Raw genomic sequence first — 72,089 nt, 5'->3', positions numbered from 1 at the left:
AGAAAGCCTCAAAGCGGAACAGTCTATGGATCAGATTGCTAGGACGCGACCATTGAAGGGAGATGGGCCAGTGATCAGATCCTGAAAGAGGCAAGATGGAAGCTGCGAAGTCTCCACCAAGATTAATAGCATTGTCTGAGAGCAAGAACCTGTCCAGACGAGAAGCGATCTGTTGCTTACCTGCTCTCCTATTGTTCCAAGTAAATACTACATCCTACATGCACTCTACAGATAGAGAGAGTGGTCGTTTGTTATGAATGGCTAATAATTTCTAACGGAAAATTCGATCAACACAAATAAATAAACTACCTCTTTACTTATTGATTGCAATTGAATTACATTGACAATCATCGTGAATGATTAAATCTCTACACATGTGTAGCACCTCCCCTTTTTATATGTGTTTTTTATTCATAGAACTTAAGAACTAGTTATAAAATTAGGAATTGAATATATTTAATTTTATTTTACTTTATTCAATAAAGTAAATTTCATTACAATCATAGTTCACTAGGGTTACATTAGTGAGCATATGTTAGATTTTTATTTTTAAGTAAGAAAAAACACTGAATTTATATATAAAGTATAAACTAGTACATTTGTTTAGGAGAATTATAGTCATTATAATTGAGCATATCATCATATAGATCAATTTTCTAGTATGAGACATCTAATATATCACTATACAATATCAAACATGTATACAATAATGAAAAAGTAAACTGCATCCTATAAAAAAGTCTCATACTTCATAGCATAACAGTTGTCAGCCAAAAAAGCAAAAGACCATGCTAATACACCATCAAGCAAAATAAAAGAGGCATATCATAGATATGTTATCTCGAGAGTGGTAAAATCCCCGCATCCAAAAAATTGTCGCCTAGTTTTATCTCTATATGCATCCCATCCAGTGCATCCAGTGATCCCATCTTATACAACTTGTCTGCATTTTGGTTGTATTCCCTCCTAATGTGCTGGATCGTGTAGTCACTAAGGGAGCCCCATATATTCCCAATCTGTCTGAGCCATCGATGTAGATGCAGTTGATTAATACTAATATTACCCTGAATATGATCAATGGTCATTGAATACCCAAATATATGGATAGAAGGGATGTCCAAATATGAAGTAAAAAAGAGGAGACCCCATAATGCAATAATTTTATCTTTCATATTTGTACCCGGCCAGCACCCCAGTGTACCCAGAATTCCTGTTCCTTTGGTATTCTGATCCAAAAACCACATCCACAAATTTCCCTTTGTGCCTCTCCATCGAAAAATGCCATTGGATATATATCCCGAAGTCCAGGCTTCTTAGAAATAGTACGCATGGGGCCTTTGCTGTTGTCCATTGAGAAATGATACCAACCAATGATGCGATCCGTAACCTGAGTTGCATGTTCCCTAAACTTTTCAAAGATAATCCTATTGTGCCATTGCCATATTTCCCAAAAGAAAGTTAATGAAATAGTCCGCCATAATTTATTTTGTTGCTCCACCAGCTTAAGCATTCCGGGATGTTTGAGAAATTTTTGAGAGGGAAATCAATATCATGTGCAATATAGCACGAGATCTTCATAGAAATCAGGCATGTGAGCAATATGTGTTCATTATTTTCCACCACTTCCCTGCAAAAGACAAATACTCCTGGCCCTTTCCAGTTCCTCTTTTATAGATTTTCCCATGTTAAGTTCTTGTTTTTCCAAACAAGGCATAAAAAAATAATTTGATCTTAATATGGATTTTTTCTTTCCAGAATTTATAAAAGTCACATACCTCATTATTTTGTGCCCCTTGCAAACAAAAGGTATTATATATGTCCACCACAAGCATGCTACCAGCCTTAATCTTTCCCCTCCAAGTGATCGAATCTCCACCAGCCTCCCATCCGATGCAAACCCATTTCAATTCAGTTCTAATCCGCTCCCATTCCCATACAAGCAGACCTTCTAGACCCATCTCATCCAACCTTTTCTAGATAGGATAGTGTCCATTCCATGTAAAGATGGCCCGGTTCCAATATAAAATACCCCTACTATGTATGCAATGTATGAGCTCATCCGTGAGAGTAAATTTGCTTCTAATACCCAAAATGTTATCTTGGCCAATCAGAATACGATGTCTAGAACCAAAAGCCCAGCATAAATTATGTAGGAAATTGTGTCTGATCTTATTGAAACTGCACCATGTGGCAAACCCCGAGGTAGTCCCTATGAGGTCCCGACACATCCAAACAGAAAAGTCCATGTCCTTTAAATATTTTTATCTAATAATCCTACCCCATATTCCGCCTCCAAAGATACCCCTCCACGGTGCTTTTTGTAACATCGCCCATCCAAATAGCCTCAAATCTAGTATACCCCACCCTCCCATTCTTTTTGCAGTAGTGATAGTGGCTAATTTAGCCAGATGATATTTATGTTTGGAGATACCACCCGACCAGATATATTGTGCCATGATGCTATTAAGTTTCTTGATGATGGAACTCGGGATACAATATAAATGAGCCCAATACACACCCAACTATGTAATCAAAGATTGTGAGAGAATAACATGTCCCCCTAGTGAAAGACATCTGTTCTCCCACCCTGAAATCTTTTTATAATACCAATACACTAACCACATCCATTCATTAAGCCTGTATTTGTTGGGTTTTATATGATATCCCAGGTATGCCAATATCTCAGTACCAATACCAAATAAGTTCTTGATGTAAGAAATATCCTCCAGCATGCAACTACCATATAAAATGATAGACTTCTGTAGTTTCATAAGAAGCCCCGTAGCCTTCCTGAATCTGACAAAAATATGGGATAGAGCCATCCAAGTGATCCTATTTATCATGCCCATAATCAAAACATCATCCACAAGTTAGAGCAGTTATATTTGAAAAAGTTGTGTTTTGTAATTTGGAACTCAAGATAATATATCACATTGCAACTTAGAAAAGGATCATTGTATTTAGAAAGATTATTGGAAGAGTTGCAGGTATTACTCATGAGATGGATGTAGATTGTTTTTTTTTAGATCTGAGGTGTGGAATTATTCAGTCATTCCCTTTTAAAATGCAATGGCGCCCTCTCTTTAGGGAACAATAGAGGAATCTAAACTTTTTAATTTAGGGTGTGCCAATTAGTTTAACGTGGTTATTGTTTAGCTCAAACTCGATACAAAAAAATAATATGTGAGTACATTTCATTCATTGTTTAATAATTTTATCAAATTGCAATGGTGCTAAAACTTTATTTGTGAGTACATTTGAGTCATTGATTAATGGTTTCATCAAATTGTAATAATTCTAAATGTTCCAGACCTAAATCAACTAGCATTTAAACCTTTACTCTTCATCAAACAATGGTGGGTAGCAATACTTAAATAGATCAACATTGAAGAGCAAGTACATACCCAAATATAATAGTAAATCAAATTGAAATTTCACCTATTGTTTTAATAACAAAGGACTTACTTTACCATAAACTAAACCCAAATAAACCCAAGTAGTGACAAGTGGTGACCCCAAATTTATTTTTTCATAAGCTTTGTTAATAACTTGTTCAATGCTTACCTTCCCTTGTTTTAAATTCTTTAATTTTAGCTCTTATGTTTCAAGAGGATTTGGAATTATGAATGCTTTTATGGTGTACATAAAGAATTGAATGCTTTTACCATTGGATCCGGCATGTGTTGGAAGAAGAACAATTATGCTTGGAAAAGATCCATACAAATAGGAACCCTGCTGATATGCTCACTAAGATTCTACCACGAAATAAACGTGATTTATGTAGAGACATGGTAGGACTCGGTGTGACTTGATGACTCTTATTTGGCTTCAAGTGGGAGAATGTTAAGTGTGAAGCCAAATTCACGCAGGATTCTAGATCCTTCTAGATCAAATCTTTCTAGATCTCCACACCGCCATTAGTTTCTAGATCTTTCTAGATCTCCATCTGAATCACATACAGGATTCTAGATCCTTCTTCAGCCTCTATAAATTTGTAATTTCTCTAGCCAAGGAAAGCAGGAAAGCCAAGGCCCAAGCCTGTTATGTAATGCAAAGTGATTTTTGTTCTCCAGTGATTGTTTTATCTATTCCGTTGTTTCTGACTGAGTAATCTTGTTGTTTCTCCATTTGTCTGTCTCTGGAAATTGTTCTCTGCTATTCCCGTCTAAGTCTCTGAGTATAAATCCGATGTGTGTTATGTATGCTCTGATCTAACAATTAATAGATTGGCTTTTCACTTGCGCTTTTGAACGTAGTTTCCTTAGTACTTAGTAAAGTGAGTTATTTGATTTGATTTCAATGAAAATTTTCTTGTAATTGAATGAAAATTATGATCTAACCATTTTGCATGAATTAATTGAAATTTCACTTTAATTAAATATTCTTTCACCTTGCTTAAAATGATGATGGTTGATATTTACATGCTCAGTTTTGTTATAGGATATGATTTTATGTCTTGTATTTCAGAAACGTTTTAAATGGTTTAAATTTTTTCAATGGCATGTAATGAATAGGTTTCCATGTCTTGTAATTATAGTATAGGAAAGATGGAAGCATGTTGTCACCTTTAAATCATAGATCATTCAACAAAATAGAAACACCAAGTGATTAATTATTCATGATAAATGAGCAACATCAATATGACATGAAGGATGAAATATATATTATGCATAGAAGCATATGGCATTGGTATTATGTTGGCTACCTCACAAAACTACACCAATCAATTAATTGATTTAGCACCTAAATATCTATAATGAATGTTATCATTTGTGATACCCTATGTCTTTTATTAGTCCCCCAATGTAGGACTATATCAATCAATCTTCTTATTGACCAGTTAAATTAGTCCCCCAATGTAGGACTATAGCAATCGATTTTCTTATTGACCAGTAATAGTTTAACGTTATTGACCAGTAATAGTTTAACGTTTTCTTATTGACCAGTAATAGTTTAATGTTGACCATAACAACTTCTAATGTTTAACTTTATAAATAATTAAAGTATTCTTTTTAACTAAAAAATATAATTTGTTACCATGTGATTGGCTTAAAAGTTTGGGTTTTTTATTTCAACTTTTTTGACATGTGTCCCATGTCACCCATGAAATTTCATGACATGGATATATCATGGCTATCATCTTGTATTCAAAATAAAACAAATCAATAATTCAAACCAATTTTTGTAAACTAACTCTTATTAATTTTTATTAATTAATGTTAATATGGTTGTGTTGAGTTAAGATATCTAATAGTTATTAATTATAAGAGCTATATGTAAAAAAATAAAATTAAGAAAAAAATGCTTTCTAATAAATCAATAGTTCAAATTAATTTATTAATTAAATCTATGTATTGATTAATTATAAACACAAATAATATGGTTATGTTAAATTAACCTATCTTTATTTCATTCTGAAAATAAATAACTATATATAAATTAAACACTTTTAAATCCAAATCACTCCCAAACTTTTAAACCAATCACTCAAACTTTACAAAAATATATATGGAAATATCATATAAAATCCACATCCATATTAATAAATTTGTTTAATTAAAGAACAAAGCGTTAACTCTAAATAATGATATTTTTTATAAATATATGAAATGGTGCTATGGTTAGAAATGGATATAATTATGGCTAAGAAAATTAATTTTAATAAGTTTTATATTGAAATAAGAAGATTGTCATGCGGAAAGAGTCGTTAGTGCGGACTCAACCGACCTCCCTAGAAGCAAAAGCTTTCTAGTGACAAACAAGACAAATAAAGCTACCTTTCTCTAAACATGCATTGCAAATACAAGTAATCAGGGGATCTTTAACATACCTTTAGTCCAACGCTTTGTAGTAGTCCAGCCTCGCCGATCCGGATGAGCTCCTCCTTCTCTTCGAAACCTGCATTCACTAACAAGCCAAAAGATTAAATAGCACCTGATAAACTCATAAAACAATACATATCCATCATACAGACCAAGGAGTATATGAAACAAACCATGAATAACAATCTGTTGAGAAAAATAAGTTCATTTGCATTAAAAGGTAACAAAAGGAACCATTACAACCTGAGCCTTAGTGTTGTGCAAGTCCCTTCTAGGGTCCAGCAAGAGTTTTCCTTTACTTTGATCAGCTCACCCACTCTCAAATAAGGCTAGGAAAGGATGGGAATCTCTCCTCTCAATCTTTACAAGGGAGTCCTAATTCCAGCAGCATCTACCCTTAGGAATGTTCAGCTTTCAACCTCCCTCCCTTTGGCCCAATGCCTGTATTTATAGTGCTCTAGAGGAAGTTATTCAGGTCCACCATCAATGGGATAAGCCCCTCTTTGGATGGGATAACTCCCCTCTTGATGGGATAAGTTCCTCTTTGGTAGGGATACATGAACCATCTGGAGGCGCTCCATACACGTCAAACAAGCTTCTAGAAGGCTCTAGAAATGACCACAAGTAACTTTTTTGAAGTGAAACTTGCGCCTTTTGACCTTTACAGGAGTACGCACCCATTGCTTTACATACAGAGCGTACAAGTACGCAGGTATTGTGAACTTGGAGTGCGTACACGCAGGTAAGGCTAAGAGAAACTGCGTACCCAGAGATATATAGATTTTTAAAGACTTTCTCTCTTTCTTGGAGTTTGACATGAAGAGCAGAGGTATGAGACTTGCCAAGGAGGATAGTATGACAGTTGATGGAGCCATACTAACTGCAAATAGTCATGGTGACAAATTTTAGTGTAACAAAGATGAAAGAGGAATAAAGTAATTTATTTAAAAATAAATTATATAAAGAGTAATATAATAAAATATAATAAAAACACTTTTTTCTTCTTATTTTTGTATATTTATAATAAAATCACACTCTATGCTGATTAATATATAATAAAATTATAATATTTAAAAATATTCTTTCAATTTTATAAATAATTTAAATTTCACATATTTTTTATTTTATTTTTTATATACATCACTTTTCATTTTATATTCCCTCTAATTTTATGTCAACATCTCAAAACAAAATATGCATTAAAATTTTACCAAAAGCATTAGTTAGCTTATCAATGAGAAAAATATAGATAAATATAATTATATTCAAATTTCATATACATAAGACTAGAATTATTAATCTAGTCTTAATAGTTGATTTTAATTGATTATAGTTTAATTAATGATTATGTTTTATCATCAACTTCAAGTTTATAATTCTAATAATTAATTGTAATTGATTATAATTTAATTAATGATTACGTTTTAGCATGATTTTTTTAATTACCATTTTTAGTTTCCAATGGGAGCGATCGACTCTGAGATGAGGGGGCCTTGGCATCCCCACTCCCATCCACCTGTTTCCCATGCGTGTGATTAAGAGGATAGGTGTTGGGCTCATGGCCCGACGGAGGATGCATCTAGAGAAGGCAGGTATAATTATCATGCTCTAGATATGGTATGTGAACAGTCTGGTGTATTGAGCGATGATAAGAGATGTTATGGAGGGTGGTGACGGTCATGTTTTCTATTCTGACTTGCAGCGGAAGCTGAAAGGCCAATGTGGTGAGGGGATAAACACATGTGTTGGCCTGCATGCATGGTTATGCTCTCAAGGATTTGTTTGGGACCCAGGAGATTCTGTGGTTGTTGCTGTCATTTTTCAGGGTGGTTGTCTCCTTTCCTAGTTGTTGTTCTTTTATTCACAGGTCCTCTCCTTTCCATGCTGGTGGTTGCGCCATGGTATTCGAGAGAGGGTAAGTTGTTATCCCTCTTGGTGGTCTTTGTTGGTTGTAATTAAAACTCTCACTATTGTTTATGTAGTTGTTATTACCCTAGCGAAAGAGTGGCAACTCTGTCTCCATTTGGTTTTTAATAGTGGATGTTGTAGAAATTACTTGTAGATTCAAATTGCTAATTGTAATTTACTAAAACAAAATACTTGAATTTACTCTACTCATTAGTGGGAAAAATTAAACAATCACGAAATCACGAAGCGTACAAGATAAATAATTCAATCAACACATTATACAGTGATTTCCTGGGAAAACCACAGCTAAAAACCCATGCTATCTGTATATTGCATTAGTCAGAAAATATTAGAAGATTACAATGCTTTGCTCAAGCTCAAGCATGCTCTGCACTATCTCTATCTGTCTCATAGCTTCCTAGACAAACCCAGGCCAATACTTAACCAAAATTTGGCTTGCCCAAGTCCCTATTTCCTTGTGTTGTTTCCTCGGGAAATAGCCCCCTATTAATTAGCAAAAATACTAAATATGAATTGTGCAATCCTCATAGGCCTTTCTTTGAATGCATGCACCAGTTGTACAATAAATTGGCTTTTAACTTATTCTATTGAATGTAGTTTGTTTAGTACTTTATATAAAAAAAAGTGAGTTATTTTGTTTCATTTCAATGAAATTTTTTCTTATATTTAAATCACAATTATGATCTAATTAATTTTTCATGAATCAATTTCAATCTCAATTTAATTATATATTCTTGCATCTCGCATGAAATGATGAGTGTTGATATTTGTATGCTCATTTCTATTATTTTCTATGCTTATATGGCTTGTATTTGAGAAACATTTGAAGTGGTTTAAAGTGTTTCAATTTCATGTAATGCATATTTTTTCATGCCTTGTAATCATAAGTTATTTACTCTTAAAACCTTATCACAACATACCAACATTTCCTTAAAAAGTAAAAAATAAAACTGAATAAAAAAATAACAAAACATTATCCCATACACTTGGTACATATTTTATATTTATTAAAAAATTCAATCCATAAATATTATAATTTTCAAGAGTATAAGATGCCATTGAAAAATATGAGTGGAGAAAAAATGAACAAAACCATGTTGATTATTATAAAAATGTTTATAATAATTAAATTATTAATTTAATTTTTGTTAATATAATTTGAAAATTTTAATTTCAAATTAATTTTAAATTATTAAAATTAATTTTAAATTATTCAAATTAAAATTGACTTTTTAAATAATCAACTATTTTAATAAATTATTAATCTCCATTCACTGTTTCATCATACATTCATATAATATCTATAATTGGGCCGATAGGCCTTCCTATGCATCAACAATCATCTACCCTTTTACCCTGCTTCGTTCGATCAGGTGAGACACTTTCAACCATTGATTTGAAGTGTTTGATTCATTATCCCTCGCCGCGCATCGCATCTGGCAAGCATGCACTGCACTTTGATTGCTTTTTCCAAATATTGGTTGAGTTGCCGTCTTTTCACATCCGAGTTGTGTTGTGCATTGAACCTGGCCCTGTTATGCAAAAACTCTGACCAGATTGCCACTAGGGGAAATCTTAGGCTGATCCTATTTCTGGAACTGGGTTGTCCAATTTTGTTCCGCCGCAGGACAACGTTGCAGCTTTTGAAGTCGACATTCTTCTTTATGTGTGCGAGCATGAAGCCTCCCGAGCGAAAGGCGACCGAAGAAGGCCAGAGAAAGGGTCACTATCATCTCCTTAACTCGTCATCGTCTTTATTTTCTTGATTTTTCAAATGACAATGATTGGTTTGCGCAGTCAAGACTGTGGAACACTGGCATTTATATTTGCTACTTCTTTGCTTTTGAATAGGGATAATGCTCTTGCATTGCAGGCTCATGAATGGATGTGTTTATGGATTGAAATTTAAGGAAAATATGGGCTTACTGTAGCATATGAATGGGATGCATCCAAGCATTGAAATTTTAGAAGTTGGGTTTATTGTGCATATGAAATGGCATGTGTTCATGCTTTTGAAATTTTACTCAGAGAAAAGAAAAGATGGATTTGGTATTGCATATGAATGAGATGTATTCATGCATTGAAATTTCATTGAGAAGACATAAAAGTTGGTTATTATAGCATTGGATGGACTTATTCATGCATTGAATGCTCATTAAGAATCAATAGATGGCGGGTTTGTGAAAGGGTGATGCATTTGTAATATTGTATTTACGCTGATTGCAATGTGTTTATGCATTGAAATTTCAACAAAAGATGGGTTTACTGTAGCATATGAATGAGATGCATAGATGCTTTGGGAATCTTTTGCTACCTGTCCCTGCTTATTTCAGTATTTCGAGCCATGAATATGTCGTTTCACTATCTTTCTTCTGGCAAAAGAAAGATGATAATGCTGGTGCTGCTGGGTTAACATGTTTGATGTTATCTTTCTTCTGGCAAAAGAAAGATGATAATGTTGGTGCTGCTGGGTTAACATGTTTGATGTTAAATGAAAGAGATCTGTTTGCTACAGGACGATGATGTGAAAGCAGAGGGTGAAGAATTTGCTCCTACTCTTATTTCTTGCGGTGAAGCTCAAGTTTGTAAAGAAGTAAAGGGTAAGGCTTTACACGACAATACGGCTAAGTCTTCATTTGCATTCCATTCCATTTCATGGCATTGTTCAGATTATTCAGTCTCACCTTATTTAATTCTTAAAATTTGTTGAAATTCTCTTCGTGCTACAAAGCGAGAGGTTGTGAACTTGTTGACTTTATCTGTTTTTTTAACTTAAGGTAATTTTACGCTAAAAAGAGATGTAAATTCTTATCATTATTACATTCCATGATTTTGATGGTTCCAGGGTTTAAGCCACGCTCATATCATCATATTCGTTATGATTTTGATGGTTCCAGGGTTTAAGCCACGCTCATATCGTCATATTCGTTGGTTTAGATCTGTTTATTTTGAGTGTTGTGGTTAATTTATGGGTAATCAATTTCAAAAGAGTGCGAGCTTATAAGAGTGTTTTAGTAGCCCATAATTAAACTCGGGGTCCTCTTATACTGCCTAATAATTCACTTGAACCAACATCTCTTCTAGAGAAGTTCAACAATTAATCCTATCGGTCTCTCTTTGCACCTTTTGGGACAATTGTTAGTTATTTAATATTTAACTTAAATCAAATCACAATTTAACTTGGTTAAAAAAACACTTTATTCTTATGTAAGAAAAAAGGTACAATAAATAGATGCAGAAAACATATCGTGTCACATCTCTCGGTGGCTCTACGAAACTAATAAATCTCCTAATTCCCTTACAGGAAATTAGGTGGCTGAACTCAAGGTCAGCTTGACCATGGTAAGGCAACCAGGAAAAGTAGATCACGTGTATAACATATGTTCACTCATGGACTCGACTGAAGATATTTGGAAGGCTACAGGAATTCGACCAGTTATCTTTTGGAGGCTGGAAAGATGAGGTGGGACTCCATTAACACTTCTTGCACAAGTATTATCTTGAGCATTTGGCCAGTGATCGAAAATTAATCCCAAATCATCCATAACTTGTAATTCAGTCAATTCACTCGAAAGTAGAAGCAGAGAAAAACGGAGTACAATATAAATTTAACAGTGACTTTAACAATATCTGACAGTATCATGCCATGAGGGAGAAAAGTTTTATATCCTGTAAAACATCATTAAACCCCTCAAATTGACCCCAAAAGATTTCCAACTCAATTCTCTAAATTAGGTCTCACACTGGTCTAAGCTAATTTCTGTGATTTTTAAACCTGGAAAACATTTAACCCCTCAAATGCACCCCAAAAATTTCTAACTCAATTCTCTAAATTAGGTCTCACACTGGTCTAATCTGATTTCTGTGATTTTTAAACCTCGAAAACAGTGAGATGGATGAAAAAAATATAATGATCTAAGAAATATCATAAAATATCTAGGTGTTAAAATTTTTATATTGAGCATGGAAACTAAAATATAGCGAAAAATTTACATGGAAATTGTCCATTTTGTCGAAGACAGATATTTCATTTTCATGTGTTCATTACTACTTAGTTGGGAGGACCCTTGATGGGATGCCATTTTGTCGTTGAAGAACGACCAGAGTGGCCATATGTTGCCTGGAAGTTGGGCCCTGCTGAGCTGTACGGACAATTTCACGACACAGATACAACGCTAACGCCAAAGTCAAGTTATAGATAAATTCCAAATATGAAAACCTTTATCAATAATTAATTAAATTTGATTGCTTGCCATTACCATATGGACTTTTAAATAAACATGGAATGTCTAAACCAGAAGACCATTTCAAAGTGTAATTTGGACAAGGCGCACTTCGTCCTTGATGTTACTATCAGCATGCTGTTACGCAGAAACGCCGAGTGGAAAGAGATATTCTTTAATTAGAAGACCAAACTTTGGAGGAGGCAGCCTTCGTCACCGCTCATGTGTGGAAAGAAAACTCTGATAATGGATTCAATTTTCCAACGAACGTGCTTTTTCTTTGGGCCCAACAAAAGAGATAATATCAATTTTCACGAATAAAATGATAAATTTTCCCCATATAGGGAAATACGGTGACGGTGCTCTGGGGAATTTGCCCCGGCTATTAAATTTCATCGCGCCGCAGTATGAATGTGTTCAATTTAATTTTATTATAAATTTTGGACCTAATACACCAAATCAATTTTTAACCTTATTCTTGTCTCTTCGATTACTTCACTTTTATCTATTTGATTACGAAATATTCCAAAATCAACCATTAAAAGAAAGATAACTGTATGACCAGAGTGAGAATTTTGCAGGGAAAAATCTTTGAGAGGTCATCCAATATTTACTTAGATTCAATTCTAGCCATCAAATATCCTTCTTGAACCACGAGTCACTTGTAATTTTTCTTCCTTCACGTTTTAATATTCCAACGATGTTTTGTTTGTTTTTGATGTTCATGTGAGAATGGAGAATAAACCATATTTTAATAGTATACATTTTAATATTCCAACGATGTTTTGTTTGCTTTGGATGTTCATGAGTTAATGGAGAATAAACGGTGACGTATGCCCTATATTTTAGTTGCATTCAAAAAGAAAAATCCAGAGTGAGAAAACCTTTACCGCGTGCAATAAGCTTTATGACACAAAGAAATGCTTTATTGGTTAATAGATTTGAGTCATTGCATTGGTGTTTAGCGTTGGAAATCTAAATTGGTTAAGTTTGAAATCTTGGGCTTTTTATCAAGTAATAGTAATTAGCAAATTGTATTGGTGTTAAATATTTTAAATCTAAATAAGTTAAAATTGAAACTTTGGGCTCTTCATCAAACAATGGTGAGTAACAATACCATTGAAGAAAAAGTACATACTTAGGTAAACAGGTAAATCAAATTCGAAAACATTTTTACCTATTGCTTTAACGATGGAGTGACTTAGTCATCAACTAACCCCAAGCTCTCAAAATTAATGACCCCATTTTGATTCATGATCCGGATTAACCATAGTTCTCAGTTCATTCTGCCAACGTTTCAAACCCCAAAGGGGGTCCATCATCAGGACAATTTTGAAAGAATAAGAATGAGAGATTATTGAGAGAGAAGAGAATGCGACCTGGAAATAAATACAAGAACCCTAATTTCAGAAATAAAGACCGACATATAATTTATTATTTTCCAATTTATTAGAACAGGTTTTTTATTATTTAAATCATGGACACAAATTAAATTAAATTTTTTACTATAATTAATATACCAATATAAATTGTATTTAATTTTATATAATCCTCTTAATTTATATTAATTTATAAAATCCTTGGGATTTATATTAAAAGATATATTATAATTCCTCTATACTAATTGATATAACTAGATTATATTTATTATTATATATAATATATATAATTAATATAAATACATTATAATTAATTTATATAATTTTTCTATTTAATTATCCTAATTCATATAATTAATATAATTTAATTAAAATCATTAATATAGTTTGATTATAAATTAATATAATTATAAGATTTTTATAAAATAATATAATTACTGTAAATTAATTAATAAGATTTATATAATTAATATAATTAATTAATATGAATTAATTTATTAATTTATATTAATATTAATATAATAAATATAATTATAAACTTATGTAAATAATATAATTTAATAAAGGTTAATTAATTAATAAAATTAATATAATTTAATAAAGGTTAATTAATATAGTAATATAATTTAAAAAATTTAAATTTTTTCTCTTTTTTCTTCAATTAATTAATATAATTTATAGGATTTAATAAGATTTTAATATAATTAATAATATAAATTTTTTTTAAAATTAATTAGAATGATTAATAGAATTAATTAATATAAATTAATTTTTACTAATTAATATTGATATAATTAATATAATTATTATATACTTATATAAATTTTTGCTTACCAGTTTTAAGTGAACTCCCGGAATGCAAGACCCTTTATTTCCGATCCTGAGCTTCCAAGGGTTCCGGGGGGGTGTTTATTTGCTTTATCAGGGGAAGCCAATTTCCACTGATTTCATTCCCATTGTCCCTGTTGAGGTTCCGAGGGTATTTCATAATTTCAATGGCCTCCCTGATTTTTCTTTTATGATAGTTATCTTCTCTTGCAATAACCCTGGCGCTTTCCAAACACACCTGATGTTTGGTTTTGGACGAGTGCTCAGCAAGGGCTGATGTGCGGGATCTTTCATTCTTTATGTCAGCGGCATGTTCTTTAAGCCTTATTTTCAAAGATCGACCCGTTTCCCCGATATAACTCTTGCCACAGGAGCAATCGATCTTGTACACCCCCTTGAGCTGCTGACGATCAATGTTATCCTTAATCGACCTCATTATTTGCCTTATTGTTCCACATGTTGTAAATTGAATGTGAATGTTCTTCCTCCTTAAAATTTTTGCAATCTTGTCTGTAATCCCTTGGATGTATGGAAGGTAAACCTTCCCTTGATTATCTTTTTTGTCTCCAGGGGGATGCTCAGAGAGGGCCCTATCTCGCGCCCTTCTTGTAGCTTTCGTGATACTCCCCTCTTTGTATCCAATGTTTTTGAAGACAGAGGTCAAGTGATGAATCTCATCCTTTATGTGATCAGGGTCAGAGATCCTAAAAGCCCTCACAGCTAGGGTGTTTAAGACGCCGGATTTTTGGGAGGGATGATGATAAGAGTCAGCGTGAAGATAGCTATCAGTATGAGTTTTCTTCCTATAGACCTGGTGTCCCAAAGTACCATCCTCCTTTCTACTGATCAGAACGTCAAGAAAGGGAATCTTACCATTCTCCTCAAGCTCCATCGTAAATTTGATTTCGGAAGAGATAGAGTTAAGATGATTGAAGAACTTCTCAAGCTCTGCCCTACCATGAGTCCAGTTGAGGTTGGTGTCATCAACGAATCTTTTCCACCATGCTGGCTTCAAGTGGAAGGAGTCAAGGGCTTTTCTTTCAAAGTACTCCATGTATAGGTTGGCGACAATAGGTGAGAGCGGGGAACCCATGGCAACTCCAGAAATTTGCTCATAATAGTTATCCTGAAAACTGAAGAATGTGGACCGTAAACAGATCTCTGCAAGCTTTGCTGTTTGAGGATTGGTGGCCATCTTTATGACATGAACAGCTTCATCAAGTGGAATCTTTGTAAACAACGATACGACATCGAAGCTTACAAGAATATCATCCTTATGCACCCTTTTATTCTTAATAAGCTTTACAAAATCACTTGAGTCTTTTATAAAAGAGTCTGTATTACCAACCAGAGGCTTTAGGATTTTAGCCACATATTTCGCTAATTCATAGGTAGGGGAACCAATGGTGTTAACAATTGGTCTGAGGGGAACCCCTTCCTTATGGATTTTTGGTAACCCATAGATTCTAGGAATAACCTCACATGAGGGAATCAGCTTCTTCTTAATTTTATCTTCCAGGTTGGTTTCCATGATGGCTTTCTTGACCTGCTTTATCACATTGGGAATAGGGTTGGAGTTAACTCTCTTATAACTCCCACAGTTCAAATGCTCATTCATTTTTTGAATGTAATCCTCTTTGTTTAACACAACGGTGGCGCCACCCTTATCAGCTTTAAGAACAACTATCTTATCATTATTCCGGATAGATCTGAGAGCTTCTCTTTCTTCCTTATTCAAGTTACTTTTTGGCCGCTTGGACTTCAGCATGGCTAGGGAACATTCTTGTCTTATAATTTCTCTGTCGTTTGATGAAAGATTTTGAGTCCCATTCTCAATGTTGCAGATGATGCTCTCAAAGGGAATGTTCTTAGGTGAGACCGCAAATCCCAATCCCTTGCTCAGGATTTTAATTTGTTCAGGGCTGAGTATTGTGGATGAGAGATTCACTACTTTATTATCATGATTATTGGTAGCAATGGGGGTGTCATTGTTACAATTAAAATTATCGTTCCTAATAATTGAATTCGCTTCCGCCTCCCTATCTTTTCCTTTTTCATCAACGCTGCCTATTTTATTTTTTATAATATTTTTTTGATAAGTTTTTCACCTCTTACCTTCCCTTAATTTAAATTATTTAATTTTACTAAAGCTTTAATGTTTTAAGAGATACAAAATTACGAATGCTATATGGATTACATGAAGGTTGGAATGAGGATATTAATAAATTGGCTTTTCACCTATGCTCTTGAATGTAGTTTTCTTAGTATTTTACATAAAACAAAAGTGAGTTGTTTGGTTTCATTTTAATGAAAACATTTCTTATATTTGAATGAAAATTATGATCTAATAATTTTTTCATGAATCGATTTCAATCTTACTTTAATTGTATATTCTTGCATCTCGCTTAAAATGATGATTTTTTATATTTATATGCTTAATTTTGTTTTTGGCTATGATTTTATGGCTTTTTTTTGGGAAGAATTTGAAGTGGTTTAAAGTGTTTCAATGTCATGTAATGCATATGCTTCCATTCTTTGTAATCATAGAATTGTCAAGGTGGAAGCATATTGTCATCTTTTAATTAAAGGTCATTCAACACAATAGATAAAATAATATGCAAAAAAGTCGGCAAGGTTGATCATTCATGATATAGGGGTAATGTGGATATGACAGGAAGGAGGATATATATATAGCATGGAAGCATATGGAATTGGTGTTATGTTACCTCTAATGATGTAGATCATACATAGGTAGCTCATGAAAATGCACCAATTGATTAAGAGATTTAGCACCTAAATATCTATGGTGATTGATGTGTCACAATTTTACCATATTTTTCCACCATCTTTCCCTTATTTATAAACATGTTTTTCTCACCAATAACCTTGTATCATTTCTTTTTAAGGTTCAAAAGTTGGATCTAAGATCAAGGTGTTTTCTCTATTGCATTCTTTAGTATCTCAATTCATTTTTTAATTAAATATTATGAAAGTGCATATTTGTATTTATATTTGAATAAAGGATTAGCTTACATATTGTTACAAATCCATTTTCTATAGAACTATTTACTATAGATATATTTGATTTCTAGAAACGATTTTCTACAAATCTACTTGTACGCAATCTATGGGTTGCAACCAATCTATGGGCTACATATCTGCATGTTATAGATCTATGGGTCATAGATCCACTTTAATTAATATTCTAAATTTATTTTTATTTTATATTATAATAATTAATTATGTCGTGGATGTAGGACCATCATTGACAACCATGTTAGATGTAGAATCTTGAAACTATTTATAAGTTTACTTATGTGTTGTTGTAACCACTTGAGAATATTTCAGCATCAAGTGAATTTATATATAAGTAGCTCATAAAAATGCACCAATTGATTAATAGATTTAACACCTGAATATCTATGGTGATTGATGCGTCATAATTTTACCATTTTTTCCACCTTCTTTCCCTTATTTATAAACATGTTTTTCTTACCAATAAACTTGTAGTATTTCTTTTTAAGGTTCAAAAGTTGGATCTAAGATCAAGGTCTTTTCTCTATTGCATTCTTTAATATCTGAATTCATTTTTTAATCAAATATTATGAATGTGTGGATTTGTGTTTATATTTGAATAAAGGATTAACTTACATATTGTTACAAATCCATTTTCTATAGAACTATTTACTATAGATAAATTTGATTTCTACAAACAATTTTCTACAAATATACTTGCAAGCAATCTATGGGTTGCAACCAATATACAGGCTACATATCTACATGCTATAGATCCATGGGTTGTAGATCCACTTTAATTAATAATATGATTTTATATTTATTTTATATTCTAATAATTAATTATGTCGTGGATCTATGACCATCATCAACAACCATGTTAGATGTAGAATCTTGAAACTATTGATGAGTTTACTTATGTGTTGTTGTAACCACTTAGAGTATTTCAATGCCATGTGAATTTATATATAGATAGCTCATAAAAATGCACCAATTTATTAATAGATTTAGCACATGAATATCTATGGTGATTGATGCATCACAATTTTACCATATTTTTCCACCATCTTTCCCTTATTTATAAACATGTTTTTCTTACCAATAACCTTGTATTATTTCCTTTTAAGGTTCAAAAGTTGGATCTAAGATCAAGGTGTTTTCTCTATTGCATTCTTTAGTATCTCAGTTCATTTTTTGATAAAATGTTATGAATGTGTCGATTTTAATTTATATTTGAATAAAGGATTATCTTACGTATTGTTACAAATCCATTTTCTATAGAACTATTTACTATAGATATATGTGATTGCTACAAACAATTTTCTACAAATCTACTTGCATGCTATCTATGGGTTTCAACCAATCTATGTGCTACATATCCACATGCTATAGATCCATGGGTTGTAGATCCAATTTAATTAATAATATGAATTTATTTTATTTTATATTCTAATAATTAAGTATGTCATGGATTTAGGACCATCATCGACAACCATGTTAGATGTAGAATCTTGAAACTATTTATGAGTTTACTTATGTGTTGTTGTAACCACTTTAGGACCATCATCGACAACCATATTAAATGTAGAATCTTGAAACTATTTATGAGTTTACTTATGTGTTGTTGTAACCACTTGAGAATATTTCAACATTAAGTGAATTTATATAGAGGTGTTTTTAATTTCTATTTCATGCAAGTTCATTTACAAAAGAGAGTAAAATATCTATTCTATGTAGAGAATACTTAGCGGAAAATAATCCAAATTATCATGAAATGACACAAAATTTCATGAGATCTTCTTCTAATGTAAATAATATTTTAACAATTTTTGGTATAATGTATGGTTTGATTAGGTTGATGCTATTATAGTTTAGAATTAATGCCATATTCTAGGACATGGAATTCACTCCAAGGAACATATTATTTTTTCAATTACGCTTTTATCCATGTTTGTTTGAATTCCACGACTTAATCATTTTATTTTATTACTAATAATAATTAGTCTTTATAAGATTTTGATCTATGAAAGTGAGTTTCAGTTCAAGCACATTTGATTTTACATGTATGAATTTCCAATTCATTAAGAGCATTATAAACAATTAATATTACATGAGGAACTTAGAGTATGAACATATAATGCATAACATCTTGCAAGCATTTGGATTCAGGGTTGAAAACTTAGTGGATAATCTATTTGGTTATTATTATTGTTAAATAATAAGCTAATTAAACATACCATCATTTGGTGTTGGTGCCAAAGGCACAAATAAGTACTACTTGCACTAGGATTTAGACAAAAGGGGGTATGGGGATAAGCTAAGAGGAGATTTTGATTACCCTCTCTATGGGATCTCATACATAGTGGTATTCATTTACATAAATGCGTGAGTTAATTTAGAAGCACATAATATTTTGATGGTGTAGTAAGAGGCACGCAGAGTACTAACCTCCTTTCAGGAAAATTGGTAAAAGAAAGAAAACACAGGGGAATCAGGATTCCAGTCTGATAGGATACACAAGGAAGTCATTTTATTCAATTTCAAGAAATTATGTTATGTGTTGTGTTGATGAACCATGAAAATTGGAAGATTTTCTAAGGATTTACAAATGACAATTCCTAAGTTTGAACATGCACATAAAAATGAGCTTACAATGATTTATTAATATCTTTCAATTGGTGATTTGGGTCAATGATATTTTTGGTACAATACAATACTACCTACATTGGATAGAAACACCCATAAAAAATCTAAAATAACAAAATTATACTTTAATAAATACATTTCTCTTATTAGACATGCAACTAGTTGCTACAAATCACCTATAAATTTTGTTTTGAAGTTGTATTTCCTAGATATTTTATGTAGGTCATTTTACAAAATATAGGAATTAGGTATTTTATATTTTTAATCTAGCAAAGAATTACACTAGGAATTACAGACCCACAATAAAATATCACATACCTAGACAAAATTTTAGGAGGAATATATTTTTTCTCAAATTCAGTTATCAAGTTAAATTGATGAATTTAATAAAAACATAGCTAGGAAAATTGTATTTTGAGAGACTAAATAAATGAATTTGAAAGACAGATTATAAGGCATATATTCCTAGTTTTAATAAAAATTTCAATTTTTTTCTCAAGAAAGAGAAAAATAAAAAATTATATATTGCTTTTAATCTAGTTTTTGTCCATCTTGAATCGCCATATTATTATCATATGAGACACTTGTGTCAAATCTAGTGAATTTCTATCCTAAAATTTGCACTATTAACACTCTACCTACTAGACTATTTATTAGTCTATTTGACATATCAAATAGGGGATATGTACATGAATCAAATTTCCAAAATTCATAATCATGTTAATAAGATATCACTTGAAAAAAAAATGTGCCAAAATGAGTTATTATTGGTGACTCCAAGATGGAAATACAAAACAGCTCTTCTATGAAAGTGTTCCTTAGTCAATTTGACATATTAGTTCAAAATAATTTAAAATTATGTATTTATTAAAGATATACCTATGAATTTACATTAATATATATTTGGAAGAACTTCAATCAAATACCATATGAAAATGTTATTATTAAAACTTTGTCAGCTGGTCACCACTCCTCAACATATAAAAAGAAAAATGAAAATTCTTTGATGTATCATTTTAGAATCTATTTTATAAGAACTATCTAAAATTTGTTTGATATGTATTAGAAGAAGAAACTCCACACATCTCTCTTCTTCCATGATCTCATTATTGGTTGCAAAAAAATTATAGTATTTTATGGATTCCAAAATGATTTAAAAGGTCAATCCGAGTACGTCAATGAATCATGTGTGACTTTCAGATTCTTAAGAGCTTGGTATGGAAGAATTCAGGCTGACATAATTCAATATAAGCTATAATGAAGTCAAGAGAAATGCTACAGACAATTGTATAGAAGTGAGAGAGTCATTGATCCATCATCCTTACTCCTAAAAAATATTCATAATCTTTATGGACCAAAACTCATAGTGCTTGCCAACATGTAGTACTAGTCCTTGTGTGTGTGTCAAATTACTTGTATAGGCCATAAAAAATATCTCGTAATGCCAAAATAAAATTTCTCTTATTTCTTTAATATGGTGTAATAACACTCTTCTTTCTCTCTGTCTCTCGTTTTTTAATAAAATAAAATTATTTTTGTTAACAAGAGAGATTATTTTTAATACTATTTGAAGGTTTGAGAGATAACCATTGAGAAAAATATTTGGGTAGTTTTTGTTTTTTTCATCTTTTTGATGTATTTTTGCCGATGGTTTTCTCGGTCATTAAATGTAATTCTAATTAAGGAATGAGTTTAGGCCATCAAATTAGGGTCTTGGATTGTATTATAAATGATGAAGTTGATTAATGATAAAAGTTAGATGTGTCACCAATGAGACATAGAACACTTGGTGAATGGCTACACTCTTAAAAAGTGCTTATATAATGGTCATTAATTCAAAACCTTGTAATTGTCCATTCCTTCAGTTACACAAAAAAAAGAAATTAAATATATTGTTTTAAATATTTTATGAACTTCTTAATTAAACATTTAAATGAATATTGAGATATTATATATAATTATGAATATTTACATTTTTCATATACAAAAATCTTATAATATATCTAGATCTTTATGGTAAAGATTTAAAAATTATAAAATCAAAATGATTTCATTATTTGAAATTATAAAATAAAAATAACTTCATTATTTAAAAATATTTTCGGAATAAATTACATTCATAAATTAAGTCAGCCTTCGTCACCCTTCATGTCTCAAGTAGCAACATGTCACCCTTCATGTCTCAAGTAGCAACATGTATCATTGTAATGTACGTTTCTATAATTATAAATATTTAATTTTTCATATACAAAAATCTTATAATATATCTAGATCTTTATGGTAAACATTTAAAAATTATAAAATCAAAATGATTTCATTATTTGAAATTATAAAATAAAAATAACTTCATTATTTAAAAATATTTTCGGAATAAATTACATTCATAGATTTAAGTCAGCCTTTGTCACTCCTCATGTCACAAGTAGCAGCATGTATCATTGTAATGTACGTTTCTATAATTATAAATATTTACATTTTTCATATACAAAAATCTTATAATATATCTAGATCTTTATAGTAAGGATTTAAAAATTATAAAATCAAAATGATTTCGTTATGTGAAATTATAAAATAAAAATAAATTTATTATTTAAAAATATTTTCAGAATAAATTACATTGATAAATTTAAGTCAGCCGTCGTCACCGCTGATGTCACAAGTAGCAGCATGTATCATTGTAATGTACGCCGAAACGCCGTGTGGAATGAAAACTCTGAGAATGGATTCCAATCTCCAACGAACGTGCTTTTGCTTTGGATGTTCATTTGTTAATGGAGAATAAACGGTGACGTATGCCCTACATTTTAGTTGCATTCAAAAATAAAAATCCAAAGTGAGAAAACCTTTACCACATGCACTATATAGATTGTGTTCATTTTATATGACTTCCTTGAAAGGGCTAATAATTTCTAATGAAAAATTGGATAATCACAAGTAAATGAACTCGAAAAAGAAAAACCACTAAGATTGTTGAATGACTAATAATTTATAATTGAAAATTGGATCAACGCAAGTAAATAAACCGACTTTCTATTTATGGATTGCATTGAAATACATTCATAATCGTTATGATTGGATCAATACAAATAACTAAATTAGCTCTTTTCTTATTAAAGAAAATTACATTCCTCATGTTTAACAAACGATGATTACATTGATAATAATGGTTAAAGATAAACGCTCTAAAAATGTGTAGTTTAAATTGTCCAACCTCCCCTTTCATATTATTTTTTATTCATTAGTTACAAAGTTAGAAATGGAATGGATTTAATTTTATGGTATTATTTGAAGTAAATCAAATTTTACTGGACTTGTAGTTTATTAGGGTTATATATGTGAACATAAGTTAAGGGTATTTATAGTTGAATAAGTTATAGATTGTAACTTGAAATTCATCATAATATAGCATTTTGCAATTTAGAAAATGATTATTATATTTGAAAATATTATTGTAAAATTTGCACATTATTATATTATTCATGGGATGTAGGTTGCTTTTTTTTTTAGGTGTGGTATTATTCATTCATCCCTTTTTGAAAAGCAATGGATCCCTTGTTTTAGGAAATAATAGAGGAAACTAAAGCGTTTATTCTAGGCTCTACCATTTAGTTTATTGTGGATAATATTTAGCTCAAACAACTTGACACAAAGAAATGCTTTATTGGCTAATAGATTTGAGTCATTGCATTGGTGCTTAGTGTTCGATATCTAAATTAGTTAAGTTTGAAACCTTGGGCTCTTCATCAAACAATCATAGTTAGCAAATTGCATTGGTATTAAATGTTCTAAATCTAAATAAGCTAAGATTAAACCTTGGGCTCTTCATCAAACAATGGTAAGTAACAATGTTTGAATAGATTAACATTGAAAAAAAGTACATACCCAAATAAGCGGGTAGATCAAATTCGAAAGCATTTTTACCTATTGCTTTAATGATGAGGAACTGACTTAGCCATCAACTAACCCCAAGCTCTCAAAATTAATGACCCCATTTTTTTTTATAATATTTTTTAATAAGTTTTTCACCTCTTACCTTCCCTTAATTTAAATTATTTAATTTTACTAAACTTTAATGTTTTAAGAGATACAAAATTACGAATGCTTTATGGATTACATGAAGGCTTGAATGAGGATATTAATAAATTAGCTTTTCACCTATGCTCTTGAATGTAGTTTTCTTAGTATTTTACATAAAACAAAAGTGAGTTGTTTGGTTTCATTTTAATGAAAACATTTCTTATATTTGAATGAAAATTATGATCTAATAATTTTTTCATGAATCGATTTCAATCTTACTTTAATTGTATATTCTTGCATCTCGCTTAAAATGATGATTTTTGATATTTATATGTTTAATTTTGTTTTTGGCTATGATTTTATGGCTTTTTTTTTTTGGAAGAATTTGAAGTGCTTTAAAGTGTTTCAATGTCATGTAATGTGTATGCTTCCATTCTTTGTAATCATAGAATTGTCAAGGTGGAAGCATACTGTCATATTTTAATTAAAGGTCATTCAACAAAATAGATAAAATAATATGCAAAAAAGTCGGCAAGGTTGATCATTCATGATATAGGGGTAATGTGGATATGACAGGAAGGAGTATATATATATAGCATGGAAGCATATGGAATTGGTGTTATGTTACCTCTAATGATGTAGACCATACATAGGTAGCTCATGAAAATGCACTAATTGATTAAGAGATTTAGCACCTTAATATCTATGGTGCTTGACGTGTCACAATTTTACCATATTTTTCCACCATCTTTCTCTTATTTATAAACATGTTTTTCTCGCCAATAATGATGGGTCCAACCCACCCTTGTCACACTTACCAACGTTAATAATATGATTATGAATGGATTTAATGATGGGTAGTTGGATTACATATGATTTTGGTTCATTTGACGGTTGATTGCAATGATTTTAAAATTGATTTGGGGTCCGCACTTATGATTTGTACCTGTGCTAATGAATAATGGACAAGTGTCCACTCCTCAGAATTGTCACTCTTGCTTTGGTATGAGGGTCTCAAACCCTATCTCCCGGTCATTTAGCTTGTGAACTGTTGAGGTTTGAGGGCTCTGCAATGTGGTTATGTTGCGTGCTTTTCTCTATGTAATATTATGCTACTTTTGGTACTCTATCTCGGCTCTTGACCTAGAAACTTGTCGGCTTCTTTGTCTGGTAATGAACTCTTGTTTGAACCTGGTTATTCCGTTATTTGTTTCTCTGTCAGCAGTTAATCTTTCTGTCGAATTATGGATTATAGTCTACTAGTTGGAAACTAAGATTTCTCTATACACAAGTCAATGTTGGTTATTTAACTGGATTGTGTGACTCCTTTTGTTCTTGAATCTTTCTATGAGATTGTTCGTTGAATGCTCTGGTTGTATTCCTCTGTTTCATGGACAGGTTGTGATCGCAGGGTCTCGGCTTCGATTTCTTCTGCAATTTTAAGGTAAAATTTTTGTTCTTTGCTATCAGTCTTTTCTTCTTTTCAAACTGTTAAACTAATGCACTTGCTCCTTTGTGAGCATAGTGACCCTAGGTGACTGCAATGTTAGCATCTTGTCTCTGCAAGGTAAACTCGAACCATCGTTTCGTTGTTTCTTCCAGTCTTTACTTTCTCTGTCACATATTACTCACAAACTTTGGTTAATGTCTGTCATTGCAGGTATGTCATCCTGGAGGGTTTTGGACTTTGACTCCTCGATGCTCTGGCTAGACCTGGGTAGGGTCATTCCTTACTATTCGTGCTACTTGTATTCCATTATTTGTATGCTAGGGTTACAACAATTGTAATGACTTGAGACTGTCGTGAGTATGTATGCGTAGCCTGTTAGACTTGCTATGTTCCTCTTGTGGGTAGTTACTGTAGGGTTTGTTTTATGGATAGGGTTTCTAAACCTATATGCTAGGATACCCTTCGAACCTTGTACAACGTTATTGCATGGACTATGTGTATAATTAAATGAGGTTTTGTGACTATAAATATTCGAACAGAGATTCTTTTGCCTATTTTATAAATGAAACAAGAGGGTTTATTCTTCTAAAGTACCTGTAGGTTTTGTCTGACTTTGTTGTTCAGAAATGCTTGTGTCTTGTATCTACGTTTGGTGCTCGAATTATGTATGCTCATCCAAGATCCCTTGGCACTCTTTTGATTGATAAATCCAGGGACTGTATGCCCTCGCTTCTGCAACGTATTATTTAATTATGTATGCAAACTTGTTTTGATTTGTAGGCCTGCTTGAATCAATACAAATAGAAACACATATGTGTTTACATGCTTGTGGAATAAAACAGAGAATGTGCTTTCACTGTTTCTGGCAATTTAACAGAATGATAGATAGACAGACAATTACAGGATATTGGAAAATAATCTGTGTGCTTAGAGATATTTTATTAAATTTTTACTCTCTTTCCAAAAATTCGAACCTCTTACAATTGCATTCTGTTCCTTTTCAATAATTGCCTAGAATTGCTTTCTCCTAACTGCTGTTGGTTACACATTCTTTTTAGTTCCAAAAACTGTTTATTGTCCTACGTTACAATCTTGTAAGAATTGACATGAAAATAAAATTAATTACTTGCAACAGTTTACCTAATTAATCCTCTACCTTCCTACATACTGTTCTTTACTAAATTAAAACAAAATAAACAAAAACAACTACAGTGTTCACTTAACAATTTCCTTTTTAGTCCTGTTAGAGACCAAACAACCTTTCGTCATGATGACCCGTTAGCTAGATGCTCCTGCATCAAACTCTCAGGGTAAGAAAAAGTCATGGCTCCATTCCATGAGCTCCTCCACAGAATAACCTGCCTTTTGTATCTGCACTGCGTCGAGCCACGAACTGTCCTTAATTGGATGGTCCTTCCAGTTAACAAGGTATCACAGATACTCCTTCCTACGAGTCCTCTCAGCCACCTGTGTGTCAAGAATCTTCTAGATCTCATGGGGTTGAGCGAAGGCATGTGCCTCATCCAAGAACTATCTCCAACTTGGGTGTCCCATTCTGGCCGTACCACACTATCATCTTCCGGGTTGGCAGTATATGGGAACAGGTCTGCCACATTGAAAATAGGTGATATGCCTATATCTGGTGGTAGTTGTATCTCATAAGCGTTGGCTGAGAATTTATGCAAAATCTTGCAGGGACGAATCTTCTTGAATTTCAGCTTGTTATACACGCCCTTAGGAAACCATTCTTTGCGTAAGTGTGCAAGGAATTCATCACCTACATTGAATTGGACTTCTCGTCACTTTAGATCTGCCTGTTGTTTGTGTTTTTGAATGTTGTCCTGCAACTTTGATTCCACCTATTTGTGTAGTTCATTCATTGGTTCAATAAAATCTTCCCCATCAGCACTTCTCTTCTCCAACTTTCCCAGATCTCGCAACTCATGTATTCCATGAGGATGCATGCTGTACAGGATATGAAATGGACTATGTATGGTGTTGCGGTTCGGTGAGTTGTTATAAGAAAATTCTGCCTGAGTGAGCGCACAATCTCATAACCATGAATTTTCCCCAGTCAAGCTCTGTAACAAGTTTCGCAAACTCCTATTCACCACTTCCATTTGCCCGTCAATCTGCGGAGGATATGCAGAGCTGAAGTTAAATTGTGTGTCCAACTTCTTCCACAGGGTATGCCAAAAGTGTCCTGTGAATTTTACGTCCCTATCAAAAACAATAGATCTAGGTAGGCCATGTAATCTAATAGTCTCTGTGAAAAATAGGTGAGCTACGTGAGTCGCATCACTAGTTTTTCGACAAGGGATGAATTGCGCCATTTTCAAAAACCTGTCTGCCACCACCATCACTGAGTCATAACCTCGCTGTGTTCTAGGTAGTCCTAAGACAAAGTCATTGCTGACTGAGTCCCATGGTCTACTTGGAATAGGCAGTGGTGTGTAAAGTCCGGTGTTTTGACTATGTCCCTTCGCCAGTTGGCAGACTTTACACCTCCTCACATATCGCCCACATCCCTTCACATTCTTGGCCAATAATAGAAGTGTCCAAGCTGCTCCAAAGTTTTGTCTATGCCGAAATGTCCGGCTAGACCTCCACTATGCTTCTCTCGTATAATATTTTCTCTCATCGAACAATCAAGAATACATAACTGTCCCTCTCTAAATAGTAGTTCCTCCTGCAATTTATAGTCCAACCATGGAATTTTTTTCCTCAGCATGGGATTTTGACAGGCTTCATAAGCCTCTTTGAAATCCATGTTGATTTGGTACAAATCTTTCAAATGCTCGAAACCCAACACCTGTATTGTACTTTCCTATAAGAGCAAGGCTCTTCTACTCAATGCATCTGCCACCTTGTTGGCCTACTTGCTGATATGTTTCAACACAAAGGTGAAACTCTGCAAATACTCCACCCATTTGGCATGCTTGTGGTTCAATTTATGTTGTTGCACTACATATTGTAGCGCTAAATTATCAAAAAATAACACAAATTCACTCCCCAACAGGTAGTGTCTCCAATGCTTTAAAGCTTGGACGACAGCATAAAATTCCTTGTCATATGAGGAATACTTCTACCTGCTTTCGTTCAACTTCTCGCTGAAAAATGCAACAAGTTTGTCTTCTTGGCTGAGTACAGCGCCAATAGATGTACCACTTGCATCGCATCGAACCTGGAAAAGCTTATTAAAATTTGGTAACCTTAGAATTGGCCTTTTTGGAATTTTCCTCTTTAGGAGTTGAAAGTTGTCCTCTTCTACCTTGGTCCAACAAAAAGGCTGATTGGCCTTTTTTATAGTGTCTAGCATAGGCGCTCAAATTTCACTAAAATTTCTTATAAAGTTGTGATAGAAACTCGCCAACCCATGAAAAATACATACCTCAAATAAGCTTTTCGGAGATGGTCAGTTAATGATTGCTGCAATCTTTTCTGGGTCCATCCTTAACTCGTTTTCTACAATTACAAAGCCCAAATAAACCAGTTCTTTTTGTAGGAAAGTACATTTTTTAAAATTTACCAACAGTTTATTCTGCTGCAATTTCTCTAGCACTCTTCGAACATGTTGAAGGTGCTCTTCTTTAGTCCTGCTGAAAATTAATATGTCGTCAAGTTATACTATCACAAACTTGTCGATGAACTCTTTCAACATTTCGTTCATTAATCTCATAAAAGTACTAGGGGCGTTACTCAAATCGAACGACATGACCAGCCACTCGTATAGCCCTTCATTAGTCTTGAAGGTTGTCTTCCACTCATCTCCTTCCCTGATCCGGATCTGATGATAGCCACTCTTCAGATCAATCTTCCTGAAGTTTGTTGCCCCACTTAGGCAATCCATCATATCGTCCATCCGTGGTAGGGGAAATCTGTACCTAATGGTGATTTTGTTGATGGCCCGTGAATCCGTGCACATTCGCCATTCTCCTTCTTTCTTGGGAGCGAGAACTGTTGGTACTGCATAAGGGCTCAAGCTTTCCCTTACCAGCCCTTTATCTAGCAACTCCTGCACCTGTTTCCTGATCTCCTCATTATCTTTGGGGCTCATCCGATAGGCTACCATATTTGGTAGCTTTCTCTGGGTATAAAGTCGATATGATGACTGATGCTTTTTTTGGGAGGCAACTTGTCAAGCAAATCATCAACTACAATGTCTCTGAATTCCTGCAGCATCTCTTGAATTTTTGCAGGCAAATCAGACATTTCTGTGTGCAACAACACTGTCTTTGCCCTCCTCACAATAGCATAGTTCACTTCATTCTCCTCGATCTGTTTCACAAACTGTTTTCCACCTATTAACAATGCTTTCGTCTCGCTTGCTTCTGTTGTCTCCTCTTCTTTGATGGGTACAATCGTATGCTTGATTCCATCTTTAACAAACTTGTAGCAGTTCGTTTTTCCATCGTGTACCATCTTCTGATCATACTTCCGTGGTATTCCTAGCAGTATGTGACACACGTCCATTAGCATCATATCAAAGATAACCTTGTCTTTGTACCGACCAATGTGAAATTCAACCTCACACTGTTCATCAACCAACAGCTGGTGGCCTTTCTGCAGCCACGACACCTTGTAAGGGGTGGGGTTCTGAAGCTGCTTCAAACCCAACTTCTCCACCATCTCGGTGGCAACCAAATTATCTGTACTGCCACTGTCAATGATCAATTTGCAGCACTTCCTGTGTGATTTGCAAACTGTCCAGAATAGTGCTTTTCGTTGGGTTTGTTTCGCTGTTTCTTTGGTTGGTTTCAGCAAAACTTTGTTTAGAACTAAGGCCTCTCCTGTTTTTGCTACATTTTTTGCCTCTTGGGGCGGTGCCTCAGCTTCCTCAGGCTGTGCAACAAATGTTCCCCTTTGGCCAACTTGCTCTACTTCAAGGCATTCAAAAGATCTATGCCCCCACTTGTGGCACCTGTAGCACTTGAAATTAGCTCCTCTACCTCGGCCATTCCATCTTCCTCGCTGATATGGCCTGCCACCTCTAGTGTTGTCTCCTTTCTCTACTGTTCTTGAAGCCTTGGACCTACTGCCCTCTTCGCTATTACTGGCAGTTCGTCCTCTGCCATAGGATTGTCCTCATCCTTTGCCAGTTCCCCATCCTCTCCTAGTATTTTTTTCTAGTAATCTTTTCCTTAGCCTTCACAACACTCTGATAGGCTTCTTCTATATTTCTCGGGGAAAGAATGCTGATTTCATCCAGTATTTCCAGTCTCAAACCATTTACATATCTTGCTGTCTTCTCCAGAGTGTCATCGGTATAACCAGCTCTCAAGTTCACCTGGTAGAACTCTTTTGTATATTCCCTTACTGTCATCCCTTTTTGTCTTAAATTCTGCACTTGTCGGTAAAGTGCAACCTAGTAATCCTTAGGCAGAAATATTCCTTTCAGCTTGGCCACCATCCTTGACCACTTCTTTATTAGTAACATGTTCATCCTCCTCTCTGCTTGGACACTATCCCACCACAGGGCTGCGTGTCCCTTCAATTTGGTTGCAGCAAACTTGACTCTTTGGTCCTCGCTGATCTCTTCACTCTCAAAATACTTGTCCAACTCGCTTACCCAGTCCAACAGGAGTTCTGTGGATAGGCTGCCATCGTAGTTAGGAATCTCTGGTTTGGGTTTGCTACTAGCCAACAGGACCAACCTCAACAGCCTCATCTCCGGCCCTTCCTCATCCGATCCGTCTATTGTAACTGTGGCTTCTTCCTCGTTGTCATCTCGTATTTCTGGATCCCTTCTCCTTCCTGCCTCCACTGCCTCTAAACGAGCAGTGAGGATCCTTCTTTCTTCCCTCAGTCCTTCATCCGCTGCTCTGCGCACACCTCTCCCACGTCCTCGTCTTCCAACTTCCATATACCGACTCTTTCAATTTCCTGCTCTGATACCACTTGATGGGTCTAGCCCACCCTTGTCACACTTACCAACATTAATAATACGATTATGAATGAATTTAATGATGGGTAGTTGGATTACATATGATGTTGGTTCATTTGACAGTTGATTGGGATGATTTTAAAATTGATTTTGGGTCCACACTTATGATTTGTACCTGCGCTAACGAATAACAGACAAGTGTCCACTCCTCGGAATTGTCACTCCCGCTTTGGTATGAGGGTCTCAAACCCTATCGCCTGGTCATTTAGCTTGTGAACTATTGAGGTTTGAGGGCTCTGCAATGTGGTTATGTTGCGCGGTTTTCTCTGTGTAATATTATGCTACCTCTGGTACTCTAGCTTGGCTCTTGACCTAGAAACTTGTCGGCTTCTCCGTTTAGTAATGAACTCTTGTTTGAACCTGGTTATTCCATTATTTGTTTCTCTGTCTGCACTTAATCTTTCTGTCGAATTATGGATTATAGTCTGCTAGTTGGAAACTGAGATTTCTTTGTATACAAGTCAATTTTGGTTATTTAGCTGGATTGTGCGACTCCTTTTGGTCTTGAATCTTTCTATGCAACTATTCGTTGAATGCTCGAGTTGTATTCCTCTGTTTCATGGACAAGTTGCGGTCGCAGGGTCTTGGCTTCGCTTTCTTTCGTAATGTTAAGGTAAAATTTTTGTTCTTTACTATCAGTCTTTTCTTCTTTTCAAACTGTTAAACTGACGCACTTGCTCCTTCATGAGCAAAGTGACCCTAGGTGATTGCAATGTCAGTGTCCTGTCTATGCAAGGTAAACTTGAACCCTGGTTTTGTTGTTTCTTCTGGTCTTTACTTTCTCTGTCACATATTACTCACAAACTTCGGTTAATGTCTGTCGTTGCAGGTATGTCGTCCTGGAGGGTTTTGGACTTCGGCTCCTCGATGCTCTGGCTAGACCCGGGTAGGGTCGTTCCTTATTATTCGTGCTACTTGTATTCTGTTCTTTGTAGGCTAGGGTTATAGCAGTTCTAATGACTTGAGACTGTCGTCAGTATGTATGCGTAGGCTGTTAGACTTGTTCTATTCCTCTTGTGGGTAGTTACTGTAGGGTTTCTTTTATGGATAGGGTTTCTAAACCCGTATGCTAGGATACCCTTCGAACCTTCTACAACATTATTGCATGGACTATCTGTATAATTAAATGAGGTTTTGTGACTGTAAATATTCGAACAGAGATTCTTTTGCTTATTTTATAAATGAAACAAGAGGGTTTATTCTTCTGAAGTACCTGTAGGTTTTGTCTGACTTTGTTGTTCAGAAATGCTTGTGTCTTGTCTCTACCTTTGGTGCTCGAATTATGTATGCTCATCCAAGATCCCTCTGCGCTCTTTTGATTAATAAATTCAGGGACTGTATGCCCTCACTTCTGCAACATATTCTTTAATTATGTCTGCAAACTTCTTTTGATTTGTAGGCCTGCTTGAATCAATACAAATAGAAACACATATGTGTGTACATGCTTGTGGAATAAAACAGAGAATGTGCTTTCACTATTTCTGGCAATTTAACAGAATGATAGATAGACAAACAGTTACAGGATATTGGAAAATAATCTGTGTGCTTAGAGATATTTTATTAGATTTTTACTCTCTTTCCAAAAAGTCGAACCTCTTACAATTGCATTCTGTTCCTTTTGAATAATTGTCTAGAACTGCTTTCTCCTAACTGATGTTGGTTACATTATGTTGGTTACACATTCTTTTTAGTTCCAAAAACTGTTTATGGTCCTACATTACAATCTTGTAAAAATTGACATGAAAATAAAATTAATTACTTGCAATGGTTTACCTAATTAATCCTCTACCTTCCTACATACTGTTCTTTACTAAATTAAAACAACATAAACAAAAAAAACTACAATGTTCACTTAGCAATTTCCTTTTCAGTCCTCTCATAGACCAAACAACCTTTCGTCATGATGACCCGTCAGCTAGATTCTCCTGCATCAAATAACCTTGTATCATTTCTTTTTAAGGTTCAAAAGTTGGATCTAAGATCAAGGTGTTTTCTCTATTGCATTATTTAGTATCTCAATTCATTTTTTAATTAAATATTATGAAAGTGCATATTTGCATTTATATTTGAATAAAGGATTAGCTTACATATTGTTACAAATCCATTTTCTATAGGACTATTTACTATAGATACATATGATTGCTACAAACAATTTTCTACAAATCTACTTGCATGCAATCTATGGGTTGCAATCAATCTATAAGCTACATATCCACATGCTATAGATCCATGGGTTGTAGATCCAATTTAATTAATAATTTGAATTTATTTTATTTTATATTCTAATAATTAATTATGTCGTGGATTTAGGACCATCATCGAAAACCATGTTAGATGTAGAATCTTGAAACTATTTATGAGTTTACTTATGTGCTGTTGTAACCACTTGAGAATATTTCAACATCAAGTGAATTTATATAGAGGTGTTTTTTATTTCTATTTCATGCAAGTTCATGTACAAAAGAGAGTAAAATATCTATTCTATGTAGAGAATGCTTGGCAGAAAATAATCCAAATTATCATGACATGGCACAAAATTTCATGAGATCTTCTTCTAATGTAAATAATAATTTAACAGTTTTAAGTATAATGTATGGTTTGATTCAGTTTATGCTATTATAGTTTAGAATTAATTCCATATTCTAGGACATGGAATTCACTCCAAGGAACATATTATTTTTTCAATTATGCTTTTATCCATGTTTGTTTGAATTCCACAACTTAATCATTTTATTTTATTACCAATAATAATTAGTCTTTATATGATCTATGAAAGTGTGTTTCAGTTCAAGCATGTTTGATTCTATAGGTATGAATTTCCAATTCATTTAAGAGCATGATAAAAAATTAATAGTACATGAGGAACCTAGAGTATGCACATATAATGCATAACATCTTGCAAGAATTTGGATTCAAGGTTGAAAACTTAGTGGATAATCTATTTGGTTATTATTATTGTTAAATAATGAGCTAATTAAACATACCATCATTTGGTGTTGGTGCCAAAGGCAAAAATAAGTACTACTTACACTAGGATTTAGACAAGAGGTGGTATGGGGATGAGCAAAGAGGAGATGTTGATTACCCTCTCTATGGGATCTCATACATAGTGGTATTCATTTACATAGATGCATGAGTTAATTTAGAAATACATAATATTTTGATGGTGTAGTAAGAGGCACCCAGAGTACTAACCTCATCTCGGGAAAATTGGTAAAAGAAAGAAAACACAAGTGAATGAGGATTCCACTTTAATAGGATACACAAGGAAGTCATTTTATTCAATTTCAAGAAGGTATGTTATGTGTTGTGTTGATGAACCATGAAAATTGGAAGATTTCCTAAAGCTTTACAAACGACAATTCCTAAGTTTGAGCATGCACATAAAAATGAGCTTACAATGATTTATTAATATCTTACAATTGGTGATTTAGGTCAATGATATTTTTGGTACAATACAATACTACCTACATTGGATAAGAACACCCATAAAAAATCTAAAATAAAAAAATTATACTTTAATAAATACATTTATCTTATTAGACATGCAACTAGTTGCTACAAATCACCTATAAATTTTGTTTTGAAGTTGTATTTCCTAGAGATTTTATGTAGGTCATTTTACAAAATCTAGGAATTAGGTATTTTATATTTTTAATCTAGCAAAGAGTTACACTAGGAATTGTAGACCAACAATAAAATATCACATACCGAGACCGAATTTTAGGAGGAGTATATTTTTTCTCAAATTCAAGTATCAAGTTAAATTGATGAATTTAATAAAAACATAGCTAGGACAATTGTATTTTGAGAGAATAAATAAATGAATTTTAAAGTCGGATTATAAGACATATATTTCTTGTTCTAATAAAAATTTCAATTTTTTCTCAAGAAAGAGAAAAAGAAAAAAGCATATATTGCTTTTAATCTAGTTTTTGTCCATCTTGAATCACCATCTTATTATCATATGAAAAACTTGTGTCCAAACTAGTGAATTTCTATCCTAAAATTTGCGCTATTAACACTCTACCTACTAGACTATTTATTAGCCTATTTGACAAATCATTTTTATGTTTTTAAAGACTATTTTTAATAGGGATATATACATGAATCAAATTTCCAAAATTCATAATCATGTTAATAAGATATCACTTGAAAAAAATGTGCCAAAATAAGTTACTATTGGTAACTCCAAGATGAAAATACAAAATAGCTCTTCACTGGAAGTTTTCCTTAATCAATTTGACATATTAGTTTAAAATATTTTAAAATTATGTATATATTAGAGATATACCTATGAATCTACATTAATATATATTTGGAAGAACTTCAATCAAATACCAAATGAAAATGTTATTATTAAAACTTTGTCTGGTCACCACTCCTCAACATGTAAAAAGAAAAATGAAAATTATTTGATATATCATTTTAAAATCTATTTTATAAGAACTATCTAAAATTTGTTTGATATGTCTTAGAAGAAGAAACTCCATACATCTCTCTATTGCATTTATTGCTACATAAATATGATAAGCATGGAACGATAAAATATCTCTATTATAACATCACAATCTCACACAGTTCAACGTATACAATCTCACACAGCACATAAACATATTGAACCTCCCAACTCATAAAATATAACATCACATTGCACCCGTCATAGGTATGATACAGCATGTGACATCATTATTAATAGTCAATTACTTAATCTTATTCTTGTACGTTGCTATTTCTCACCATTATTCTGATATAATATATCTCACCATTATGCTGATATAATATATGTACAATATCTTCTGAAGACTTGTGCTCTGCTGCAGATAACCTAACTGAATGTTTGCTGACATCATACTTGGCCTTCCGTCCCGGAAGCATTTTATTCTGACATATCCTTCAAAGCGGCACTAGCTGCTCTTTCTTTGGCCTCGCGAAGAGCTTCAATTAGGTTTTCGAGCGCAGTGGTGGGATGGTCAGCCATCTTCATTAGATGTTCAGCTACATCTGCAGGTGTCATCTGAGCGGCCTCCATCACATCCTGGATCTCAGGAAACAGAGGATGGTCTTCAATGGCGAGATAATTGCGGGCAAGAATCTTGAATGCTCCAAAAGTGCAGAATGAGAGCAGAATGTGTTTGTCCATTCGACCAGACCGGAGAAGCGCCGGGTCGAGCCTGTCGATGTGGTTTGTGGTGAAGACGAACAATCTCTCGCTTCCGCAACACGACCACAAACCGTCCGTGAAGTTCAAAACTCCGGAAAGGGTCACTTTGCTGTCGTCGTCCGCTTCGCTCTCCTTGGGCTTCCCGGAATCAGACGACTTCTCTTTCTGTTGTTGCTTCTTCTTCTTCTTGCGGTCTGAGAGATCGAGAGAACAGTCGATATCTTCTATTACGATGATGGATTTATTTGTGGTGGAGATGAGAAGCTTTCTGAGTTCTGTGTTGTTCTTCACTTGGGTCAGCTCCAGGTCGTAGATGTCGTACTCGAGAAAGTTAGCCATGGCAGCAATCAAACTGGACTTGCCCGTTCCAGGGGGGCCGTAGAGCAAATAACCCCGCTTCCACGCCCGCCCAACTTGTCTGTAATACTTCTCTCCCCTCATGAATCTCTTGAGGTCTTCCACGATCTCCTCCTTCACCTCTGGTTCCAGAGCCAAAGTTTCGAAAGTCGAAGGATGATCGAACACAACGGGCGTCCACACCCTGTTCCGGAATTCATAGTCCTTGGAATCAGATTTATTGGTGTGAATCTTCCGGTACCGGCTTCTAATCTCCAGTGTTTTCGCTTCTTCCATGACGTAAGGAAGATACTCATCGAATATCTTTTTCTTGTGTTTCTTGTTGAATGTTAACTCGTAATAGCGTTTCTCCTCGGTGTTTGTGTCCCACGAGAATAAGACCGTCTGTTTCGACTCTCTACTGTGGAACACCCACCACACATTGATACCCTCATATGCATCTGCGATCTGCTCGTTTCTGTCCATGCTGAACGTAAATTCCTTGTTATTCTTCGGCTTCTTCAGCTTTAATCTCTTTGCGGCCGAAGACGACCTTACGCTCAGGTAAGTCTGCACTGCCTCGTAAACTTCGCTTACTTTCATCCCATCGTTCTCCTCTATCATAACTGAGATGTAAGGAGACATTATCCCTATGACCCTGTGCGTCCACTTTGAAAACAAATCATAAAATTCTGGGGGAACATATTCCCTGGCCATGGTCCATATGAATATCAGGGAAGCCATGATCGACCCCAAATTCGACAAGAGCTCCATTTTCAAGAAACCAGGAAACCCCGCAAAGAAATATTAAACTAAGAATACCTCGAGCCTCTTACTCAGATGAGCTCGGCCTGGCTATTTTATGGGCCTCCATTGGAATATGAAGGAGCGAAGAATTTACCTGGAAATGTCTTGTTGGACAGGAATTTCATTTTCATGTATTCTTTACTACGTACCAGGAAGGACCCTTGATGGGATGCCATGTGGTCGCTGGGCCCTGCTGAACTCTATGGCCTATTTCACAACGCAGATACAACGCTAACGCCAAAGTCAAGTTATCAATAAATTCCAAATATGAAAACCTTTATCAATAATTAACTAAATTTGATTGCTTGCCATTACTATATGAACTTTTAAACAGACATGGATTGTTTAGACCAGAAGACCTTTCAAAGTGTAATTTGGACAAGGCGCACTTCGGCCTTGATGTTACTATCAGCATGCTGTTACGCAGAAACGCCGAGTGGACCAAACTTTTGAGGAGGCAGCCTTCGTCACCGCTCATGTCACAACCAGCGTGCTATGGAGTCATGGACGCAGAAACGCCGTGTGGAAAGAAACGAACGTGGATGGATTCAATGAAAGTGTGTTTTCTTCGGGCCGAAGGAAAGATATATAATATCAATTTTCACGAATATGGTACTTCGAAGAAAACCCGTGATGGTACTTCCAGGAATTTCCGCCGGCTATTGAATATTATTGGCCAGTCGTATCAACGTGCTTAATTTGATATGCGTCGGCTGTTGAAATTCATTGCACCGTTGTATCAATTAGCTTAATTTAATTTAATTAGATTATAATTTAGGAAATATACCTAGTTATTTTTTTTTTTTTTTTAATTTAAGAAATCTGGTTTGGAGTAGCTTTCAAGTATACGTAATCTGGTCTGGAATTAAACCACAGGACTTATGGATACTAAATTTCAAGGAATTGGACCGCATGATATGGAGACTAAATTTCAGGGGATTGGACCGCATGATATGGAGACTAAATTTCAGGGGATTGGACCACATGATATGGAGACTAAATTTCAGGGAGTTGGATCACATGATTTAGTAATTCCACAGGACTTATGGAGACTAAATTTCAGGGGACTGGACCACATGATATGGAGACTAAATTTCAGGGAATTGGATCACATGATTTATTAATTCCACAGGACTTATGGAGACTAAATTTCAGGGAATTGGACCACATGATATGGAGACTAAATTTCTAAGAAATCAGATCACATGATTTATATAGAGTAAACTTCCTTACCCAAATCATTAAACCACATCCTAGAAATTTAATTTTAAATCTTATTTTATTTATCTCATTACCTCAATTTTATCTATTTGATTTTAAAGTATCACCCAAATCAACCATCAAAAACATTGTACGAACAGGTTGAGATTGGCAAATCCTTTTGGAAGTCAGTTAAATTTTTATCACCCAAATCAACCATCAAAATAAAAATAAATAACTGTATGAACAGATTGAGATTCGAAATCCTTTTGGAAGTCATTTAGATTTTTAATTAGATTCAATTCATGCGACTAATATTTTTTCACAACGAGTCACTTGTAATTTTCCTTCCTTTACGTTTTATTACACCGATCATGTATTTGTTTGTTTTTGATGTTCATTGGGAATAAATCGTGACACTCATCAGTCAAAATATGCTCTATATTTTACTTGTATTTAAAAAATAAATTCAAAGACTTCCTAGAAATGGTGGTAGTTTTATATGACTTCCTAGAAAGGACACAGAATCAAAACGGTTCAATGGCTGATCTTTTTTAATGAAAATTTGGATAAACACAAGTAAATAAATTAGAAGAGAAAATACCACATCCTACATGCACTCTATAGATATAGAGAGTGGTCGTTTGATATGACCTTCGAGGAAGGGAACACCCTAAAGATTGTTGAATGGCTAATAATTTCTAATGAAAATGGATCAACACAAATAGATAAACTACCTCTTTACTTATTGATTGCAATTGAATTACATTGATAATCCTCGTGAACGATAAAAGCTCTGCACACGTGTAGCACCTCCCTTTTTATGTGTTTTTATTCATAGAACTTAAAGAATTAGTGATAAAATTAGGAATTGAATAGATTTAATTTTATGTTACTTTATTCAATAAACTAAATTTCATTAGAATCATAGTTCACGCTCACTAAGGTTACATTGATTAGCATAAGTTAGAGCAGGTTTTTTAATTTATATATAAAGTATAACCCAGTATATTTGTTTAGGAAAATTATAGTCATTATAATTGATATCATTGTACAATATGAAACATGTATACGTTAATCGAAAAAAGTAAATTGCATCTTATAAAAAAGTCTTATACTTCATAGCATAATAGTTGCCATTGCTCTCATATAGTAATTCATCCATGTCAAAGACCATGCCAATACGTCATCAAGTAAAATAAAAGAGGCATATCATAGAGATGTTATTCCAGGAGTGGTAAAATTCCTACATCCAAAAAATTGTCGCCCAGTTTTATCTCTATATGCATCCCATCCAATGCATCTAGTAATCCCATCTTATACAACTTGTCTACATTTTGGTTGTATTCCCTCCCAATGTGCTGGATCGTGTAGTTACTAAGGGAGCCCCATATATTCCCAATCTGACTGAGCCATCGATGTAGATGCAGTTGATTAATACTGATATTACCCTGAATATGATCAATGATAGCCATTGAGTCCCCAAATATATGGATAGAAGGGATGTCCAAATATGAAGTGAAAAAGAGGAGACCCCATAATGCAATAATTTCAGCTTTCATATTTGTACCCCGGCCAACACCCCAGTGTACCTAGAATTCCTGTTCCTTCGATATTCTGATCCAAAAACCACATCCAAAAATTTCCCTTCATGCCGCTCCATCGAAAAATGCCGCTGGATATATATCCCCAAGTCTAGGTTTCTTAGAAATAGTACGCATGGGGCCCTTGCTGTTGTCCATTGAAAAATGATACCAACCAATGATGCGATCTGTAACCTGAGTTGCATGTTCCCTGAAATTTTCAAAGATAATCCTGTTGTGCCATCGCCATATTTCCCAAAAGAAAGTTAATGGAATAGTCCGCCATAATGTATTTTGTTTGCTCCACCAGCTTAAGCATTCTGGGATGTTTGAGAAATTTTTGAGTGGGAAATCAATATCATGTGCAATATAGCACCAGATCTTCATAGAAATCGGGCATGTGAGGAATATGTGTTCATTATTTTCCACCACTTCCCTACACAAGACACATACTCCTGGCCCTTTCCAGTTCCTCTTTTGTAGATTTTCCCATGTCAAGTTCTTGTTTTTCCAAACAAGCCATACAAATAATATGATCTTAATATGGATTTTTGCTTTCCAGAATTTATAAAAGTCACATACCTCATTATTGTGTGCCCCTTGCAAACAAAAGGTATTATATATGTCCACCACAACCACGCTACTAGCCTTCATCTTTCCCCTCCAAGTGATCTGATCTCCACCAGCCTCCCATCCGATGCAAATCCATTTCAATTCGGTTCTAATCCGCTCCCATTCCCCTACAAGTGGATATTTCAGACCCATCTCATCCAACCTTTTCTAGATAGGATAGTGTCCATTCCATGTAGAGATGGTCTGGTTCCAATAGAAAATACCCCTACTGTGTATGCAATGTATGAGCTCATCTGTGAGAGTAAAGTTGCTTCTAATACCCAAAATTTTGTCCTGGCCAATCAGAATCCGATGTCTAGAACCAAAAGCCCAACATAAATTATGTAGGAAATTGTGTCTGATCTTATTGAAACTGCGCCATATGGCAGACCCCGAGGTAGTCCCTATGAGGTCCCGATGCATCCAAACAACAAAATCCATGTCCTTTAAATATTTGTGTCTAATAATCCCGCCCCATATGCCACCTCCAAAGATAGCCTTCCATAGTGCTTTTTGTAACATCGCTCATCCAAATAGCCTCAAATCCAGTATACCCCACCCTCCCATTCTTTTTGCAGTAGTGATAGTGGCTAATTTAGCGAAATGATATTTATGCTTGGAGATACGACCTAACTAGATATATTGTTCCATGATGCTATTAAGTTTCTTGATGATGGAACTTGGGATACAATATAAATGAACCCAATACACACCCAACTGTGTAATCAAAGATTGTGAGAGAATAATACGCCCCCCAGTGAAAGACATCTGTTCTCCCACCCTGAAATATTTTTATAGTACCGATCCACTAACCACATCCAGTCATTAAGCCTACATTTATTGGGTTTTATATGATATCCCAAGTATTTCATGCCCCCCGTCAATATCTCAGCACCAATACAAAATAAGTTCTTGATGTAAGAAATATCCTCCAGCACGCAACTACCATATAAAATGATAGACTTCTGTAGGTTCATAAGGAGCCCCGTAGCATTCTCGAATCTAACAAAAATATGAGATAGAGCCATCCAAGTGATCCTATTTATCATGCCCATAATCGAAGCATCATCCACAAGTTAGAGCAGTTATATTTAAAAAAGTCGTGTTTTGTAATTTGGAACTCAAGATAATATATCACATTGCAACTTAGAAAAGGATCATTGTATTTGGAAAGATTATTGGAAGAGTTGCAAGTATTACACATGAGATGGATGTAGGTTGTTTTTTTTAGATGTGAGGTGTGGAATTATTCATTCATTCCCTTTAAAATGCAATGCCCCCCCTTGCTTTAGGGAACAATAAAGGAATCTAAACTTTTTAATTTAGGGTGTGCCAATTAGTTTAACATGGTTATTATTTAGCTCGAACTCGATACAAAAAACAAAAAATGTTGGCGAGTACATTTGATTCATTTTTTAATAATTTTATCAAATTGCAATGGTGCTAAAATTTTATTTGCGAGTACATTTGAGTCATTGATTAATGATTTCATCAAATTGCAATAGTGCTAAATTTTCCAGACCTAAATCAATTAGCATTTAAACCTTGGCTTTTCATCAAACAATGGTAGATAACAATACTTAAATAGATCAACATTGAAGAGCAAATACTTACCCAAATATAATAATAGATCAAATTGAAATTTCACCTCTTCTTTTAACAAGTGCTGCATGCAGCCGGTAGTCCCTGCCATAAGCGAATGGCCTCCCTCAAGCACAAATAAAGCCATTTTTTGATTTGTGCACCATTTCTCATGCTTTCGGCAAAGAAGCTAGCTGACATCAATTCATGTGGGTGCTGCGCAGGACGATCATACTATCATAACGGTGCTTGAAAAAGTCTCTTCCGGATAATATTTTACAGGCACTGTGGATTGTTTTGCTTCTTTAACGATAGTTACACCAAGTATCAAATAGACAAATCTAATCAGTGAATAGTTGAATGATATCATGCAGGACTTTTCGTTTCATCCAAGATGGGACGACGACGGTAAGAGGAAACATAATGCACAAGTCGATCACTCGAAGAAGGTTGGAATTTTAAATTTATGTTAATGTAAATTCGATAACAGTGATTATTTTTTAATACACTCAATTTTAGGTTTTGAATATTTTAGAAACAGTTAAATTTCTTTGTATTTATATATGTAATTTTTTTTATAATAATTTCTTTGTATTTAATTATGTAATTTTTTTTATAATAATGGATTGAAAGCAATTATTTTCAGAAGAAGAAAAATAGGTCACTTGTCTAGTTCCATAGAAGCAAAAATAATATCAAAGTTAAAGTTATTACCTTCAGCCTCAGAACAAAACATTTTCTAAATTGGGGAACGTGTAAAATATGTCACGATTCTAGATATGACATTCTATTTATTTTAAATTTTCATTTGCAATTAAGACAAAACCTATTCTATATTCAATATGACCTAAAATTTTTATTTACAATTAAAAAAAACTATTCTATATTCAATATGACCTAATATATGATAAAAATTAAGCTTGTTTAGGAAAATAATCAATTATTAACTAACCGAGATCATAAAAAATGGTATGTTTGGTTTTTATAATTATTTATTTCAGGAATCAGATATGATGTAAAAATCAGAAATACTTTTTTTTTTCTTCGGAAAATGCAAATATTATTTCTTTCCATCATAAAGAAATAAAATTACTAACTTTTATATTAAAAATAGTTTTTTATATGAACCTTATAATCTACAAAGTAGAAAATAATATGAATACAAATACAACTTTATTATTATTTTTGAAAATGTTTTTTCAAATTCAGAACATATTTGGTCTGATGTCTATAGATGTCTATGGACATGGGTGAACAATTTCAGGTTGTCGCACCCTGGCAAAACTGAAGAAGTTGTGCTGAAAATTCTCAGATAACAACTTTATATCTTGCAGATGGATTCCTCTATTGACATTGGCAAGAGAACATCGAAGCTAAAAGAGAAGTTAGGATATTTTAGTGAATGAGTTTTTCATATTTGCATTATGCCATTATATACGTCATTTATTACAGATATAAAGACACCGAGCATAGGAACAATAATCTAAATAAAAAATAAAAAGTTAATAAGAAATAAAACAATTAAAAGGACGTGGGGCAAGCATTTGGGGAGTGCATGCAACCCACCTGTCACATCATTGCTATTTCATAACCTCATAAACTCTTCCTAATTTCTTAATGGATGTGTGTGTCCTCTCCTGTTAGTCGAGCGACTGGCATGTTGTGGACTCCCAGGCTTGCATGAAAGCCACATGTCCCCTTTTCTTCTTTTGTAAATGACATTTGACCCCCCTCAGCGTGTTGGCCCCAGTCGATTGACATTACATCGTCTTCTGGATTTGTTCTCAGTTTCTTTGGCTATGCGAGTTTCTGGATGTTGATTTAAATTGCTAAATCTGACAACCTCTAGCTCAGTGGCAGATCATTTGACTACAGATCAAGAGCTCACTGGTTCGAACTGGGTTGGGCCCTCTTCCATTTCGGCTTTGGCTTTGGCTATGCGAGTTCATAGGTTCAAACCTGGTTGGGTTCTCAAGTTTCTGGATGTTAATTTAAATTGCTAAATACGAGAACCTGCGGGTTGGGCTCTCTTCCAAACACGCTAGCAACGTTGGGCACTAAATCCTCTAGCACGCGACACAATCTAGTGTGGCAAACAAATGATTGAATCAATCTCTCTGAAGGCAAAGCAGTACAAAATGATTGATGTAATTTGTTTGCAGGAGGAGGAAACGAGCAGCTACAGCGGAGCGCCTGCTTATACGAATAATAATAACAAAGCGGGAAGTGGAAGTGGAAGCGGAAGCAGGGTTACGGGACACAATCCAGTGTGGCAAACAAATGATTGAATCAATCTCTCTGAAGGCAACACAGTACAAAATGGTTGATGTAATTTGTTTGCGGGAGGAGGAAACGAGCAGCTGCAATGGAGCGCCTGCTTATATGGATAATTATAACAAAGCTGGAAGTGGAAGTGGAAGTGGAAGCGGAAGCAGGGTTATAAATGCAGTGCTCAAGGCATTATGTGTGGCTGGAGCGGTTTACCTGATTAGGAAATTCTCCAAGTTCACCACTCGGCAGGATCAGACGCAAATTGTTGCAGAAGCCCTCTGCGGAGAGAAGGTTTATATATCCACTTGTCCTATTGATTTCATTAGTGGCAAATGCTTGGTTTAATTCAGGGTTAAAATACAAACGAAATTGAATTTGTTATTTGCTTCTATTAGTCATCAAGCAAGCAAGCAGCAGGGCATCCTATGACCTATTTCAATCTCAGGTATGGTGTTCATCTCAACCTTTTATTCTCTATTTGTTTGGATTCCTGGTAGCAAGAAAATAGTACTGGGGTCTAAGTATAATGGCACGAATGTTCAAAATTAAGCATGGGTGTTTTGTCTAAGTATAAAAATATATGCTATTTTGAAACAAAAGATTTAAAGCAATGACTTAATGTATATTATTTATGTTGATATACACATATTTATTTTGGAATATCACTTTTAGAATTTTAATTTAGTTATCAATAATTATTAGTAGGTGTTACGAATTTAACTTTCAAGGAATATTCTATAACATTTTGAGTAGTATACACAAATCAATGGTTGAGATTTATCTGGAAAGTAGTTATTCATTTTTTCCCTCTTTTGATTAAATTGATTAATTAAAAAAATATACCTATTATATGAAGTAAGCCATAAATTTTTGAGATATTTAATTTATGTAATAATGATGATGATAGTAATAATAATGTTAACTTAATTATATTTTTAATTATTATTATTTTTTTAATTGTAAAAATCATATATATTTTTAAAAATATTTTAATACTTTTTATAAATTAATGTGTATCCACATTTACTAATTATTTAATTTATATAATTATATAAATATTAATACATAATATAATAAAAAGGATAATAATTTTAAACTTGTAACAAAAATGAAAAAAAGGCTTAGAAACTCCACTCCAATATGACATATATTGAATGAAAATTAAATAATTATAAATATTTCGTGGAGTGAAATCCTTTTTTGCTTATAATTATTATAAAAACCATATTTCAAATAAACACTTCAAATACTATATTTCAAATAAACACTTCAAATAATTATTGTAGACAACTCTAATCATTCATGTTTTTATCCTTGTCGTGGGCTAGGGTATAACGTATTAAATTTATGTTGACCAAAAATTTGTGAATAACATATAAAGTGGATATTAGAATTTATAAATAATTTATTTTTTACAATTATTAAATTAAATTTATTTAATTTTTGATTGGTGTAAAAGAGAAGGACTCTTATTTAGTAATGATTACTTTAAATATCTCATTAAATAATTACAACTCATTTGCATCATGTAAAGAATGATAAGTGACATGACATTTCATTGTAAATAGATTTTATAACTATTTACAAATAGATAAATAAGTGACATGACATTTTATTGTAAATAATTTTTATAACTATTTACAATTCCTCATGAAATAATGACAACTCATTTGCACCATGTAGAAAATGATAAGTGACATGACATTTTATTGTAAATAATTTTTATAACTATTTACAAATAAATAAATAAGTGACATGACATTTTATTGTAAATAATTTTTATAACTATTTACAAATAAATAAATATATGTTTCAATAGCTACCTATTTAAATATGCATAAATTTTATATACATTAGAATTTATTGCACCATGTAGAAAATGATAAGTTACATGACCTTCAGCTCAAGGAGAGCGTGTTGAATGACCATCAGAATATCAGTACTAGTGTTCTGCACGCGACTTCCACAGAGGTTCTCAATATTACATATTTAAAAAATCATAACAATTAACTTATCAATTAATCTAAAATATCATAACTAACATTTTTTTTTTGTAACCTGGGGCGGGACTCTCTGATTTACATGTCCATTATGTACCCCTCTACGAGGGAGGGGTAGCCCAAGATTTGAACCCAAGACTTCCGGTTAGGTGAGACTTCATTTCCACGGCCTTTGCCGCCTGAGCTACCTCATATGGACATTCATAACTAACATTTTTTAAATTAATCCATTTAATTAAAAAAAACATACATAATTATTTTACTTAAATCTCAACTTTGAGATGTGAATGCCGCTAGTTGAATCCCTGCCATGAACTCTGAAAACCATATTTCACAATAAACACCGGATGCAATTAGCTGTGAATGTTGTGTGAACGCTTTGGATTGGAATCACTTCCGAAGGATACGGGGACCAGATTTCACGAGGGTAAATTCACCTGAAGGTTCGTCGAGGCCAAAGTCGCTGTCGATTTTGACAACCTGATGTGATGAAAGGGGGACGAGAGTTCATGAGGCTGAATTGAGTTGAAGATTCGCATGGTCCAAAGTCACTCTGAATTGAGGCATACTTTTTTTGTGTTTTGTTTATTTTAACTTTCCGTTCAAACTCTCAACGTTGGCAAACATAATAACCTAAGTCTAAAAGTAACAAGTCGCCGATAGAGCATTTTGAGGCATACTTTTTTTGTGTTTTGTTTATTTTAACTTTCCGTTCAAACTCTCAACGTTGGCAAACATAATAACCTAAGTCTAAAAGTAACAAGTCGCCGATAGAGCATTTTTCTACGGTATGTAATCCTATTTCAGTCAACAGATGTATGATGGAACTATCTGATAGTTCGGAGAGTGTTTAAGGCAGTGTATTCACACTTTTATTAGTGTTGTACAGGTTGGAATGATGTCATGTCATTGTCTTGCAGTTGGAAGAAATATTGAACATGAATATACATGTTCCCGAACAGGTACTGAAGTAGCTTATTCAATAGTTGTCATTTCACAAAATAACTTTACCTACAGTCGTGCTGGAGTTTGAACACGACTGAACAAACCCTATGATTCCCATGATTGCGGGGTGCAATGAACATCAACAAATTTTCAGAATAATTGGATGAAAAAGGCTCTTATATGATGAATTATTTTCCATGATTTTTTCATGGAAGATTCAATGAATCTGCCAAAGAATGACTTTGATTTTAGAGGAGACGAAAAGAAAGCGTTAGTGTCGCTTGGTTAGCATGGTTAAAACGCTACCAGTAGAAAAGATGGATTTTACATTCTCTTTTCCTTTTCCTCACAACTTCGCTCCACTCAAGCGTTTACATCAATATCAATAGCAACGTCTAAAAGTCAAATTTGCCTTGTAGTAAGTAGAAATGGTTTGTAAATTTAAACACATTAAAATGGTAAATATTGCTGGTTAACCACAGGGAATCCCTGAATCTTCGTTCAACTCATTTGATGGTTTTGGAAGTGTCTTCAATAGAAACCTTTCCGAAATCTGGAGCATATTCGGTTGAAACAAAATAGCTAAAAATATATCTAATGCTTTGAATGCCCTAATCATTTTATCTAACCATGTGACCGTTTTCCTATGTTTCAGGGATATTTCATATTTTCGTTGTTATTTGTGCAAAGTAACTAATACTAATACGCACTCATAAAGTTTTTTTTCGGCAGGATCAGAGGCGAATTGTTGCAGAAGCCCTCTGCGGAGAGAAGGTTTCTATATCCACTTGTCCTATTGATTTCATTAGTGGCAAATGCTTGAATTAAATTCAGGGTTAAAATACGAACAAAATTGAATTTGTTATTTGCTTCTATCAGTCATCAAGCGAGCAAGCAGCAGGGTATCCTATGACCTATTTCAATCTTAGGTATGGTGTTCATCTCAGCCTTTTATTCTCTATTTGTTTGGATTCCTGGTAGCAAGAAAATAGCACTGGGTCTCTGTTGTCAAGTGATTACATACTAGTAAGCGCTATGATAGTATGATCGTCCTGCGCAGCACCCATTGCAGTTGGCTTTTAGAAAAATACACTAATCTTTTGAAAACGCCTATAATTGATCGCAAAATATAGTAATCGTAGACAGTTATCATAATTTTTGACATAATACACATTGTTTGTACTGAGTGCTTGAATTGGTGCCCAGTTATCATAATTTTTGACATAATACACATTGTTTGTACTGAGTGCTTGAATTGGTGCCCTCACAAACCGGAGAAACATCTAACTAAGCATCATTTATAACGATATTCATTTTATTTAAGAAATAAATAAATCCACATTCCCCATTGTAGTTGGCTTTAGGAGAATACATTAATCTTTTGAAAACGCCTATAATTGATCGCAAAATACAATAATCGTAGACAGTTATCATAATTTTTGACATAATACACACTGTTTGTACTGAGTGCTTGAATTGGGATGCAACAATTGAAAATTATACAAAATGCATTGATGCCACTCACCTTCAATTCAAGGAGACCGTGTTGAATGACCATCAGAATATCATTACCAGTCTTCTGCACCCGGCTTCCATAGAGGTGATTTATCATTAATTTCCGGTAGCACTGCAGCAGGTTAGCATTCTAACAATTTGATTAGGGAAATTTATTTTTTTGTTACTGATTACTTGTAATCATTTTTATAATGAAAACAATTTTGAAGAAGCATAACCAAATTCTCTGATAACACTTCAGGAAATTAAAAGAAGAAAGATGAAGAAATCAAATACCTATTGAAACTGCTTCACAGGGGTGAAGCTCTGAAGCATCTGGGCACCTGCATCTATCAGGTGGGATCCCACGGTGCGTGGCTTCCCTGGCACATCTTCTGGGGTTGAAGCTATGTAACCAGAAGGTGGTCTCTTGCTCGATGTTATGTTGATGGCTTTGGTGTAGATCAAAAGAACAAACCAGAGTTAGGAACGAGTACACAGAGGTGACTCAGATCACAAATGTAATACTTTTTTGCCTTTTCTGCCCCTGTATCTTATCATATTTCTACTGTGAACGAGTTTTTGAACTGTAATATGAACACGCTAAACACGGGCTCTGACAGGTGGTCAACATGCAAATATCTCAACATGCAAATATCTCTATGAACAAATGTCTAAATTAGGCACTGGCTTAACGTGGAACAGGCCCCAGAAAGAACATAGGATAAGATGATATTGCAAACTTTAGGATAAGATGATATTGCAAACTTTGCCTTCACAGTCTACCACAGCGTACTTTGGATAAGATAAGATTGCCTCAATATTTTTTCATTGGGCAACGTGAAGGCTGCAATAAGACCTCAATTGTTTGCCAAACCAAAAACTTAGGGTAAAATTTTGTTGAATAAAATTGGGAGCATCAAACTTAAGTTAAAATGCGAAAACACAGAAAAAAAAACCGGTCAAAATATCAAGTAATGGTGGGTCAGCGATCGATCGATCGCTATTAATCCCAGGCAGAGATTAATAACAAAAAAAAACTTACTTTACCATAAACTAAACCCAATTCCAGACAATTGGTAACCCCAAATTTATTTTTTAATAAGCTTTCTTAATAACTTGTTCACCTCTTACCTTCCCTTGTTTTAAATTCTTTAATTTTAGCTCTTATGTTTTACATAAAGACTTGAATGGTGATATTAATAGATTGGATTTTCACTTGCGCTTTTGAACGTAGTGTATTAAGTAATGTGAGTTATTTGATTTCATTTCAATGAAATTTTTCTTGTAATTAAATGACAATTATGATCTAACCATTTTGCATGAATTAATTGCAATTTCACTTTAATTAAATATTCTTTCACCTTGCTTAAAATGATGATGGTTGATATTTGCATGCTCAGTTTTGTTATAGGATATGATTTTATGGCTTGTATTTCGGAAACGTTTTAAGTGGTTTAAATTGTTTCAATGGCATGTAATGAATAGGCTTCCATATCTTGTAATTATAGTATAGGAAAGATGGAAGCATGTTGTCACCTTTAAATCATAGATCATTCAACAAAATAGAAACACCAAGTGACTGATTAAAAACTGAGATAGGTCGATCATTCATGATAAACGAGTAACGTCAATATGACATGAAGGATGAAGTATATATTATGCATAGAATCACATCGCATTGGTATTATGTTGACCAGCTCACGAAACTATGCGTAGAAGCATATGGTATTAGTATTATGTTGGCCAGCTCACGAAACTATACCAATCGATTAATTGATTTAGCATCTAAATATCTATAGTGAATGTTATCATTTGTGATACTTTTTGTTTTATATTAGTCCCCCTACGGCAGGATTATAGGATTTTCCATTGACTAGTAATAGTTTAACATTGAACATGACAATTTTTAATGTTCAACTTTAGAAATAATTAAAGTATTTTTTTTAAGTAAAAATATATAATTTGTTACTATGTGATTGGATTAAAAGTTTGGGTTTCTTATTTCAACTTTTTTGACATGTGTCCCATGTCATCCATAAAATTTGTGATATAGTTTAACATTGAACATTGACAATTTCTAATGTTCAACATTAGAAATAATTAAAGTATTCTTTTTAACTAAAAATATATAATTTGTTACCATGTGATTGGCTTAAAAGTTTGGGTTTCTTATTTCAACTTTTTGACATGTATCCCATGTCATCCATGAAATTTGATCACATGGATATCATGGTTATCATCTCGTATTTAAAATAAAACAAATCAATAATTCAAAATGATTTTTGTAAGCTAGCTCTTATTAATTTTTATTAATTAATGTTAATATGGTTGTGTTAAGTTAAGATATCTAATAGTTATTAATTATAAGAGCTATATGTAAAAAAATAAAATTAGGAAAAAAATGCATTCTAATAAATCAATAATTCAAATTAATTTTTATTAATTAAATCTCTTTATTGATTAATTGTAAATACAAATAATATGGTTATATTGAGTTAACATATCTTTATTTGATCCTAAAAATTAGTAACTATATATAAATAAAACACTTTTAAATCCAAATTACATCTAAACTTTTAAACCCATCCCTCAAGCTTCACAAAAAAAAAAAATATATGGAAATATCATATAAAATCCATATTAATAAATTTGTTTAATTAAAGAACAAAGCATTAACTCTAAATAATGATATTTTTTATAAATATATGAAATGTTGGTATGGTTAGAAATGGATATAATTATGGCTAAGAAAAATAATTTTAATAAGTTTTATATTGAAATAAGAAATGAAAAAGGAATAATGTAATTTATTTAAAAATAAACTATATAAAGAATAATATAATAAAATATATAATAAAAACACTTTTTTTTTCCAATTTTGTATATTTATAATAAAATCGCACTACATCCTTATTAATATATAATAAAATTATAATATTTAAAAATATTTTTTCAATTTTATAAATAATTTAAATTTCACATATTTCTTATTTTATTTTTTATATACATCACTTTTAATCTCATATTTCTTCCATTTTTATGTCAACATCCCAAAACAAAATATGCATTAAAAGTTTACCTAAAAGCATTAGTTAGCTTATTAATAAGAAAAATATAGATAAATATAATTATATTCAAATTTCATATACATAAGATTAGAATTATTAATCCAGTTTTAATAGTTGATTTTAATTGATTATAGTTTAATTAATGATTATGTTTTAGCATCGACTTCAAGTTTCTAATTTTAATAATTAATTTTAATTGATTATAATTTAATTAATGATTATGTTTTAGCATGAATTTTTTAATTACCATTTTTAGTTCCAATGGGAGCGATCTACTCTCAAATGAGGGGGTCTTGGCATCCCAACCCCCATCCACCTGTTTCCCATGTGTGTGATTAAGAAGATAGGTGTTAGGCTCATGGCCTGATGAAGGATGCATCTAGAGAAGGCAGGTATAATTATCATGCTCTAGATATGGTATGTGAATGGTCTGGTGTATTGGGCCATGAGAAGCGATGTCGTGGAGGGTAGTGACGATCATGTTTTCTATTCTGACTTACGACGGAAGCCGAAAGGCCAATGTGGTGAGGGGACAAACACATTTGTCGGCCTCCATGCATGGTTATGCTCTCAGGGATTTGTTTGGGACCTAGGAGATTATGTGGTTGTTGTTTTCATCTTTCAGGGTGGTTGTCTCCTTTCCTAGTTCTTGTTCTTTTATTCACAGGTCCTCTCCTCTCCACGCTAGTGGTTGCGCCATGGTCTTCGAGAGAGGGTAAATTTTTATCCCTCTTGTGGTATTTGTTGGTTGTAATTGAAACTCTCACTATTATTTATGTAGTTGTTATTACCCTAGAGAAAGAGTGGCAACTCTGTCTCCATCTGGTTTTTAATAATGGATGTTGTAGAAATTACTTTTAGATTCAAATTGCTAATTGTAATTTACTAAAACAAAATACTTGAATCTACTCTACTCATCAGTGGAAACAATTAAATGATCACAAAGCATACAAGAGAAATAATTCAATCAACACATTATATAGTGATTTCGTGGGAAAACCACAACTAAAAACCCATGCTATCTGTATATTGCATTAGTTAGAAAATATTTGAAGATTACAATGTGTTGCTCAAGCCTGAGCAATCTTTGCACTATCTCTATCTATCTCACAGCTTCTTAGACAAGCCTAGGCCAATACTTAACCAAAATTTGGCTTGCCCAAGTCCCTATTTCCTTGCATTGTTTCCTTCGGAATTAGTCCCCTATTAATTAGCAAAAATCATAAATATAAATTGTGAAATCCTCATAGGCCTTCCTTTGAATGAATGCACCACCTGTACAATAAATTGGTTTTTAACTTATTCTATTGAATGTAGTTTGTTTAGTACTTTATATAAAAAAAAAGTGAGTTATTTTGTTTCATTTCAATGAAATTTTTTCCTGTATTTAAATCACAATTATGATCTAATAATTTTTTCATGAATCAATTTCAATCTCACTTTAATTGTATATTCTTGCATCTTGCATGAAATGATGAGTGTTGATATTTGTATGCTCATTTTTATTATTTGCTATGATTTTATGGCTTGTGTTTGAGAAGCATTTGAAGTGGTTTAAAGTGTTTCAATTTCATGTAATGCATATGTTTTCATGCCTTGTAATCATAGAATTCTCCAAGTGGAAGCATAATGTCGCCTTTCATTAAAGGCCAATTAACTATATCTATATATATATATATACATGGAATTGGTGTTATGTTGTCTTTAATGATTTAAATCATACATAGGTAGCTCATAAAACTACACCAATTGATTAATAGATTTATCACAAAATATTTATAGCAATTGATGCATCACAATTTTATTATATTTTTCCACCATCTTTCCCTTATTTATAGACATGTAGTTCTTACCAATAACTTTGTATTATTCCTTTTTAATGTTCAAAAATTGGATCTAAGCTCAAGGTTTTTTCTCCATTGCATTCTTTAGTATCTCATTTCATTTTTTGATTAAATATTATGAAAAATGTGGATTTGTATTTATATTTGAATAAAGGATTAGCTTACATATTGCTAAAGATTTATTTTATATAGAACTATTTACTATAGATATATGGGCTATTGTCTAGAAATCCACTTGCAACTAATCTATGGGCTATATATCTGCATGCTATAGATGGAAATCCACATTAATTAATAACCTAAATTTATATTTATTTTATATTCTAACAATTAATTATGTTGTGGATCTAAGAGCATTATTGACAACCATTTTAGATGTAGAATCTTGAAACTATTTATGTGTTTAGTTATGTGTTATTGTAACCACTTGAGAATATTTCAACATCACCTAAATTTATATACAGGTGTTTTTAATTTCTATTTCATAGAAGTTCATGTATAAAAGTGAGTAACATATATATTCTATAAAGAGGATGCTTACAGAAAACAATCCAAATTATTATCACATGGCACACAATTTGATGTGATATTCTAATGTAAATAATAATTTAACAATTTTTTTATAGTGTACGGTTTGATTTGGTTTATGCTATTGTAGTTTAGAATTAGTGCCCTATTCTGGGAGGTGGAATTCACTCCAAGGAACATAGTGATGAGTGATTTATATTATTTTCCCAATTATACTTTTATCGATGTTCTTTTGAATTCTACAAATTATTCAATTTTTTTACTACCAATAATTATTAGTTTTTATAAGAATGTGATTTATGCAAGTGTGTTTCAGTTTAAGCATGTTTGATTCTACAAGTGTGAATTTCCAATTCATTAAGAGAATTATAATAAATTAATAATATACGAGGAACCTAGAGCATGCATATACAATGTATAACATTTTGCAAGCATTTGGATTCAGGGTTGAAAATTTAATGGATAATCCATTTGGTTATTATTATTGTGAAATAGTGAGCTAATTAAACATACCATCATTTGGTGTTTTCCAAAATCCAAATAAGTACTTTTTGCACTAGGATTTAGATAAGATGTGGCATGGAAATTAACAAAGAGGAGATGTTGATTACCCTCTCTATGGGATCTCATACTTAGTGGTATTCATTTATATAGATGCATGAGTTAATTTAGAAATACATAAGATTTCCATGGTGTAGTAAGAGCCATCCATAGTACTAACCTCCTTTCAGGAAAATTGGTAAAATAATTAAAGTGTAGGTGAATGAAGATTCCACCTAAATATGATCCAAAATGAACTAATTTTATTCAATTTCAAGAAGGTATGTTATGTGTTGATGAATCATGAAAATGGGAAGATTTCTTGAAGCTTTACAAATGACAATTCCTAAGTTTGGGGATGTACATAAAAAATAACTTACAATGATTTATTAATATCTTATAATTGGTGATTTGGGTCATTGATATTTTCGGCACAATATAATATTACATTGGATAAAAACACCGATAAAAAATCTAAAATACCCAAATTATACTGTAATAGATATATTTCTCTTATTAGACATGCTACAAGTTGCTACAAATCACCTATAAATGTTGTTTTGGATTTGTATTTTCTATAGATTTTATGCAGATCATTTCACAAAATATAGGAATTAGGTATTTTATATTTTTAGTAGAGAAAAGTATTACATTAGGAAATACAGACCCACATTAAAATATCACACACCTAGACTAAACTTGAGGAGAAATATATTTTTTCTTAAATTCATGTATCAAGTTAAATTGATGAATTTAATAAAAACATAGTTAGGACAATTGTATTTTGAGAGACTCAATAAAGGAATTTTAAAGACTTGATTATAAGATATATATTCCTTGTTTTAATAAAAATGATGGATTTTTGTCCCTAGAAAAAAAAAAGAAGGTACATATATTCCAAGGTGGAAATAAAAAATAACTCTTCTATGTAATATGTTCGTTAATCAATTTGACATATTAGTTCAAAATATATTAAAATCATGTATAGAAAGGTATTCATATGAATCTATATTAATATATTTTTGGAAGAACTTCAATCAAATAAGAAATGAAAATGTTATCATTAAAACTCTGTGAATTAGTTTAGGATGGCCACCACTCCTCAACATGTCAAAAGAAAAATGGAAATTGTTAAATGTATTATTTTAAGATCTATTTTATAAACACATTGTAAAATTTGTTGGATATGTACTAGAGGAAAAAACTCCATACATCTCTCTTCTTCCATGATCTCATCATTTATTGGCAAAAAGTTATAGTATTTTATAGGTCCCAAAATGATCAAGAAGGTCAATCCATGAAGGAGTACATTTTGATGGCCCTTTCTATGAAAATGGCACATGACCTAGATATTTGAACAAAATATCATATAATGTTGAGCCCCTCAATGAACCATGTGTGAATTTCAAATTCGTAAGAGCTTGGTATGAAAGAATTCAAGTTGTTGACTAGCAACACCAAGATTTTCATAATGTTACAATTGGATAGAATACAAGACAAATGAAGAATTGGATTTGAAAATAAAGTGAAGAAAAATGCTACATAATTCAAGATAAGTTATATTGAAGTCAAGGGAAGTGCTAAAGATAGTGCTATAGAAAAGATAGAGTCATTGATTCATCATCCTTACTCTTCAACAATGTTCATAATCCTTATTAATCAGAAATATCATTGTTGCACAAGAAGCCTTCAATAAGACTTAATATTCTCTATTTCTATATAACTATGGTTTGTTGATACACTTTCTTCTACCCAAAGACAAAAGTCATAGTTCTTTCCAATAAGTACTTGTCCTTGTGTATGCAACAAATTACTTGTATAAGCCATTAAAATATGTGGAAATCCCAAAAGACAATTTAATATGTTGAAATAACACTCTTCTTTATTTTTTTAAAATCAAATAAAATGTCTTACTTTTTTTAATAAAGTAAAGCTATTTTCTTAAGAGGAGAAATTATTTTGAACACTATTTGGGGGTTTGAGGGATAGCCACTAAGAAAAAAATTTGGGTAGTTTTTGGTCTGTTTTTCCCTCTTTTTGGTGTATTTTAGCCAATTGTTTTCTCGACCATTAAATGTAATTGTGATCAAGAAATCTAGTTTAGGTCAACAAAATAGTGTCTTGGATTGTATTGTGAACGATGAGGTTGATTGATGATAAAAGTTAGATATGTACATAGAACAGTTGGTGAATGAGTGCACTCTTAAGGCACTCCTTATGTAACTGTCACTAATTCAAAACCTAGTAGTTGTTCTATCTACTCAGCCCTCAACTCGAAATTATAGTAGTAGCAGTGAAAATTGATTTTATGTCTTGCAAGGAAATTATAGTAGTAATAGTGAGGATTGATCTTATATCTTGCAAGTATAAGACCTATTCATTTTTCCATTTCTTTAATCAGACAAAAAAATGGTTAAATATGTTCCTCTAAACATTTTATTAACTTCTTAAATAAAAATTTCCAAAATCAATTTTTAAATATTATATATAATTATCATAATTTACATTTTTATTTTCAAAATTTTTACAATATACCTTACTATAAAAATTTAAAAGTTGTAAAAACAAAATAACTTATTAATATAAATATATAAAATATATAATTATAACACAATATAATTATATAATTATAAAAAAGTTTGAATTAGTACTTTTTATCTTAAAATATTCTAACATCAACCTACGTTAACATAAGAACCATTAGCCAGTACTATATACTTTGTGAGCCTGGTTCTATAATATATATATATATATATATAAATTACTTATACTCTAATAAAATTTCATTTTTTTTTAAATTTTATTAATTTATTTTGTATAAATATGTACAAAATTTGACAATATAAATTTACCGTCTTCAATTTGCCAATTTAAACTATCCCTTTTGTATGCACATCTTTTTAAAGGTAAGAACGTACGGAGTTGTAAAGGAATTAAGCCATTTAGTGCTACATAAATATGACTGGTAAGGAACAATAAAATATCTATATTATAGAAATGACGTTCAACGTATACAATCTCACATAGCACATAAACATATTCTTCTATGGGAATGAGTGGCTGAACCTCCGAACTCTTAAAATATAGCTCATATTGCATCCGTCACATTTATGATATAGCATGTGACATCATTATTATTAATAATAGATTACTTAATCTTATTATTCTGCACTACTCCATCTCACCATTATTACCTTGCTTGGTTACTTCTGTGTAAGCACTTTGATATAATTTCTTCTGAATAATTATGTTTTGCTACACATAAAGCAAAGATCGGTTTCTACAAATATTTTTTTGACATTACAATTGCCCTTTTGTCACAAAGGCCTTTTCTTCAAACATACCCTTCAAAGCAGCGCTAGTTACTCTTTCTTTGGCCTCGTGAAGAACTTGAATTAGGTTTTTGAGGGAATTGGTGGGATGGTCAGCCATCTTCATTAGATGTTCAACTACATCTGCAGGAGTCATCTGAGTGACCTACATCAAATCTTGGATCTTGGGAAAAAGAGCATGGTCTTCAATGGCGAGATAATTCTTGGAAAGAATCTTGAACACACCGAAAGTGAAAAATGAGAGGAGAATATGTTTGTCCATCCGACTGGACTGAACAAGTTCCGGGTCGAGCCTGTCGATCTGGTTGGTGGTGAAGACGAACAATCTCTAACTTCCGCAACACGACCACAACCTGCCTATGAAGTTTAGAACTTTCTTGTCCTCGTTCGCTTTGCTCTCCTTAGGCTTCCCAGAATTAGACGACTTCTCTTTTTGTTGTTGCTACTTCTTCTTCTTCTTTCGGTCCGAGAGATCAAGAGAACAATCGATATCTTCTATTACGATGATGGATTTATTTTTGGTGGAGATGAGAAGAGTTGTTCTTCACTTAGGTCAGCTCTAGGTCGTAGATGTCATACTCGAGAATGTTAGCCATGGCGGAAATCAAACTGGACTTGCCCGTTCTAGGGGGCCCGTAGAGAAAATAACCCCGCTTCCATGCCTGCCCAACTTGTTTGTAATACTTCTCTCCCCTCGAGAATCTCTTTAGGTCTTCCATGATCTCCTGCTTCAGTTCTGGTTCCAGAGCCAAAGTTTCGAAAGTCGAAGGATGATCGAACAAAACGGGTGTCCACACCCTGTTTCGAAATTCATAGTCCTTGGAATCAGATTTATTGGTGTGAATCTTCCAGTAGCGACTTCTAATCTCCATTGTTTTCACTTCTTCCATGACGTGAGGAAGATACTCATCGAATATCCTTTTCTTGTGTTTCTTGTTGAATGCTAACTCGTAATAGCGTTTCTCCTCGGTGCTGGAGTCCCAAGAGAAAAAGACCGTCTGCTTGGACTCTCTAGTGTGGAATACCCACCATACATTGATACCCTCATATTCATCTATGGTCTCCTCGTTTATGTCCATGATAAACGTAAATTCTTACTCGTAATAGCGTTTCTCCTCGGTGTTGGAGTCCCAAGAGAATAAGACCGTCTGCTTGGACTCTCTAGTGTGGAATACCCACCATACATTGATACCCTCATATTCATCTATGATCTGCTCGTTTATGTCCATGCTAAATGTAAATTCTTTGTTATTCTTCGGCTTCTTCAGCTTTAATCTCTTTGCGGCCAAAGTCGACCTTACACTCAGGTAAGTCTGCACTACCTTGTAAACTTCACTCACTTTCATCCCATCATTCTCCTCTATCATAACTGAGATGTAAGGAGGCATTATCCCTATGAGCCTGTGCGTCCACTTTAAAAAAAAATCATAAAATTTTGTGGAAAGGTATTCCTTGGCCATGTTCCATATGAATATCACGAAATCCATGATTGAACACAAATTCAACCAGACCTCCATTTTCAAGAAACCAGGAAACCCTTGAAAGAAATATTAAAGTAAGTGAAAATTTTTACAGGGGCAAAGGAGTTGCGGCAAGGCAAATCTTATGTTTCGGAAAGGAAATCGCAACTACACAGAGGCTTAATTAAAACAAAGAACTCATGGCAGAAAAACAGAGTAAAAGCAAAATGGTTGTGGTAAATCTACTTGTGAAAGTTTAAGACCACATTGCAACATAACATACTTTTGATTATATTTCAAAACATAGAAAAATACATTCACATGATAAATTGCACGCTGGTGCTCCAAGTAAAACAAGAAAGATCTTACTACGATTTACACTTCACCAGGGCTGCGGAGTAACACACACTAAAACACAGTAACTGTTGTTTTCACACGCGCACCAAAATTCACTCCACAATTTTCTCTTTACCTCTCAAACTTTCACCCTATCTCTCGCTCAACCTTGAAAATGACTTTTACATGCATATTTATCAAATCATACAACTTTGACTCATTAATTTATGTCAGAGCAAATATTTAAGACACAGGATGGGCAATTATACAAAATGAGGGATTTCCTGAGCTTGCAGAGGTTGTAGACTAAAACTAAGAGTTGCGCAATAAATTCTTCACCCATACATATTTGAAAACCCTCATTAAGTGCTTTAACTTTATGATGTGTTGCGGAATGGTCTGCGTTGTACTTCTTCTCAAACTTTAGTTCTTCCATCTGCAAACAAAATCACAACCTGCAAAAGTACTTCATACAAGTATGGCTACTGTTAGAGTGTTTAATGCGGTGGTTGGGATTAATATTTCCAACACCCCCCCTTAATCACAACTACCGCCATTGACAATTCCCAAATAGTCTCTGAGATAAACAAAACTTTTACGTGCCAATGGCTTTGTGAAAATACCAGCAAATTGTTCCTGTGACATGCACTGCTGCAACACAATTTCATCATTGTTAATCAACTCTCTAATAAAATGATATTTAGCATCAATATTCTTGGTCCTCTTGTGAAAGAGAATTATTTGATAATGCAATTGTGAAAGTGTTGTCGTAGAAAATAGTTGTCGTTCCCTCTTGGTTGTGGTGAAGATCCCTCAACATCCTTCTCATCCAAACTGTCTGACACGTTGTTGCTGTTGCAGCGACATATTTAACTTTTGTTGTTAATAATGGAACTATTGGTTGCTTATTGGAGGTTCATGAAATGGCTCTAGAACCCAAATGAAAAACATATCCTGACGTGATTTTTCTGTCATCAACACTTCCTACCCAATCACTGTCAGTGTAACCAACCAGTCTGAAATCATTTGTTGCGGCATACAAAATACCATACTATTTTGTCCCATTGACATACCTTAGAATCCTTTTTGTTGCTTGCCAATGTGTTTCTTTGGGTGTCTCCATGAACCTCAACACCAAACTCATTGCATACATTATATCTGGCCTGGTGAAGGTCAAATGCATCAAGCTGCCTATCATACTTTTGTATAATGTCATATTGACATTCGCGCTGCAATATTCTTTGCTCAACTTCAACCCCATGATAGTTGGAGTTGGTGCAGGCTTCTTGTTCTGCATATTAAACCTCTCTAAAATGTCTGCTACATGTTGAGTCATGGAAAAGGTATGCATTTACTATTAACGTCATCATCCTTTTCCTTTATTCTTATCTTTTCTATATATTAATGTGCTAATCTATTAAGGAATTACGGTAAGAAATGAAGGAATTATCTGCAGTTACGACTTAGCTAAATATTACCCTTCTTTATGCAGGAAAACAAAAAAAGGGACCAATGTTGTTCCTTATGAAGGAACAACGAAAATCAACAAGCTAAGGAAGGAATGCGGCGGTTGCATATAAAGCCAAAGAAAATCAGAAGAATCAGCATGAGAAAGGAAAGGATGTATGAACTTGGAAATCTATTGCGAATCCCCTAGGATCGAGAGATCCTGAGGGATCACCTTTATCATTTATCTTTTACCCTTTCCTATTATAAAGGGAGATGTTTGTAAGGAGGAAAGGGAGGAGAATCTTTGTTATTATTGAGATTGTAATTTTAATTACAGACTCTCGCTGTTGAGAAGAACACGAATATATTGTAATTCTCTTTCAGTTTGATGATTAATATATAAGTGAAGTTGCTATTCCCTCGCGTTATCTAAAGTAACTTAGCAGTGTTCGCTGGCGGCTAAGGGCCCGGCCTCTGGTGGATTCAATTGCTTTTCTTGTGTCATACATTTTCCATTCTCACAAGTTTGATGGTTTGATAGTATTCTTGCTTTCTGTGATTTTATCGCGTCGATGTTTATTATTTTCTAGTGTTGACAAAGTCTCTTTGCTTTATATAATTTGCAGTATTGTTGTTGATTGAGTTTACTTTCATTTCAGATCAAGTTACTTAGATAAATATTCCGCTTGATATAATCAACTGTAAAGAGTATTAACTATCACCGTTGAAACTATGAGATTGATATCATTTGCTATTTAGATTATTTATTGAAGACTGGGTTTGATTTAGATTAAACCAGTTAAAGAGGGATGAGTTATCACTGTTGTACTTTCCACTGATGTTGCTATTACTTTGATGAATATAAGATTTGATTTCGTTAAAGGATTGAGTTTTCTTTAATTGCAATTGGAATTTACTAGATGCATCCGTTTACTCTTGTATTTAAAAGATCTATACTACAATTTAGGAAACATTACTCTCTGAGTTAAATAACAACCACATACTGTATACACTCTTGAAATAAGAAGACTTGCCCAGATTGATAATTAATGTGAGGATAATTAGGATTTTTAAAAGGCACCTTTTATCGACCAACATTTTGGTGCCATTTCCAGGGAGAGTGTAGCCATTTTTAAAGAGTAATGTACATTTGATAATTTCTGCTGAAGAAGAATTGGGTATTGAAAACAGAAGGTGACAACCTACGTAATGAGAAAGTAAAGTGCTTGCTCCTCCGCCAACTTTTCAACACAATTACAGAAAACTAAAGTAGGTATTTGATGCTTGTCTGTTGAGAGAGAACTGGGTATTAGAAATGAAAGGTAAGAACTTACGTACGGAGCACATAAAATGCCTGCTCCCCCGCCCGCTTTCTAGCAGAATTGTTAGAAACTTAGGGTGGAGAGAAACATTTAAATTGTTTTCATGAATTACTAAGAAGAAAAAACTTGAAAACAATCCAATTCCACTACCCAAACCCGACAGATCTAAGGGACCAGTGACCCTTGGACGATTAACTTTCATAGATGACATCTTAAAGAAAGCTTAATCTCAGCCATTTGTATGTCCTCGAAATGTTGCCTCGAGACAACCCACTGTCTCCCTTTGGGCCACAGGCTCACCATCTGTAGCCTATGCTGAGGTCCATAGCGAAATAGTAGGGACTGAGCAGAGCTTTCAAGAAATCAAAAATTCGTGCCCAATTTCCTCACAAGAAGGGAATTCTTGTAACATTCATGAAGGAGGACGAGAAACAGGGGAAATAGAGGAGCCAGGATCCCCTCAGCTAGTAATTCAACAAGGAACACCCAGTATCCCAGACCAAGGGAGTGTTGTTACGAAAATTCCCACCCCTTCTAATCATCTTAGGAATAACTCTCTAGAGATCCCGGAAGGGTACTGGCATGTATTTGATTAAATGGCCAACAACCCACAAGCACCCCAGGCCTCTACATTGGAGTGTCCCATCGTTGACACAGCTATCAACGCACATGTGAAATCTATCCCTCTCCAAAATATTCCCACCTTTCATGGATTGACATTAGAGGATCTAGATGCATTTTTGTTTGAATTTGATATATTATGTCGGGGTTATGATTATACCACCAACCCCCAAAAACTAAAGCTGGTTCCCTCTATATTAAAGGGAGTAGCCTTGCGTTGGTTTATGGGATTAGGTGGGGGCACAATAAATGATTTGGATCAAATGAAAACCACTTTCCTTAAAAAATATTAGGAATATTGCATATCTAGGGAATTGGAAGACGAAATATTCCAAATGGTAGCAAAACCCAGTGAAATGTTAGAAGAATATGTGGAACGTTTTCAATATAACCTCCAGCGGTCTCCCTGTGCAACTCTGCCTTTGCCTAATAATGTGCTAAAAACCACACTGATTAAAGGGATGAAAGAAAAATGGATAGAGACATTAAATATTATGGGTAAAGGTGATATATATCAAGAAGAATATGTTGATATTATTAAATTGTGTATCAGGTGCTCAAGAGGTAGTACGAGATTGAAACTAGCAAAATGCGACATGACCACTAGGGACTGCAAAATCTCTGGCAGGAGTATAACTCGTGCAGAAATTGGTAACCTGCTAGAGGATTTCAAAACAGATATCTTGGGAACTTTTACGAGACAATTAGACATCATGAAATCCAAGCAGAAGCAGAAAAAACTTGGTGATGTTTTGTCCTAGATGCAGGAAGACGCATAGTCACAAAGAGTGCCTACTGGATATGGTACAAACTTGTGCCATATGTACTAAAGATCATGCCACAGAAATTTTCCCATCACTCCCAGGGTTAAAAGCAGTGTATAAGGAGGTGGAGGAGAAACAGAACCAATCTACCTGCTAAATTAGCGTCGCCAATGGCAACCAAGACAAATAGGTACGCCTACTGACCCATCTTCTTTCTTTCAGCCCTCGCAATATAATTCACAACAATACCCAGGGGCTATGTGGCAGAACCAGCCACCTTTTTCCAATTGGTCACAACAACCATTCTCTATGCCACCTTGGCCCAACCAATCAAATCAAAATAAAAATTGGCCAAATTCTTCTTACTTCCCACCATTCTGGCAGGATAATGCATATCAATCTTAATGGTCACCCTCCACTTCACAGAACCAGAACTGGTAGTCAAGCTGGCAAAGACCTACAAACCAGCCAGCAGGAACAATCCCCCTACCTTAACCTACACTTCCAGCACCCTACACATTGCAACAGAACCCTCAAACCAACCTACAACCACAACTCCTAGCCTAACCCAACCTGAACCCCAAAAATAGACCAGTCCAATCTATGCAAATTATTGAAGGACTAGAGCTAGAAACTGAGTTGAGGGAGTGTAATGAGATTTAATTAAGGTCTAGACAGATAATAGAATCAGCGGGGGATAAAAATATACAAATTGAAGACCCGTTACCTGTAGAACAAGTACCACAAGTGGAGAATCTGGTTAAACAAAAAACTCACGATCAAACTATTACCTCTTCTCCACCATTCCTAGAGAGATTAATTATACCTCGCTGAATCGAATATCCCAAATTTGATCTTTTGGGAGAACTGAAAAATTTGTGTGTAAAAATACCTCTCCTCCAGGCTATTAAGGACATTCCAATTTATACAAAGAATATTAAGGAATTGTGTATGAAAAATCCGAAGAGGAAAATAAAAACAACCGCAACTGTCCATGTAGTCGGTAATTATTTGATTTATTATCAGACAGAGAAACACCCGTAAAATATGAGGACCCAGGAAACCCTATATTTATGGTGCAAATAAATGGATGCTCCTTCCCCAATGCATTAGTCGACCTAGGAGCAACAATCAATATTCTCACAACAACAACTTGTCAAAATCTTGGCATTAAATCCTTGGACCCAACCACGACCTTGTTGGAGCTAGTTGACCGATCGGAAGTCAAACCAGAAGGCACATTACAGGATGTAATGGTGTCTGTAGACTCTTGGGAATACCTAGCAGGTTTTCTGATCATCAATCCTAGAAATCTGCTCGATGGACATCCACTAATTCTAGGTAGACCCGCGGATGCTTACATAAGATGTCGAACAAGCAGCATGATTATAGCAAGAGGAAGTAATGTGAAGAATTTAGCCTTATATCCTCCAGCTCAGCCAAGTTTAAAAATAATAAAAACTAGAAAACAACCTGTATCATATCTAACTGAAAACATTAGATCATCACTAACTATAGAAGATGCTCTCGAATTCAAGGATCAAACAGAAGATGACATCATTAACACTTACATTAACCAACCAAATACCATATCCCATCCAAAATGTCACATAATCGAAGTAGCCCTGGATAATGAAATAGAAGAAGATCCCCTAAAAGATATTAACGACCAGTCAATACCAACAACTTCTATTTATAGTAGTAAAACCATAGAAATTGATCCAAGGAAAGCCTTAAATATCAACAAAAACCTGACTACTAACCAGGAGCAGAGGCTTGTTCAACTTCTGAGAAAATACAAAGAGGCTTTCGCATGGGATCACCCAGACATGAAAGGGATTGATCCCCAATTATGCATGCACGAGATCTATACAGAGAAATATGCCATACCCATTTGACAACCTCAACAGAGGTTAAACCCTCACCTTAAAGATATTGTTAAAGCTAAATTACAAAAACTATTAGATGTGAGTTTCATCTATCCCATATCTGATAGCAAATGGGTCTCTCCATTAGTAGTGGTGCCTAAAAAGAATGGAAAGTGGCATATATGTGTTGACTATAGAGAGCTTAATAAAGAAACCCAAAAAGACCATTTTCCCCTTCCATTCATTGACCAGGTCTTGGACACATTGGCAAGGAAAAAATTATTTTCTTTCCTAGATGGCTTTAGTGGCTACAATCAAATTCAAATTGCCCCTGAAGACCAGGATAAGACTACCTTTACCTGCCCTTGGGGGACATTTGCTTACAGGGTCTTACCTTTTGGGCTATGTAATGCACTTGCCACATTTCAGAGGGCTATACTCAGCATTTTTTCAGATCTGATAAACGAAGGACTCGAGGTGTACATGGATGACTTTACACCTTATGGAGATGACTTTGAGTCGGTATTACAAACATTAGAAAAAGTTCTGAAAAGATGCATTGCTACTAGGCTCTGTTTAAGCCATGAAAAATGCCACATGATGATGACCGAGGGCCTCATCAAACTGAGGTACGTAGTTTCTTGGGATTTTCTAGATATTATAGGAGATTTATAAATAATTTCTCTCAAATTGCTGCACCATTATATGCGTTAACAGGAAATATCGATTTCATTTGGACTGACAAATGTGAAATTGCTTTTGAATATTTAAAACGACTTGTATCAACAGCCCTAGTATTACGGGGCCCAAACTGAGATTTGCCATTCCAGATTTCATCTGACGCTTTAGATATGGCCATTGGAGCAGTTCTCGGCCAGGAGGAAGATAAGAAGCCATATGCAATATATTACATCAGCAAAAATCTATCTCTTGCTGAATTAAATTATACTATGACTGAAAAAGAATTTTTGGCTGTAATCTATGCTATCAATAAATTCATACATTATATAATAGGATACCCTGTGGTTTTGTATACTGATCACTCTGCTATTAAATATCTAGCTAATAAACCCGTTACAAATGGAAGAGTGACAAGATGGTTGATCCTTTTATAGGAATTCGACATAACAATCAAAGATCGACCATAAAAAGAAAATCTAGTAGCAGACTTCCTTTCACGTATGCCAAAGACAGACGACTCAGCAACAGTAGAAGACCAGTTCCCCGATGAACATTTATTTGCTGTAACCGTGAAAACATCGTGGTACATGGATGTCACAAACTACCTAGCAGTGGGAAAATTACCCAAGCACCTGATGCCCAATGAAAGAAAACAAATAGTACAGTGTAGCACTCGGTTCTCCTGGATCGGAGGATATTTATTCCATACAGGGACCGATATGCATATTCGAAGATGTGTCAGGCAAGACAAAGTCTTCGACATCCTGAAATCTTGCCACAATGGGCCTTGCGGTGGTCATTTTGCAGATCAAATGACTGGTCATAAAGTCTTGCAGACGGGCTATTATTGGCCCACCATTTTTAAAGACGCCAAGAATTTTGTCTAGGCATGTGATAGTTGCCAAAGAATGGGACGCCCTGGGAGTCTGATGAGATGCCCTTGCATCTGCAGTTAGTCATTGAACCTTTTGAGCGATGGACATTAGATTTCATTGGCCCAATAAACCCATCATTTAATCAAAAGACATACATACTAGTCGCAACAGAATATGTGACTAAATGGGTGGACGCAGAAGCATTACCAAGGGCAACGGAGGATTCGGTAATCCACTTTCTTTTCCAACTATTCATGTGATATGGCTTGCCTAGAGAAATAATCATGGATGGAGGGCCACAATTTATAGGCCATAATATTGCTGCAACATTAAAAAATCATCATATCATACACAAAATCACAACTCCATACCACCTGCAAGCAAATGGCCAGGTAGAAAGTACCAATAAAGTAATCAAGGAAATACTCATAAAGACAGTTGCATCACATAGACGTCACTGGGCTAATTGATTGCCAAAAGCCCTATGGCCATACCGCATGACATGGAGAAATACCACGGGATATTCCCCATATCAACTAGTGTTTGGCAAAGAACCTATCTTCCCAGTCGAATTTGAAATTCAGACATTGAGAATAGCTCAGGAGGTAGGCTTGGACTTAAATGAAGCACAGATTAATAGGCTACATTAAATGAATGAATTTGATGAAATCCAACTATCATCTCTTCAGCATACTGCACTGATCCAACAACAAAGAGCGAAGTGGCATGATGCCCTTATCAAGAAGAAGATCTTCCGTGAAGGTGATTGGGCACTTCTGTATGATTCTAGGTTACAGGATTTCCCGGGAAAACTCCAGACCAGATGGTTATGCCCCTATGAGATACAAGAGGTGCATGATAATGGCACCCTCACATTAGCTACCATTGATGGGTCTGGCTACTATTCTAATGCAAATGGACATCGAGTACGACTCTATCACAAACCGCTTACCAAGGAGTCCTTTTGCCAATAGTTACAAGAAGATTCAACTATACAAATTCTTGCCGAGGAGGGCAACCTGTCCATAGCATTAGCCCAGTGAAGAATGTATTTGTTTTTGAAATTTGTACATAAATTTCCCTTTCGATTTGATTGAATTTTCTTGAATAAATTGTATATAAGTTCTTTTTTTATTTTTCCTTGTTGTTCCCTCTAAGGAACAGCTACTGTTCCCTCTAAGGAACCACTGTTGTTCCCTCTAAAGAACATCAATGTTCGTATGGATTTTCTTCTTGCTGTTCCATTTAGGGAACAACTGTTGTTCCCTCTAAGGAACAGTCATTGTTCCCTTTGAGGAACAATAATTTTGTGTGCATATTTTCTTACTGTTCCCTTTAAGGAACAACCACTATTCCCCATAAAGGAATAACAATTTCGTGTGCAATTTTTGCTTTTTTCTATTCCCTCTAAGGAACAATTGTTGTTCTATCTAAGGAACAGCCATTGTTCCCTCTAAAGAACAGCAATTTTGCAAACAATTTTCCATTTTTTTCTTTTCGTGTTGTTCCCTTTAAGGAACAGCTGCTGTTCGCTCTAAGGAACAACAATTTCGTGTGCAATTAATTATTTTTTCTTTTTGTTGTTCCCTCTAAGGAACAGCTGTTGTTCTCTCTAAGGAACAACAATTTCGTGTGTATTCATTTTCCTGTTGTTCCCTTTAAGCAACAACTACTGTCTCCTAGAAGTTCTCTCTAAAGAACAACAATTTTGCGTCCAGTTTGTTGCTTTTTATTGCTATTCCCTCTAAGGAATAACCGCTGCTCCCTGTAAGGAACAACAATTTTTGTGTGTATTTTCTTCGCTGTTCCCCACAGGGAACAACAAACTTTTGGCATGTATTTCCCTTGTTGTTCCCTACAGGGAACAACTGTTGTTCTCTCTAAGGAACATCTGTTGTTCCCTCTAAGGAACAACTGTTGTTCCCTCTAAGGAACAACAATTTTCGTATGTATTTTCTTTGTTGTTCCCTATAGGGAACAATTGTTGTTCCCTCTAAGGAATAACACCCCTTTTGTGTGTTTTTCCTTGCTGTCCCCTATAAAGAACAACACTTTTTGTGTGAGGTTTTCTTTTGATGCTTCCTTTAGGAAATACCACTTGGTGAATATCATTTCTTTCCTTTGCTCACTCATTATGATCCTCTATAGGGCACAAGTGTACAAATATATATGTAACAATGCAAATCTGAAGTTTACTAGAACAAGCAAATCGAATATTATCATCTTCAATAATATTGCTTTGTATTGATCGAAAAAGAAAGGACACAACTATCTATATCACTTCACTGTACTTGTTTTCACTATAAATTGAATTGATTGATTATTTGTACCATGTTGGTTCTCCCCTAACCCCTATAATTCTCTCTGGTCATTATCATCAAATAAGGTTAAGAGCATACTTCTTTTTCTATTGATATGTTCAGACTTCTTCCACCATCCCTACTCCTAAGGAGTGTTGAGCCACCCTCTATATATAAATAGGAAGTTTTGTTAAAAAAAAAAACATATGTTTACTAAAAATTCTATGATTTTTACAAATGGAGGATAGGGGGTCTCATCATGAGCCAACCTACCATGATCATAAGGAAGTAGCGAAGTGGAATTCCCACTATGGCCACCACACCAGGGATATGATCCAATGGAAGCATCAAAAAAAAAATTCCTTGGAATAGGAGGTCTCATTATGAGCCGGCCTGCCCACCTTTCGCTCCTTCCCAGTGAATGGCAATGTGTTCATCTGGTTACCAAGCCAGCACATTGGTCTCTACTCTGATATCATAATGCACTTCCCCAATTATACATAGAGGATCATGGTTCCAAAGGGTGAAAAAGCAACTCTGTTGAGGCTATAAACGCTTGTGGGAAACAGAAGCTCTGCTGATGGTATTGAAGTCGTATTTTCAACATCAATAGTTATTATAATTCCCTTTTCTTATTTTTACCTTTACTACAGAGAGATTATGTTCCTAATCTATTTTTGAACCTTTATGCATGCGATATCTTTTAAAAATCAATCATAGTAACTTTAAGTGGAATGATGACAGAAAAGTACCTTTCCTATGTCAATTGTACCTTTTCCTTTTCGAATCACATCACGACATCTCCTCACTTATTGATAATTCTCGTTATATGCATTGATTTCAGCACTCCAATATATTTTGGGATCCTTTTATTAATATGCATACCTTGCCACTTTTATCACCCCTGTACTTCGCTGCTAGCACGTTATTCCTTCACTCATTTGGTCGAAGGCGACCTATCATTTCAAAGGGGGGCGAGGAGCAACCTCTAGTGTACATATGCATGCGTGTTAGTTCTTTGTTCGATTTTGCAGGCAAGGACGACATTCCATGATTACGGAGTGTGTGGTACAACAAAAAGTCCTAGATAACGGTATTTATGCCTATAAAGTATCATTCGATAACCATTATAACAACTTGTTGTTCCATCACTCGGCTTTGTCTATTGTTTTGATATCTCTGCTACACTAATTGTTTGTAGAATTCAGACAGTATGAGAGGAAGAACAGTGCGCAGGGCGCCGCTGATACTAGTTGTTTCTGATGCAGCCAGAGAAATTCTAGCCCGAGATGGATCGATAGCATACTTCACACGATTTTAGCAACCCAACAAAGAAATTTCCATTGAATTCCTACAAAATTTATAGAACAGACAATCCATGATAAGAGCCAGGAAAATCACAGTGTCAGATGCTGTGATAGCTGAAGTGTCAGGATTACCAGCAGAAGGACCCATATGGGCTAATAAAATATTGAAGTTGCAAGATGCTATTGCAGTATTTAAGGATGAAGGACAGGACCTGATCATCAAAGGCAAAGGAGTTCGACCATCATCCCTTGGAGAACTGTGGGGAGAACTAGCTAGAGTTGTCCAGAATTACATCAAATGTGACGGGCGAAAAGACGTGGTAAGGTCACATCAACTTAAACTCTTACCAGTCCTGAAACAAAAGTGTTCTGTGAATTTTCCTACATATTTGAATTTCCTATTGCATGACACTGCTCAAAGGATAAAAATGTCCCAACACATATAAACCGTTGTGAGCCACCACTGTTTGATTAGGCTAATAGCGAGTTACAACCTTGCCCAGCATCAATCAAGTTGGGAGGAATTAATATTTTCCATTAAAGGG

General features: G+C 34.0%; 2 pseudogenes; both read right to left on the bottom strand.

Moving 5' to 3' along the window:
- Positions 1-35,960: 35,960 nt before the first annotated feature.
- On the bottom strand, positions 35,961-37,759 carry LOC149218490 (AAA-ATPase At3g28510 pseudogene; annotated as a pseudogene).
- A 20,770-nt stretch (positions 37,760-58,529) lies between these two features.
- Positions 58,530-60,078, bottom strand: LOC149218489 (AAA-ATPase At3g28510-like; annotated as a pseudogene).
- Between the last annotated feature and the right edge of the window lie 12,011 nt (positions 60,079-72,089).

This window comes from Pinus tabuliformis, chromosome Q (assembly GCF_031772625.1).
Source record: "Pinus tabuliformis cultivar Carrire ecotype Pingquan chromosome Q, CPIR1, whole genome shotgun sequence".
Taxonomy (NCBI): Eukaryota; Viridiplantae; Streptophyta; class Pinopsida; order Pinales; family Pinaceae; genus Pinus; species Pinus tabuliformis.
The sequence above is the reverse complement of the archived record's forward strand: the minus strand, read 5'-3'. Positions and strand labels throughout refer to the sequence as shown.